The following is a 62,341-nucleotide window of genomic DNA, read 5'->3' on the forward strand; positions in this document are numbered from 1 at the left end:
GTAACTTTATAATTACACTAGAATAAGTCTATGCAAACATAATTATACATTCTATGCGAACAAAATTATACATGTAAAGCGATTACAGAAGAACTGAATTACATCCGTTATTTACAAAGGTTATAAAAGCTTTACAAGGAAAAAATGAGTTTGGAATTACTGATAGTAAGGTTAACGGTGTTCAGCGTTCCAAGCTCACGGTACTACGGAACCATTTAGCCTTTTTAGGTGGTAAGTCCCCGATCTTATCACATTGGCGATGCGGTATGGCCCCTCCCAGTTTGGTCCCAAAACTCCCGCACTTGGTTCTCGAGTACCGAGAAGAACTTCCTTCAATACAAGGTCACCGACCTGGAAGTCTCTTTGTCTGACCTTAGAATCGAATAACCTTTTCACGCATTGCTGATAGGCTGCTATTCTTAGTAGAGCCTTGCTACGATGTTCTTCAACAAGATCCAGACTAGCTCTCATAAGCGCTTCATTGTCGGCTTCATTGTACAAGTCCCTCCGTAGTGAACCGTTTCCTACCTCCACATAGGTCATCGCTTCGCAACCATATGCTAGCGAAAAAGGGGTTTCTCAGGTAGAGGTTCTCAGAGTTGTCCTATATGCCCATAGGACTTCGGGAAGGTCGTCGGCCCAATTCCCCTTGGCCGTGCCAAGTTTGGCCTTCAGAGTGTTCTTGATGGTTTTATTGACAGCTTCAACTTGACCATTTGATTGCAGTCTCGCGACTGAGGCAAATTTTTTATGAATACCCAGCTCATCGCAAAACTGCTTGAACTCCTCTTTGTCGAATTGTTTACCATTATCTGAGATGAGGGTATGAGGAATCCCGTAGCGGCACACGATGTTCTTGAAAACGAAGTCCTTGAGCTTTTTGGTCATGATCGCGGCTAGTGGCTCGACTTCTACCGATTCGGTGAAGTAATCTACTGCGACCACGACATACTTGACTCCCCCTTTATCGACCGGCATAGGACCAATGAGATCGATTCCCCATATGGAGAATGGCCAGAGGCTAGTCATGGTTATCAGTTGGTGGGAAGGCGCTCGCGGTATGTTCGCGAACCGCTAGTACTTATCACACATTTTGACAAAGTTGTAGGTATCTTCTTGGATTTGGGGCCAGTAGTATGATAAGCGTATTTTATACTATGATTTTGCATTGAATTTTGATAGGATTTAGGATACTTTTCATACAATTTAGGCCATAATTGCTACCTAATTCTATTAATTTGTCTTTGTAGGCCTAAACGATGATTTTTAGCATAAATGACAGTTTTNATTCGACTCTGCCCAACTTCGCCGCGGCGAAGACAATTTCTTCGCCGGGGCGAAGCTTCTTCAAAAGTTCTGAAATTTACAGAACTGCCACTCTGCTTGCCTCTTCGTCCGATTCTTCGATTTTCGACTCTCCACCTTGGAAACAAGCTTCATCGTGCATTGTCCTACTCCGGAACTCTCCTATCTTCTGAAATCCTTCAATTCTGAGTCAAAACTGTCAAATTTTGTCTTTATTCACTAAAAGAGTTCATTTTAACCTGAAACACGAAAAGTAGAGAATTACGCACCAATTCAGGTAAAAATGCACTAGAAAGTACCTGAAATCCGACAAAAAGATCAAATAAAAACTGTATAATTTACGGATTATCAATCTGCCTCTTTGTTGTTTACACATCAGAGGAGAGGGGTACTAAACCCTTGCTTTTACAGCTGGTCTCCGATGAGGGTATAACGAGCAGATCTTGTTGGGATAGTCCTCGCCTCGACCTTGTCGTTGGGCAAGGTTCCATCTCTGAGATACCGAATGATAGGGGCCATCTAGGAATCTGATTCTATTACATTCACGGCCTGTTTGATTAGGCTGATAATAGGGATCTCGATGAATCTAACAGGAATGCTCTCTAGTGCATCTGAGTCTAATGACGAGGCTATCCTTGCTAAGGGTTCAGCCATAGAGTTGCTATCTCTAGGAATCTGTGTGATCGTGAAGTGCTTGAACGGCTCGAGTGCGGCCTTAGCTTTCTTCAGGTAGTTGATCATATTTTCTTCCTTAGCTTGGTACTCCCCCAAAATGTGGTTGACAACCAGTATGGAGTCGCTGTGGATACTGATCACGGTTGCATCTATTTCTATGGCCAACCGTAGTCTAGTGAGCAGAGCTTCATACTCGGCCTCATTATTGGTTGCCTTGAAACTGAACCGGAGAATGCCATGAATACGAGCCCTCTCGAGACTCAAAAGAAGAAGACCTGCCCCAGCCCTCTTTCTATTCGATGATCCATCGACGTAAAGGCTCCAAGTTGAAAATTTTTGGAAAGTTTCCTGAATGACTTCATTGGGTTGTTGCTCCACCTCATCCGTCGGATGATGTGAAAATTCTAATATGAAGTCGGCAACAGCCTACCCTTTGATCGTTGCTTTCGGTCTGTACTTTAGATCAAACTGACTCAATTCCATGGCCCACTTAAGCAATTTACCCGATGCCTTTGGTTTCTGGAAGACCTATCTGAGTGGGTAATTGGTCATCACATGGATCGTGTGAGCATGGAAGTAAGGTCGCAACTTCCTAGAAGCGATCAGTAGGGCATAAGCTAATCGTTCCATTTCTGGATACCGTATCTCGGCATCTAACAGATGCTTGCTCACATAATATACTGGCCATTGGACCCTATCCTCTTCCCGAATTAAGGCTGTACTGACCGCGAACTGAGAGACAGACAGGTACAGGAGGAGGATCTCTTGCGGGAAAGGCTTGGATAGAAGGGGTGGCTTCCCAAGGTGTTCTTTAATACTTTGGAATGCCTGTTCGCACTCGGGAGTCCACTCGAACTTTTTATTAGCTCTTAGGATATTGAAGAATGGCAAGCAGCGATCTGTTGCCCTTGATATGAAGCGACTTAGTGCCGCTATTCTCCCATTAAAGCTCATGACCTGCTTTTTGTTGGTTGGGCTTTTCATGTCGAAGAGAGCTTGGATTTTCTTGGGGTTGATCTCAATTCCCCGTTGGTTAACCATGTATCCTAGGAATTTTCCCGAGGATACTCCGAATGAGCACTTGAGGGGGTTTAGCTTCATTCTATACTGTCGGAGGATGTTGAACATCTCAGCGAGATGCACTATGTGATATGAAGCGACATGCGACTTGACCAACATGTCGTCTATATAGACCTCCATTGATCTGCCGATCTGTTCAGAGAACATTACTAACCGCTGATAAGTTGCACTAGCGTTCTTGAGGCTGAAGGGCATAACTCTGTAGTAGTACAGCGCCCGATCTGTAACAAAAGATGTATGCTTTTCGTCTGGTACGTACATCAGAATTTGATTTTATCCCGAGTATGCATCCATAAACTCAGTAGCTCGTGCCCCAAGGTGGCATCCACGAGCTGGTCGATCCTAGGTATGGAAAAGCTATCTTTTGGGTATGCCTTGTTGAGGTTAGTGAAGTCGACGGAGGTCCGCCATTTGCCGTTAGGCTTCTTTACTAGAACTGGGTTGGCAACCCAGGTCGGATAGAATCCTTCTTGGATGGATCCATTTCGAAGGAGGTTATCCACCTCAAGCTTTAAAGTAGCATACCGCTCTGGATCCATCGCTCTTCTCTTTTGGCGAACCAGCTTGGCTTCATCATCGATGTTTAATGTGTGGCAAATGATATCCAGGCTGATTCCGACCATATCTGCATGTGACCATGCGAACACATCGATGTTCTCTTTGGGGAAGTTGGTCAGTTTGGTGGCAAGCTGGGGGTTGAGATTGCTCCCAATCTTTAACACTCTGCTCAGCTCGCTCTGGTCGACCGATACCTTAGGTAGATCCTCAACTGGTCCACTGGAAGGGCATTCCTAAATATGAGAATCCATATTATCCTTGGCTGGGCGAGGCTGTGGCTCGATCCGGCTGATCGCCATTGCCTGTCGGGGAATGCCGCGCGAGATACCTTTCCCTTTGCACGCCATCTGTACTGCTTTCATATAACAATCATGAGATGTGCGCTAAGATCCGCTGACTTCCTCTATCCCCGTCAGGGTGGGGAACTTCATTTTCAGATGGTATATCAAAGTGACTGCCTTGAAATTTCTCAGCAGAGGTCGCCTTAGGATTCTATTAAAAGCGGATGGGCAATCCACTACCAAGAATTCAATTACCTTGGTCATTTCGTCAAAGTCACCCAGTGTGACTGGAAGCAAGATCATTCCTTTAGGGGTCAGGTGGTCCCCTGTAAAACCATATAAGGGGAATGAGGCGGGCTTTAGGTCGGCCTTGTCCAAATTCATTCTTTCGAAAGTTGTCTGGAACAGGATGTTCATAGCACTTCCGTTATCCACTAACATTTTGTGGATGTTATGGCGTCCTATCAGGGGCGTGATCACAAGAGCGTCATCGTAGGGATGATGCAATCGAACTGCATCCTTTTCGAAGAAGGTAATTTCCTCCTCCCTGCGAACCTTTTGTGGTCGCCATACCATGCTCATCACGCTGATAGGGTCGTGATGCGCTGCGTGAGCATACCTTTCCTGGTCACCTCACGAGTTTCTCGCGAAGTGTGGTCTTATATCGAGATCTCACACCCATCAAGTGTGGTACTTAAGCCTAAGGGTTCTCTCACCTATCAGACCGATCTTTTGGGTTGGGCTCTCTCTTAGGCTTGAGTTCTAACATAAGCTGTCAAGATTGGTTTTGTAGAATTCCTTAAAGCCTTCACAACCCTTCATTGAGGCTGTTTGATAAGGCTATTTCATTCTTGATTGATTCCCAAGCTAGAACTACTTCATCCTTCATCTCCCTTGATCTCTTTTCTCTTCTCTCTATGTCTCGCTTGTTTTAACTCCACGGGTTTACCAAGATAACAACTGTTTTGTTCTCTGATATTCCATAAGCTTTTATGAGGACTAGTTTAATCCTTGTAAATGAAGAAGTATCGTTACTTTACTTGAATTAATGATAAACCTCATTGCTACTAAGAATATAATAAAAATAAAGCACATTATGATAAAAAGAGCATTAGTAATTAATTTACAGTAACAAGAATATATTAAAAAATAAAGCTGTCACATTTTCTACGGAAAAAGATTATAATTTGTTCTCCATGTCTCTGGGACAGTGAACACAAACCCACAAGTAAAGCAAAGGTGGTGATCAAGCTTCTCTTTTGGACTCTTAAGGAGCTAGAATGTATATCTTGCTTAATTAATTCCTTTCAGGCCTTTCTAGTTGTTTCCTAGGGTGAATTAAAGAGGAACCCTTTTTTTTTCCTTCCTCTTGTCTACTATATTAAGCTGATTCCCTCTTGAATTCATCTCAAAAAAAAATAAAAAAAAAATAAAACGTAGGAAAAAATGAATAAAGAAAACCAACAAACAAAAATGAATTGGTTATAGCCAATGTTTTAAAACCAACCTGGGCGTTGATCCGATCAAGCACTAGTTCCCGAATTGGGCAGTCCGAAACGCTAAACAGTAAATTTTTTTGCTTAATTAGTTAACATATAGTTGGTTGAGATAATATTTGCAATCATGTAAAGGTTCTCCTATTTAAGTGAAAATTGCATATATATTGCATAGAAAAGCCAAATAGTAAATGTTCTTTGCTTAATTAGTTAACATATAGTACATCAAGGTAGTATTTGGAATCACATAAGGTTTTCCTAGCTAAGTGAAAATTACATATCGTGATAATTCACATGAATTTATTTATGATTTATCATACAATTTATACAATATAACTAATCAAAGATTGGAGATTTAAATTGAGTTGATTATTGGTTAATTTGATAATAATGCATGAGTAACATAAATTATTTTTGGCTGGTTACATAGAATGCTATAAAATTTATAAGAAATAAAGAGGAAGTTAAAAATAAAGTTTGTTGATGCGTGATTTTGACACCAACCAAACGCACGTGTGAAATGCTGAGCTAACCCAGAAGACACACATGAATCAAAGAAATGACTAAAATAAATGACAAGACAGTGTTTAAAGTGGTTCGGATGCTTAAGGAAGTAAATCCTATGTCCACTGATATACTATTAATGATAGCGGTTAGGTCGTGTTCTGCGAGCTGACTTTACAAGTGATTACAAGAGAGAGAGAGAGAAAAAACGTATATGCTGTTTTCAGAGAGATTAGCTAATCCCAAAATTGAGAAAGGAACCCTTAATTTATAGTGGGATGGATTAAGGTTATGATTGCTAAATCTATGAGTTAGTGGGATTATCCGTACAAATCTCCCTTTATGTCCCATTGCCCACCTACCAGAGCGATTCACCCGATCTGGTGTAGGAATTTGGATACTTGGAAGCTCTCCAGCTCTTGGCTGACCTGGCGCGCACCCACTGCACTAACAGAAGCATGTTGCCCCTTCATCACATGACTCGGCTGTGGGTGTTCCCATGTTTTGACTTTTGCATGCTGACTGGGCCTTACATCAGCCCTGCATTCTTTAGGCATAACAAGGTTAAAGTGGTTTATGTTCTTTACTTGATTCATTGATAAGAGTGAATGACAATTTGCCACCCAAGGTTTGATTATAAATATTCTTAGATTGCCAAAAATATCTCCAAAACCAACCGAAGATAATTTACATTGTGTAGTTGAAGTTTTTTCTCCTCAAACATATATCTCCCAGCAGGCTATTTGTGGTGTGTCTCTTGATCTTCTCTCTCCTCACTCTCTAATGTATGAAAAACTTCAGTCATAGTTGGACTCAAGTGATTTTGAAAAGCTCTCACACTTTTAGGTATATGTATTTAAAAATTGTGAAAAGATTATTAATCTTTATGATATATATAATATTTTTTGTGTTACTTTTCAAGATACTGTTTAATAATCCAAATTGCTCTCAATGATGTCTTTTAGTAATGTTGGGTGGTTATTTGAAGTGGGTTGAGCCTAGTCAACTAGTGTAGTAAAATGGTTGGATATTGGCATGCTTGTTTTTTTTTAAACTAAACATTCCAAGTCAAAACTGAATTCTTAAAAATCTCAAGCCTAGACTCGAGGAAAAGTTCCAATTTTATATACCCAGGCCGCTCCTACCTGGGCTTTCAGCCCGAGTTTAATTGGTTGAAAAATAAAGATCTTTTTTATATTTTTCTTACATATTGGGGGCTGGAAGAAAATTTATTAGGGGACTATATATATATATGTTAATGTTTGATTTTGACACCAACAAACCGTACATGAGAAATGATGAGCGGACTCATAAGTTACACGTGAATATGGGGGATTAGATTGAGTAAGGGATGAAGAACAATGTTTAAAGTGGTTCGGATACTCAAGTAAGCGAATCCTACGTCCACTGATATTGTATTAATGTATTAAGTCAGCTCGCATTCAGCGAACTGACTTATAACTTGGAGAATACAAGGGAATACAAGAGAGAGAGAGAGAGAGAGAGAGAGAGAGAGAGAGAGAGAGAGAGTGAATGTTATTTCAGAGTTAAATTAGCTAATCCCATAAACGGGAGAGGAGCCCTCTATTTATAGTGGGATGATTAAGATAATGATTACTAAATCTGTAAAAAGGGGGCAGAGATTGTGCAAATCCTTCTCTGCGTCCCATTACTCACCTACTCAAGTGATTTCCTCAATTTATGCAGGGATTGGACATGTGGATCGCTTCCAGCCGCTTGCCACCCTAGCGCACACCTGCTACACTGGCAGGAGCATGCAACTTGCATCATCACATGACGTGGCCATACCTGAGCGGTTGTAAAACTTACTTAAGCTCTAACCGCCCATGCTGACAGGATCCAACATCAGCCCTACTATTTCAGGCATAACAGAGGTCCTCTAATTTTTAAGGTTTGAGGATCGAACCTTGAGAACTTCACAATTACGCCTTGACTTGATGTGTGTCGAAGGGACACTGGCCTATCCAACCTGGTTGCAAAGAGGTTGCGAAAACATTTCCACCCAAGCGACTTGGAGTGATCTTCTTCCTTAAGGTCCGCGACCTGTTCTAAACATTCAGTGCCATAATGATGATCCTGGTCTTGACCGAGATTCACGACCTGATTACACTTAGCGAAATTTTTGCTGAAAGCAAAGGGTCACGTCACTTCGCAACTGACACGAGACAAAGAGTGTTTTACATAATGACCTCTTCAGATGTTATCTGTTGCACTTTTATAGCTGATACATTAATGAAACACCTTTTGCTCTAACAAACATGCCCTGCGCGCAATAAGTGCCAGCCATGTGCATTAAATGCGAGCCATGCTGAAACAACATTTCCAATCAGAACATTAAATGTGAATGTGAGCGCATTTAATGTGGAGGAGGGAGACGAGCCGTAGCTTGAGTATTTCAACGGAAAGAAATGACGATTTGGTTTCTTGAAGCATGACGGTTACTCTTCCTCGCTGATTAACAACATGTGGTCACGATCAAAGGTGAGATGTGATTTCCGCGCAAACGTCGTTTGACTTCAGGAAAACCAAGCGCCACTTCCTTCACTATAAAACCCTAGGCTCACCTCAGGTAATGTCACAATACTCACTTCTTTAGAGAGAGCAAGAAACTTTCGTGAGCCTTGGCTTTTCGTCTTTCAAACTGGTGCGCACTTGACACTAAAAGCGAGAGGATCAATCTTCATACCGAAGAGGTAAGGATGGTTCCTCTGTCACTTTATTATTTTTTCTATTTTTGATAGTTGCCATGCGGTGGTAGTAAGTGTTTGCTGATAGTTGATCAGAGAATAAACTTTCTCCCAGGGTTTGAGCCATTGGGGGTGGCTCCTAAGGATTCTTTTAGGGTTTTTCTTGGGTTTTAGAGAGAAAGCATTTACTTTCTCCTCCACGTCATCATACGAAACAGTGTAAGACGACTGAGTGTTTCCTGCATGTCGCTTTTTTCAGACCACAGAAGAATAGACCCTTCAGCAACCAGGACGGATGAGGGAACCAGCTTGTTGGTTCAGGATACTCTGGCGGGTCCCTTTCAAGAGATTTTATCGATAGTTATCGTAGAAGAGATTCAGAAGGTGGTAGACCAATACGCTCTTAGCGAAGAGGTCTACCAGCATAGGACGTACACAGATCGAAATTTGCCAGAAAGAATGGCTGCGATCTCCGAGACCATTTTTAAGAGTGGAGCATTGATCTCTTTCCACCTTTTTGTTAGGTCGGTCCTCAATCACTTAAGGGTCACACCGCTACGACTTACGCCGAATGCATATATGATAGTCGTGGCTATGTATATCACATGTAGCAAGAACGATTTGGCTGAGCTAACCAAGTTAGAGCTCGGTTGCTCGTATTATCTAAAGAAGAGTAAGGACAAGGATTCCTTCTACCTCTCGAAGTGATCCACGATCAAGGTAGGAATACATAGTTACCCTAGCAACGTTGGGGCGTACGAGACGAAGTTTTTCTAATTTTCTTCTTTCAATATGATGTCATTTGCTAGTTTAAGGAGCCGAGTAGGTTCTCCTTTCTTTGAGTTCGCGAATTTCCTTTTAATCTTCACTAACCTTTTTTGTTTCTTCGTAGTAAACAAGACGACCAGGTTATCGGCTCTTGAGGATCCTAATAGAATCACAACTTTCGGCCTTTTGCCCGAAGAAAGTCACAACGCGAGACTGCTCTTGACAACCATAAACTTGCGAAAATACGATTTCTTCAATCCCAAAGCGACCTTAGAGACCGTACCGAGTAAGCACCATAACCTTAGCCTATTTTGTTATTTGCATGCAGCAAACTGTTTTGCTAACGATGTTCGTATGCAGCGACCATGCCTCTTAAAATGCCCAGATCGTTGCGACCAAGGCAGTTCACCTTCCCCCAAGTTGGTGTCACCAGACCAGCTGGGGTAGCTCCCAGCGGTCCCTCCGTCAGAGGGACACTGATGGGTGCATCGGTTCGACCTACAGGTGCTCCTCAACCTGTGACTGCTCGCCCTAAACAGAAGACAATGGCCCAGAAGTCTAAGAAGAGGAAGCAGCTTCGGGTCGAAGAGTCTGAATTTGAGCCGGAGGGTCTAGGCGTTCAGCGCGAAAGGTCATAGCCTTACCAAGCATTCTACTCGGGAGGACCTTCTAGGGGCACAACCGGCATTTCCATTGCCCCGAAGGGTCCGTGAACAAGGCAAAGAGAGGCTGCAGGTCCTGGGAAGAGATCGGGCAAAGAACCAAAGGAGGAAACGCTACCTGCTGAGGGCACGGGTGCGCCCGTGTTGGACTCGATGGGGCAACCTCCGGATCATTTGTAGCCGGTGGGTTTTCACCCTACTGGAGTGCGAGCTCGCGGAGGTGTTCGAGTAATTTGTGGCCTCCAACCCCATGGATTTGATGTCTACATCCTTCCAGCACTTGAGCCAGGTAAAACTATATGTCCTCGGCGAGGACTTTTTTTTTTTTTTTTTTAACCAGAAAGGAAATTAACTTTATTATCTTCGTTACGCAGGCCTTACTCTCCATGCATCTGGCCTAGCAGAAGGCTTAGTTGGGGGCTGTTAAGGGGCTGGTCGAGCTAAAGGAAGAGAACGGGCGGCTTAAACGGGACTTAGAAGCCGTACAAGCAGAGAAGAACCTGCCCACCATTCAGACGAATCAATACCTGTCTGAGAGGAATGTTGTACTTCGCACAGTGGATTTTCAGAAGGCCAAGCTAGAGGAGCGAGCAGAGGAATTTAAGGAGCTCAAAAGGATAGTGGCAAGACTCACCAAGGAGGCTGGCGAGAAAGAGCTGAAGCTACAAATGAACTCCGAGCGGGCCTTGCGAGCAGAGCAGGAAAGGGCGCAGCTATGGGAAACTGTCGAAAAGCAAAGGTGGGTGCTTGAGATCAAACTCCAATTCACCCAAGGCTGCGTTACTTCGATGATTGCAGAGATACAGCAGCAAGAATTAGAGATTGAGAGGAGGGTTGTCGATTAGACAATCCAGTCCATCTACGCCCTTCGGTCGAAGAACCTCACCATCAATCTGGTTGACCTCCTCGAAGAGTACCAGAGTATTCTTGCCTCCATGGCGCAGGCCGAGGATAAGGAGAAAACTCCGGGACCTAACCCGGAGGAAGAGCATCCTGAGTATGTCCCAAAAGAGACTGCGCCCGAGCAGGTATTTGGAAAATAGCCTGAAGATGCTAAGGTCCTGCCTCCGGGACCTGGGGATGAGGACCAGTGATTTTCTGCTTTTGTACTGCCTTTCCTATGCTCGTTTTTATGTACTCATTATATTATCAATAAATAAGAACATTTCTTTCTTAATTTTTTGTGAGTACTTATAATTTTTTGTACCCCACAAACGTTACACATGAGGTCGTATTATAACTGTTTACAATAATATTTGTACAAGTAATGTCTATGCGAACAGAGTTATATACATGCGAAAAAGTAATTGCAAAAGGACTTGTGTTATTTACAATGATTAAGAAAAGTAAAATCTTTACAAGGGAAAAATGAGTTCAGAAAACTGATAATATGGGTGGAAATGTTCAGCATTCCAAGCTTGCGATACTTCAGAACCATTTAGCCTTTTGAGGTGATAAGTCCCTGGCCTTATCACTTTGGTGATGTGGTATGGGCCTTTCCAATTCGGCCCCAAAACTCCCACACTCGGTTCTCTTATTTTGAGAAGAACTTCTTTCAGGGCAAGGTTGCCGACTGGAAGTCTCTTTTTCTAACTTTAAAGTCGAATAACCTTTTCGTATGTTGCTAATAAGTTGCTATTCTTAGCTGAGCCTTGCTGCAAATGTTCTTCAACTAAATCTAGACTCACGTGCAAAAGTGATTCATTGTCTGTTTCGTTGAACAGGTCTCTCTAAAGCAAATCGGTTCCTACCTCTACAGGGATCATTGTCTCACAGCTATATGCTAGCGAGAAAGGGGTTTATGAGGTAGAGGTTCTCGGAGTTGTCTTGTATGCCCACAAAACTTCAAAAAGATCGTCGACCTAATTTCCCTTGGCTACGCCAAGTTTGGCCTTCAGAGTGTGCTTGATGGTTTTGTTGACAGCTTAAACCTGACCATTTGCTTGCGGTCTTGCAACTGAGGCAAACTTTTTATGAATACCCAGGTCATCGCAAAATTGTTTGAATTCCTCGCTATCGAACTGCTTCCCATTATCAGAGATGAGGGTATGAGGAATTCCATAGTGGCACACGATTTTCTTGAAGATGAAGCCCTTGAGCTTTTTGGTGGTGATCGCGGCCAATGGCTCTGCTTCGACCTACTTTGTGTAGTAGTCTACCGCGACCACTGCATACTTGACTGCTCTTTTACCAACTGGCATGGGTCCAATGAAATCGATTCCCCACATGGAGAATGGCCAGGGGCTAGTCATGGTTATCAGCTGGTGGGAAGGACCTTGAAGTATGTTCATGAACCGCTAGCACTTATCACACTTTTTAACAAAGTTGTATGTGTCTTCTTGGATTAGGGGCTAATAATACCCTTGACAAACAACTTTGTTGGCGAGGGATTGTGCGGTCGTGTGATTACCACAAATCCCTTCATGTATCTCCCTCATGATATAGTCTGTTTCCTCATTAATTACACATCGAATGAGAGGGGTGCTAAACCCTCACTTGTACAGTTGGTCTCCTATAAGTGTGTAATGAGCAGCTCTAGTTTGTAGGGTTCTTGCCTCGATCTTGTCAGTGGGTGAGGTCCCGTCTCGGAGATACTGAATGATAGGGGTCATCCAGGAAACTGACTCGGCCAATTCATGGCTTGTTCGGGCAAGCTGATACTGGGGGCCTCTATGAACCGAACAGGAATACTATCTAGCGCATCTGAGTCCAATGATGAGGCTATCTTGGCCAAGGCATCTGCCACATAAATATTGTCTCTGGGAATCTGTGTGATCGTGAAGTGCTTAAATGGCTCAAGTGCGGCCTTAGCTTTCTTCAAATAGCTAATCATGTTTTCTTCCTTGGCTTGATATTCCCCTAATATCTGGCTGACAACTAGCATGGAGTTGCTGTGGTTGCTAATCACGGTTGATCCCATGTCTCTGGCCAACCATAGTCCAGTGAGCAAAGCTTCATACTCAGCCTCATTGTTGGTTACTTTAAACCCAACTGGAGAATGCCATGAGTACGAGTCCCTTCGGGACTTAGGAGGAGAAGGCTTGCCTTGGCTTTTTTCCTGTTCGATGATCCATCGATGTATAAACTCTAGGTCGATAGATTTTGGACAGTTTCCTAGGTGACTTTGCTGGCCTATTGCTCTGATTCCTTTATCGAATGATATGAGAATTCTGAGATGAAATCGGCAACAGCCTGCCCTTTGATGGTTGCTTTTGGTCTATACTGTAGATCAAACTGACTTACTTCTATGGCCCACTTGAGCAATTTACCCAGTGCCTTTAGCTTTTGGAGGACTTGTTTGAGCGGGTAATTGGTCAAAACATGGATTGTCTGGGCGTGGAAGTAAGTTTGCAACTTTCTGGAAACGATCAGTAGGGCATAAGCCAATCGCTCCATTTTTGGATACTGTATCTGGCATCCAGCAGACACTTGCTTGCATAATATACTGGCCCTTGAACCTTGTTTTTTTCTCGAACTAAAGCTACACTGACCGCATACTGAGAGACGGATAGGTATAAGAGAAGAATTTCTTGCGGAAGAGGCTTAGACAGAAGAAGTGGCTTTCCGAGGTGCTTTTTAATGCTATGGAATGCCTGTTCGCACTCGAGAGTTCACTCAAACTTCTTATTGGCCCTGAGTATATTAAAGAATAGCAAGCAGCGATCTGTTGCTCTTGATATGAAGCGACTAAGTGTCGCTATTTGCCCATTGAGACTCTGAACCTGTTTTTGGTTGGTCGAGCTCTTCATTTCAAGGAAAGCTTGGATTTTCTCGGGGTTGATCTCTACTCCCCTCCGATTAACCATGTACCCTAGGAATTTTCCCGAGGAAACTCCGAACAAACGTTTAAGGGGGTTGAGCTTCATTCTACACCTTCAGAAGATGTCAAACATCTTAGCGAGATGCACTATGTGATCTGAAGCGACACGCGACTTGACTAGCATGTCATCAACATAGACTTCCATTGACTTTCCAATCTGCTCGGAAAACATCTGGCTAACCAGTCATGGGCAAGTTGCTCCAGCATTTTTTAGGCCGAAGGGCATAACCTTGTAGCAATACAGCCCCCGATCTGTAACAAAGGAGGTATGCTCTTTGTCTGGCGCATACATCAAAATCTAATTATATCTCAAGTACGCATCCATAAAACTCAGCAGCTTGTGCCCGGAGGTGGCATCAACGAGTTGGTCAATCCTTGGCAGGGGAAAGCTATCTTTTGGACATGCCTTGTTGAGGTCGATGAAGTCAATACAGGTTCGCCATTTACCATTGGGCTTTTTTACTAGAACCGGGTTGGCAACCCAGCTCGGGTACATCGTTTCCCGGATGGATCCATTCCAAAGGAGATTATCTACCTCAACTTTCAAGGCAACATATCGCTTTGGATCCATTGCTCTTCTCTTTTGGCAGACCGGCCTAGCCTCATTATTGATGTTCAAGGCATGGTAAATGACATTCGAGCTGATCTTAACCATGTTGGCATGTGTCCATGCAAACACGTCGATATTTTCTCTGAGGAAGCTGGTCAAATCACCGATAAGCTGGGGTTTGAGATTACTTCCAATCCTCAACACTCGGCTCGACTTGCTCTGGTTAACTGACACTTCAGATAAATCCTCAACCGGCCTACTGGAAAGGCATTCTTGGATGATAGGATCCATATTATCCTCGGCTAGGCTAGGCTATGGTTCGATCCAGCTAATCGCCATCGCCTGTTCGGGAATGCCATGCAGAGTGCCTTTTCCCTTACACGCCATCTGCACTGCCCTTACATAGTAGTCGCAAGACGCGCACTGAGATCCGTTCACTTCCCTTATCCTCATCGAGATGGGGAACTTCATCTTAAGATGGTAGATTGAGGTGACTGCCTTGAAGTTTCTCAGTAGAGGTCGCCCTAGGATGCCATTGAAAGCAGACGGGCTGTCCACTACTAAGAACTTAGTGATCTTGGTCATCTCATTGGTGTCACCCAGCGTGACTGGAAGTGAGATCGTTCCCTTAAGGATCAGGTGATCCCTAGTGAAACCATATAGAGGGATGGAGGCAGGCTTCAGGTCGGCCTCATCTAGTTTCATTCTTTCGAAAGCTTGCTGGAACAGGACGTTCACAGTGCTTCCATTGTCCACCAACATTCTGTGGACATTGTAATGTCCTATTTGGGGCGTGATGACGAGAGCATCATCATGAGGATGATGCAATCATGCTACGTCTTTCTCAGAGAAGGCAATTTCCTCATCTCTGTGAATCTTAGATGGTCGCAGCGTCATGTTCATTACACTGATAGGGTCGTGATGGGCTGCGTGAGCATACCTTTCTTGAGTACTTTGTGAATTCCCTGCGAGATATGGTCCCCCAAAGATCATCCCCACGTTGAAGATGCCCTTACAACCACGATGCTTCTTGCCCAGTTCCTCTTGATTCTTCTCCCACACGTGAGCAAAGTCATCAATATACTCTTTAAATTACCCCTGCTTGATGAGGTCTTTGATTGCTTGCTTGAGGGCTCGACACTCATCGATGTGATACCCATTATCTCGATGATAGTAACAATACTTTTCACTGTTTCTAGCTGAAGGGGGGTTTTCATGGGCTCAGGCTCCCCAACCAGGCCAGCCTCTTCTGACTTATTAAGAATAGCCGAGATCGATGCATTCAGAGGGGAGTATTGACTTTTGTCGCGATCGTGATGAGGAATTGGAGCGTAAGATTTCTTGGGCTCAAATCATTATTTTTTTCCTTTTCGCTGATCGTCATTAGCCCACCTACGATCAACCTTCCTATTTTCCCCCTGACCGGGTGCACTGCCTGAATGGCCGAGGTCCTGGTGGCTGAGCATCACCATGGAGTTTTCAATGCGGAGGGATCTCTCCGCAAGGTTATAGAAGCAGGTGAGTGAAACATTGTCCTTAGCCTGTAATTCTTTCCACAGATCAGTCTGTGGTCGAACTCCCACGATGATGAGAGTCCAAACAGACTCTTCGAGAGTGTGAGCTACCTTATAAAACTCTTTGTGGAATCAGTCGATGTAAGACTTGAGGGATTCATCCCTCTCTTGCCTTATGTTGCTGAGGTAGCTCAAAGGTATCGAGAACTTCCTATTCGCTTGGAAGTGCCTCAGGAATGTCGAGCTCATCTGAGGCCACAAGCTAACTGATCCTGCTGGGAGCGACCTGAACCATCGCTTGGCATGTGAAGTAAGAGTTATTGCCGAGCAATGGCATTTTGCCAAGTCAGAAACTTGGTGGAGTTCCATCAGGTCATTGAACTCGTACAGATGATCTTGCGAATCAGAATTTCCATCGAATGCTCCCATATCGGGCATTCTAAATCTTGATAGGAGAGGGGCGTGAAAGAATAGCATGCATGCATGAAGAGTGGTGGAAATGGAGAAGAAAGCATAAAAATGGATTCAAGAAAACGGTTTTAAAAACAAAGCTTGGAAAAGAGATTATACCTACTCCTTTACATAGGATTAAAGAAGATTAGCCTCAAAGTAATGAGACCTCCACACTTTAACACCACCTTGAGAGGTCTAGAGAGTGGTCGTGGCTTTTAGAGAGAGTTTTGGTTTTGCTTTGAGTGAACAATGTGTGTTATGAACAAAAATGCAACCTTTTGCATTTATATATACTTGGGCAATTTTGTAATTATTTATTTTTCACTTCAAAGCCCAATAAAATCTTATTTTATAAAGGGACCCCACGAATTTAATATGCTACCCTTTGAATAATCAATATTATTCAAGGGCCCATGTAAACTAAACTAGTTTACATTAACAACCATAAAGTTACCCTTTTACCCTTTAAACCTTTAACTATTAAAAGATTTTTTGTTCATCTTATTAATCTTAACACTTTAAGATTTAATTTTAACACTTAAGATATAATATATAAATATAATTAATTATTGCTTGACCATTTAATCCTTAAAATGTCACAAATAGTTTATGTAACTATTACCATAGAATCCCGTATTACCCTCAGAAGGTACTAGCCCTCTTCGGATAATCATTTATCTCTCCATCCTTCTCTAACTTCTCGAGGCTATTGTGTACCATGAAGGTCCACCGTGATTAGCCGTGAGCCGGTTCTGGATGAATCCGGAAACCTGTCGCGAGGCCCACGACTATGATAAAACATCTAGCAATGTGCCATGTGTCCCTAAACCACATATGAAGAAATACTTCATCGAACCCATTTCAGATCATACGTACCATGCAGGTAAAGTCCCTCCATTGAGATATCCTAATCGAGTATGGATTCATGGAACGTCAAAATCCTAAACTCGATCTTCTACGAATTGTCGATCAATTGTCTGAAATTTGTGATCACAAACTTACTTTATATGACTAATAATAGACTCTGGCCAGAGATTCAGTTTTCTGACATTTATCGATGTTCGTCTAGGACTCGAATCTGGATGGAGTCAGCGGTATCCCCGATCCTATTTTCCGAGTCAATGGATCCCCTTGACCATCGTTCATTTCACATATGAACAACGCATGACCAAATAGGCTTTATTGTACGAAACATGATTAGTCTCTACTTATACACTGTATGAACCATACGCATCCATATGCGATCCGACTACAATGTCTCAGGTCAAAGGACTACACGTGCACTGATAAACCAACGATAAATCATTGACTACATGCTTTTCCAAGTGATTGTCGTTATTGCGTCCACGTTCAAAAACAGTTCACCAACCGTTAATCCATACCAATGCCCAGTGACATGACTATCATCGCATCCATACTTAATCAACTCATGATATCTTTCGGAGCATCCGGTATGCCTACTGTGCAATATAGTTGCCCAAATTTTATTGCTTTCGTAGGGAACCCTTTTCGATAATTCATTTACCTATTAAGAATCATCTGGACAATTCATAACATACTTTATTTTAAATGCATGACTGAATAAAAAGCAATTTCCATATATGAATTGAGAACTCTTTCTTCTATTATTTATATATATATATAGATACAAGACAAAATGCTCTGAAACCGAAAACACAAATGGTTTCTAGGGCTACACTAATATACACTAACAAACTCCCACTCCACTAAAGCCATTCGATGTTGTATCTCATACCCATCTTCTCAAGATATGGTCCAATTGCTTCAGTGTCATAGCCTTAGTCAGTGGATCGCAGCTACATTTTCTGCTAAAGGAGTCTTCAGAATCAAATCTCTCCAACTCCAACGAATTCTCTCAAAATGTGATACTTACGCTGAATGTGTTTGGATTTTGGTGTGCCCTTGGTTCCTTGCCCGTGCAATAGCTCCAGTATTGTCACAAACATGCTTATCGGGTAAGCCATGTTCGAAACCACACCGATTCAATTACGAACTTTCGCATCCAAACAGCCTCCTTCGCTGCTTCCGAAGCAGCAATGTATTCAACTTCTGTAGTGGAGTCAGCTGTGGTTGTCGTTTGGAACTTTTCTAACAACACACCTCCATTATCATTAAAAATGTACCCTGACGTAGACTTTCAATCATCAATATCTGATTGGAAATCGAATCTGAGTATCCTTGAATGTTTAACTCGGACATCCATAACTCAGAACTAGATCCTTAGTTCTTCTCAAGTACTAAGAGCTGATTTTACAATCGACCATTGTTTCTACCCTAGGTTTGACTGATATCTGCTCGTAACACTTATAGCATAAGCTATATCAGGTCTTGTACATAGCATTGCGTACTTAAGCTGCCTACAACAGACGTATAAGGCACATTACGCATCCGTTGTCGCTCTTCATCGTTTTTGGACCCATCTCCTTAGAAAGATGAGACCGTGAGTGAAGGGAAAAAGACCTCTCTTAGAGTTCTCCATGCTAAATCTTTTTAGCATTTTCTCTATACAATTTTTGGGATAATCCAATTACCCTTTGTTCTATCTCTATAGACACGAATTCCAAGGACATATGTCGCTTCTCTTAAGTCTTTCATCGGAAGGTTTTGGACAACCAAACCTTAACCTCTGTCATCATGCCTATATCATTTCCCATCAAAGTATGTCATCTACATATAATATGAGAAACGTGATGGCATGATCTTTAACCCATTGTATACATAGGGCTCATCCGGATTCTTGACAAAACCAAACGATTTGATTATGTCGTCAAATCGATGTTCCAGCTTCTTGAAGCTTGCTTCAATCCATAAATGGATCGATGCAATTTGCATACCTTATGTCTTTCAGCAGAGGATACAAAACCTATCGGTTGTTCCATATAGATGTTTTCCTCAATAAACCCATTGAGGAAATATCTATTTGACATCCATCTGCCAAATTTCATAATCATGGTATCTGTTGGCTAGCATTTACGGAGGATTTAATCATAGCTACAGACGAGAAGGTTTCCTCATATCCAATCCTTGTTTCTGAGTTACCTTTCACAACCAGTCGCTTTAGGTCTCTACCTCCCCATCCTTGCCAACTTTTCTCTTGTAGACCCATTTACAACCGACCATACTTGATTGGCATCATTGATTCTATCTCAGAATCCATCGCTTCCAGCCATTTTCCTGAATCTCTATCTAGTATTGCTTCTTCAAGCTTCTAGGATCATCACCATGATCATCTACTCCCACTAAGTAAGATTCAAAATCTTGCTCATGTAAGAACCCATATTCTCTGGAGTTTCGACATTCTAGAAGACTTTCGTACTGGAACCATAGTATCTGATACTGAGGTTCGCTGAGTGGACGTTCAACCTTCAGCAATCTCGGTTCTTGGCTCTTCAAACTCTTCCTTGAGTTAATATTCTTCCACACACCGCCTTCCTCCAAGAACTCATTCTCAAGGAAGCGCGCATTTCTACTGATCCAAACTCTTTGATCACTTGGGAGTAAAAGCAATCCTAAACTATCTTTAGGATATCCAATGAACCGACCCTTCTCGGATTTACATCCACTTATCAGATTTAACCAATTTACATAAGCTGGGCAGCCCCAAATCTTCGTATATTCAGCTTTGGACGTTTTCCATACCATATCTCATATGGTGTTTTCTGGACAGTTTTAGATGGGACCCTATAAGGATGTGCACAGTGGTCTAGAGACGTACCCCCACAGAGACTTGGTAGATCTGTAAAACTCACCATCGATCGTACCATATCCAATAAGGTACGATTTCTCCTTCAGACACTCATTAAGCTGGGGTGTATAAGGAGGAGTCAATTGTGAGATGATCCCATTTTCTTTTAAGAACTTGAAACTCTGTACTCAAGTATTCACCCCCACGATCTGATCGTAGTATTTTAATACTCTTTCCAGTTTGATTTTCTACTTCATTCTTGAATTCTCTGAATTTTTCAAAGGATTCAGATTTGTATTTCATTAAATACAAATACCCATATCGTGACATATCATTTGTAAAGGTAATGAAGTATTCAAATCCTCCCCTAGCTAAAGTACTAAATGGCCATACCATCTGTATGTATGAGTTCTAAAAGTTCTTTAGCTCGCTCTCCTTTACTCTTAAAGGGAGACTTGGTCATCTTTCCTTGGAGACATGATTCACAGGTTGGATAGGGTTTAGAACCCAATGAGTTTAGGATCCCACTTTCTCCAAGCTGTATTAATCTTCTCTCTCCTATTGACCACATCTATGATGCCATAGAATTTTAGGATTTGATTCAGATCGAGTTCTTTTATTAGAAATGGTATTGATTGAAGCATAGTCATTCAATTCTAAGACATCAAACCATTTGTATTCACAGCTTTACCAACTAAAACATTTCCAAAATGTATTGAACATTCATTTCCATTAAACAGTACATAACACCCTGCTTTACAAAGCAGAAATAGAAATGATGTTTCTAGTGGCTTTTTTCAAAGTACAATACTTTAAACAAATTCAAAACATGTCCAAAAGGTAGTCTTAGTGGGCAAGTCCCCATGGCCTCGCTGCAACTCGTGCCCCATTTGCCATCCTCAAAATGATCTCGCCCTGTGTCACCTCAGAACTATTCTGAAGTACCTACAAAGACATACAACCATGAGATGTTGCTACTGAATCTAATATCCAGGATGACTACTGAATTAACACTTAATTCATATTCAATCATAAGACATTGGTTCTACCTGCTTTTCCTTTGCCTTTCTTCAGACGTTCAGGTATTGAGGACAGTTCCTCTTCCAGTGTCCATCTTTTTCACAGTGAAACATTTTCCTTTGCATCGGCCTTCTCTGCCTTTGCCACTGGCTTCTTGAAGCTCTTATTCTTGGGTCCAACTTTTGGACCTCTCTTTGTAGCACTTTGGGCTTTTTATGGCCCTGCTAGTGGAGGCGGCAAAGACATCCTCATGTCCTTTCCCTTTCACATTCTGTCTGTGAAATTCTTTAAGATCATTTAGCAGTTCAGAGAGGTTTCTCTCAATCCTATTGAGATTGTAGTTAGTTATAAACAGTTTAGAACTTGGAGGAAAAGGATTGTAGATCATTCACTTTGAGGCGTCTAGCATGACCACCCCATATCCATCCAGTCGATCTAATCCATTGATCATTTTAAGAGTATGATCACTGGAGGTTCCTCTTACCTAACTTCATGCTAAAGGATGCACACAATTCATACTCACCACTCTTGATTTTCGCTATACAACTCTTGTAGAGCTATGAGAATATCATAAGCATTTGAAACCTCTTCATGCTTAGTTTGAAGTTCTCTATTCATGGAGGCTAATATGTAATTTTTAGCCCTCCTACTATCCTCTCTCCCTTTTCAAGAGCATCAAGCCAGCTTGTGGAGCATCCGTCCAATATCAAGTGGAAGAGGTGCTTCTAGGACATAAGCAATTCTTTCAAAATCTAGAACAATTCTAAGATTTCTTAGCCAATCTTTTAGGTTGGGTCCGATTAACATGTTATGTCCATTATCCTTAGGGGAACATTGTTGGCCATTTTTCAATTATTTATCACAAAGATGAAACTGCAAAGAAAAGTAATTTTATTATTGTCTTGTAATCTTTTAAACCTTTTAATGCATAATCAAATTAGCTCCCACTATTTTATTGAGTCCTACCCTCCTTAAATAGGATCTGAAAATTTTCGTTGGATTAAATTTTCTAGTGGAATCAATTTCTTATCAAATTCATTAACCTCACATAATAGAATTCTTGGTAATTAAGTCTAATAAGTAGGAAACTCTTTTCCTTTTATATCACTATATAAGGTTTGATTCATTTCCTTGTCCTAGCTTCGGATACCTCACATAATAGAATTCTTGGTACCCTGGGCTAGTTAATCCGAACCATTGTGCTTTCTTAGGATGACATTTCATCATGTCCTCAACATAATAGAATTCTTGGTCAGGGTGAAAATATCCATCCAAGAACAAGATCACTAATTCTATGATATAAAGATTGTATCCCTCACATAATAGAAATCTTGGATATTAAAATTATATCAAAGAATTTAGTTATCCCACAATAGAGACTTGGATTTAATAATTTTAAATTGGGGAGATTTAGGTTTAACCTTTAGTTAATTCATTTTAGCATGCATTGTTAATTAACAATTCATACATGTCACATATATGCATAAATTAAAGCATGTGGTTGACCATGGGGCTTTTCGAAAATACATCCTAAAGGCAACTATTTACCCTAATACTATATCTTTGATTGGATCGTCATCCGGATGCTCTTCGGTTTCGTCTAGCCGATTCCATACATATTGGATCTTGGCACGCAGCCCCGATTAGAATAAATAAATAAATTTAATATTACAAGCCATTTAATAAAATAATATTACAAATACTTTTGAATATTTTGAAAACCAAATGGCACCCATGATCAACCTCTAATCTAATATTCATTCATCACATAAATAATATTAAACATTCATACCAAATATAATAAACAATTATTTAAGGCATGAATATAAACAATTATTTAAAATATATATATATTCACTAATAATATAATAAATATATCTCATATATTAATAGATATTATATATATATTTATGTGGTAATATAATCATAACTTTGGGGCATACACAATTACACATTTTATAGGAATCATTACACAAACACTTTTGTCATATTCCACCCAAAGATATATTATTTAATTGTTAGCATTATTTCAATACTTTCACAAAAGTCATGCATGGCATAGATAAATGGGTTTTATCACTCCAAGAGTAATCATTCTATGACACAAGTTACTTTAGCTAAAGTAATACCTTTTATGACATTAATCTTCTCAAAGACAATCATGTCATCTTGCATCATCATTTTTGAAACCATTCAAACAACCAATTATTACATTCAAAAATATAATAATTTATGTCATGCCATGATGCATTATATGATAATTTAATCAAATTAAACACCTACATTAAATTTACCACCTCATACATACATAATATCACAATTCATCATATGAATTAATAATCCATAACTTTATGCTAACATCAAATTCCACCACTAAACACTTGCAACATTTGCATACACTTCATGCAAAAACATACTTTAATCAAATTAAAGATAGCACATTTAGCATGTCAAAGCATAAACCATTTAATCAAATTAATGGAATGAACATGCATGAACATTTTTCTAAATGAATCATCATGCAACATTCCTAAAACCTCATTCATCAATACATGAATGAAATGACATTTCTATGGCAAAACTAGTCATGGCCAAAAATGACATATATGCATGCATGTAGTTTTCACACACTCTCATGCAATAATCATCATTCAAACATGCTTTAAATCATATTCTAACATACCTAAACATATAAGGCAAGAAGAAAACACGTTTTCCCAAAACAAAGAGATGGCCAAGACATACACATGCATCAAATATCTTATTACATCAAACAACTTATCCAATACAAAGGCATGCTCATTATAACCATTATCATCATTCAAAATATATAAGAATGAGAAGAAAAATGAACAATACTACTCTGATCTATATGGCGCAGACATGCAGTAAAGATCTACTATGAAAAAAACATTTTTTGACATATCACTAACATGCAAACTCAACCAAGTTTGATGAACATATGAACACATGGAAAATGTCATTTTAGCTTATAAATTCGACATGCAAGGAGCTTTTAGCTATGATACCATTTGAAAGAACAGCATGCATGCATGAATAGTGGTAAATGGAGAAGAAGCATAAAAATGGATTCAAGAAAACGGTTTTAAAACAAAGCTTGGAAAAGAGATTATACCTACTCTTTGCTTTGGATTGATGAAGATTAGCCTCAAAGTAATGAGACCTCCACACTTTAACACCACCTTGAGAGGTTTAGAGTGGTCGTGGCTTTTAGAGAGAGTTTTGGTTTTGCTTTGGTGAACAATGTGTGTTATAACAAAAATGCAACCTTTTGCATTTATATATACTTGGGCAATTTTGCAATATTTATTTTCATCTTTACTTCAAGCCCATAAAATCTTATTTTATAAGGGACCCCATGAATTTATTATGCTACCCTTTGAATAATAAATATATTTCAAGGCCCATGTAAACTAAACTAGTTTACAATGACAACCCATAAGTTACCCTTTTACCCTTTAACTATTAAAAGATATTTTTTGTTCATCTCATTAATCTTAACACTTTAAGATTTAATCTTAACACTTTAAGATATAATAATTAAATATAATTAATTATTGCTTGACCATTTTAATCCTTAAAATGTCACAAATATTTTTCTATGTAACTATTACCACAGAAATCCGTTATTACCCTCGAAGGTGCTAGCCCTCTCGGATAATCATTCTCTCTCTCATCCTTCTCTAACTTCTCAAGGCTATTGGTGTGACCATGTAGGTCCACCGTGGATTAGCCATGAGCCGGTTCTGGATAATCTGGAAACCTGTTCGGAGGCCCAATGACTATGGTAAACATCTAGCAATGTGCCATGTCCTTAAACCCGATGAGAAATACTTCATCGAACCCATTCCAGATCATACGTACCATGCAGGTAAAGTCCCTCCATTGAGATATCCTAATCGAGTATGGATTCATGGAACGTCAAAATCCTAAACTCGATCTTCTACCGATTGTCGATCAGTATGTCTGAAACTTGTCTATACAACTTACTTTTGTATGACTAATAATAGACTCTGCCCAGAGATTCAGTTTTCTGACATTTATCGATGTTCGTCTAGGAACTCGAATCTGGGATGGAGTCAGCGGTACTCCCGATCCTATATTTCCGAGTCAATGGATCCCCTCTTGACCATCGTTCGTTTCCGCATATGAACAACGCATGACCAAATAGGCTTTATTGTACGAAACATGATTAGTCTCGTACTTATACACCGTATGAACCATACGCATCCATATCGGATCCGACTACAATGTCTCAGGTCAAAGGACTACATCGTGCACTGATATAACCAAACGATAAATCATTGACTACATGCTTTTCCAAGTGATTTGTCGTTATTCGGTCACGTTCGAAAAACAGTTCACCAACCGTTAATCCATACCAATGCCCCAGTGACATGACTATCATCGTCATCCGTACTTATATCAACTCATGATATCTTTCGGAAGCATCCGGTATGCCTACTGTGCAATATAGTTGCCCAAATTTATATTGCTTCCGTAGGGAACCCTTTTCGATAATTCATTTACCTATTAAATGAATCATCTGGACAATTCATATACATACTTTATTTTAAATGCATGACTGAATAAAGGAAGCAATTTACATATATGAATTGAAGAACTCTTTCTTCTATTATTTATGATATATATAGATACAAGACAAAATGCTCTGAAACCGACAACACGAATGGTTTCTAGGGCATACACTAATATACACTAACAGGGCGACTAACATCGCCGGAAAAAAGGGAGACATTTCTGCGGCTTGCCCTTGCTCATTTTGCTGAGCCTTTAGCTAATCCAGAGCTCGCTATAACTCCTCAATCTAAGGTAGCGGAGCTACCTGGGGATCACTTTCTGTAACGTGGATTCGACCCTCATGATTGCTATTGAGGAAAGACTGTAGGTTGGATTCCTCCTCGCTTTGGCCGACAGTTCCGGCCAATCTCAACACATGCTAGCCAGAGTCGTGTGATGGTGCTACATGGTCCAAGGAACCTTCTCGACCTCCGCAGTGGTACAAACCAACCCGCGGACGGTGGAAACTTCCTGCATGATGATTAGAGTCGTCATTTTGGTGATAATGGGAATCTCCCCACCTTGCACTTTTGTGGGAGTGCTCGTGCAACGTGGCTTGGGATGACTCAGGTCGTGACATATCACCGAGCCTTAACGCCACAGGTATTCTACCTAGGGCGCGGTCGGTGTTTGCTAGCCCCTCAGAGCCTCTAGGCCCGCTATGCACCACTTGGTTTACCCTTCTTTGGGGCACTGTAGTGCGCACGGCATGGGCTATTGCCCTTTTTCGCACTTTCATGTGACCTGCAGGCTTTTTTGGCGGTGGCACTGCCTCATTCGATTCAGGTGGCACAACACAATCTAACCGGTCTAGCCTTTGGCTAACCATTTGGAGAGTATTGTTGAACCTCTCTAGGTAGCTCATGATGGTTGGGTCAAGCCGTGAGCTTGAAGGGATATCCCTCACGGTATTTTGTGGGACTGAGGGCACCTTGGGAGAAGTGTCCTGTTGTACTTGGGGGATCTCTTCATCACCATGATTGGTTCGCTCAGATTAAAATTGGCAAGCCATTTGCTGTAGTAGGACCAATTAGTCAGAGATTCTCCTGATGAAGAACAAGTACTAAATCAGGCCCTTTTTCTAGCACAAACTATTGATGCTTGATTTTGACACCAACTAACTGCACATGAGAAATGTTGAGCGGACTCAGAAGTCACACGTGAATATGGGGGATTAGATTGAGTAAGGGATGAAGAACAATGTTTAAAGTGGTTCGGATGCTCAAGTAAGCAAATCCTACATCCCCTGATATTGTATTAATGTATTAAGTCAAGTCACATTCAGCGAACTAATTTATAGCTTGGAGAATACAAGGGAATATAAGAGGGAGAGAGAGAGTGAATGCTATTTTAGAGTGAAATTAGCTAATCCCACAAACGGGAGAGGAGCCCTCTATTTATAGTGGGATGAATTAAGGTAATGACTATTGAATCCATAAAAAGGGGGCAGATACCGTGCAAATCCTTCTCTGCGTCCCATTACTCACCTGCTCAAGTGATTTCCTCGATTTATGTAGGGATTAGACACGTGGATCGCTTCCAGCTGCTTGCCACCCTGGCGCACACCTACTACACTAACAGGAGCATGCTGCTCGCATCATTATGCGACGTGGCTGCACCTGAGCGGTTATAGAACTTAAGCTAGTGGTAGGTAGTTTCTTGAAATTTGAATTTATAAAAGCTGTTATTTTGTTTTTAGAAGGTTAAAGCTATTTTCTGGAGGTTACAGTAAATTTCAAAACTTTATATAATACATCTGAGCCTAGGTCGGGCTTCTTTTACATCTCTAATATTGATTTCGTTATTTTTTCAATTTCAAATATTACAGCATGTGAGTAGGGTTGGTAATACTCACACCATTTAACTTATTATATTTTATTTAATGTTGTTAAAGTTTTCTTACAACTTATTAATACTTATAGTAATAAGTAATAGTATAATATACACTCCATTGGCCGTAATTGTACTTTAAAACTAAATTAATGTTAATTTCCATATATAATCAAGTACTTCTAGGTTAATTTAAGCATTCTTTGATATACAATTGATTGATTAGGTAGAATTAATAGGAGAAAAATTTTGCAAATTTTTTGTTGGATTCTTCATTAATTCTAGCAATAGTAAACAGCCGCTTGAATATTTTATCGGTATTGACAAAGAAATGTATGTATTTTCGGCAAAGGATGTGCACAGAAACACAGTTCTTCATGTGGCTGCTGCCAATAGGAACCTCGAGGCAGTAAAGCGCTTGGTGGAATACGATCAAAAGCTCTTTAAGAATGATGAAACTATTGAGTGCCCTGAGGATACTAATGACGAAGGCGAAACCCCGCTGTTTAAAGCTGCTGCATATGGGAGAACAAAATGAAGTTTCTAACTTCAGAGCCATTAGAACAACTGATCGAAGTAAAGAAACTGTAGTTACAGGAACAGGAGAAAGGAAAAAGGTAAAATGTACAAAGCTGAAAGACATTCACTACAAAAAAATAAAGCGTACCAAGAAAAAACTTGAACCTGAACCTTCCAAACCGCCTACACCCCTAGAAGAAAAACCATAGAACTGCAAGGAGCCTCCATCACTGTGCACGTTGCAGCTGAGCGATTGAGCCTTCCAAACCTCCTGCATCCCTTGAAGAAGAAACCATGAAGTGCAGGGAGTCTCCATTCTGCTCGAGGCCATCCTAGGAGAGTATTTTGGTCTCTTTCTCTGCCCATCCAGCTTGTTTACTTTTGCTTTGAATTGAAATATTCAACAGCAATCTAATGTGCTAAGTTCTTTTCAAATTTTCGCTTAGAAACGGCTCTACTGTTACTGAAACTGGATAAATGCTTACCAACATGGGAGGACAAAAATGGCTGGACCAGTCTTCACCTGCTAGCCATTATGCCCTCTGCTTTCAAATGGCAGAGTCTTCGACTTCTGTATGTACTCTCCCAACTTTCTATACTGTTAACATATATTAATAACAATTAGGTAAAAAAGTAATTTCAGAAGAATGAAATAATGGGTCCCCAAACAGGAGACCTTTACAAAGTCAAGATTCTCGGACGGGCCCCAGCAATCTGACAATCAAAATCAAAAAAGGGGGATGGATTTACACAACCCACAAGAGCACTTAACCAAGCCTTAAAGAGGCCTATACAAAATTACCAGCATTACAAAAAATAGCAGGCCAGCTGGACAGACAAAAAAAAAAAAAAAAAGCTGCACAACATGTCAACATGTACCAAAAAATCCAGCCACCAAACGGTTTGCAAAAGCTGTACATAATAGCCCAAACAGCAAAACAACTAGCACAGCCAAAAGTAATGACAGCTGCACCACCCCTGCATATTTACACAACCGACAGCACAACAGCAACGAACAATTAGACTGAACGGGTGTTTGTTTGTTTTAACACTTTTTATAGATTTAAATGTTTTAACAATAGTTTTCTGACATTAGTTTTTTGACAATAGATTTGTGATACAAATTCATGATCATTAATTTATATTAATTCAATAGTTTAAAAATTTTTAATTGACATTAAAAATAATAAACCTAACTTCTCATCAAGTCATTGAATTAAATTGATTCAATAGGTACGAATTTGTGTCACACATTTATATTAAAATGATCATCTCTATATGATTTATTAATCCATGTATTTAAGAATAGTAGTAAAAGTGGTGTTTATTCAAGATTTGGGAAATTAAAAAGTTTCTTAAATAAATAAATTCTAATCACATTTAACATTCTCATATATATAAGTTTATATATATTGTTGAATAAGAGTATTTTACTATTTTAGTTATTTATTCAATTTGTTTGTTAATAATTTTCAAATTTTGTATATAAGTTTATAATTTTCAATATCTGTATATAAGTTATGAAATTTAACTTATTTTATTCAGTGTATTTATCTTAAAAGATGAGATTATAAAAAACAAACAATAAAAAATTCTAAAAGTACTTAAATTAATCGAAAAACTATTAACTGTATATATGCAGATGAATTTATATTTATATTTCTCTATTAACAACTTTTTCTGCTAGTATGAATTTATTTTAGAAAAAATTAATGATGAAAATTAAAAAAAAAAAAAAAAAGAAAAAAAAGGATTTGAATGATTAGATATATCATTAAAACTTTAGTTCGGTGAAAAATTGATCCATGTAATTCTAAATTGAAACTATTTTATTAAAAGGTTATCTTCGTATATTTGTTAATAATACATATTTATTACGAAATAAGAATGTTAGATTAATAGTAATGGTTATATATATATATGTTTTAATTTCTTAGGATGTGTGCCCTTAATACATGCATTTCAAAGGAACATTTTGTTAATAATATTTACATATTTCTTATTAATTCCTAAATTTACAGGCCTTCCAATCAATGATAAGATAGATGATAAAGAGAGAAGTTGTTTTAATCGCTTCAAAGGTAATAGATGAAACTTTACTTTTGTTCTCATTTAATTTCTTAGATATGTGCCTTTAAACATATATGTTAAAAGAGGAACATTTGTTAATGAAATGAACTTTTTATTAATACCTAAACCCTAAAGCCCTCGTTTTAGTGATAGTGTAGATGACAAAGAACTTTGTTGTTTAAATCTCTTTAAAGATAACAGATATGAATTTACTTATTTTTAAATAAGAATTTGACTTTTGTTTCGATTTAATTTACTTTGCTACATTATATGAATCATGTAAATGCGTAAACATGAATAGGGTTGTGCATACCGGGAAAAATCTTTTCATCAACGAGAAAAATCTGCGAAGCAAAGAGAAAGCATAAACTTGCTTTTAGACTTGCCAAGAGCCTAATAAAAGAAAACGATTTGTGGGGTTCAGAACTCATGCAATCAATTTCATCACTTGATGTGCAACCAATTTTATCACCTAATGTTCCAACCCATTTATTTATGGCAACTAAAAGAGGAATAATAGAGATTGTCGAATAGATACTTAAAGTATGTCCCCAATTTGTTAAGTATGAGAATCATCAAAAGCAGAACATATTGCATTTGGCCATTAAGCACTAACAAAAGAAGATATTCGATCATAACGTTAGTTCGAGGGATTGAAGAAAAGGGCTACACCATTTCACACCATGCTGCAAACATGAAGGATGACAATACAAAAGTTCACCCTACAGGACTTGTATACCAACTACAAGAAGAACTAAAGTGGTACAAAGTTGTTATGCTTGGAAAAGTAGGGTTGACGTAGAGTCTTGTCAGCATGGGGTGGTCAGAACTTAAGAAGGTTCCACGATCACTCAAATGCAGCCACGTCGCATGATGACATGAATGGCATACTCCTACCAGTGCAGTGGATGAACGCCAAGTTAGCGAACGGTTGGAAACTGGCTACGTGTCCAATCCCTGCCCAAGTCGAGGAAATCGCTCGAGCAGGTGAGCAGTGGGACACAAAGAAGGATTTGCACAGCATCTACCCCACTCACAGATTTAATAATCATTATCTTGATTCATCGCACTATAAATAGAGGTCTTCCCTCTCATTTGCGGAAAATTGGCTAATTTCACTCTAGAATAACATATACTCTCTCTCTCTCTCTCTCTCTCTCTCTCTCTCTCTCTCTCTCTCTCTCTCTCTCATATTCTTTAAGCTGTAACTTAGCTCGCTGAACGCGACCTGATTTCACTCATTAATATATACAATATCAGTGGACGTAGGATTCGCCTTTGAGCATCCAAACCACTTTAAACATTGTTCTTCATTCTTTACTAGATTAAATACTTCCATAATCATGTGTGACTTCTGAGCCTGCTTAGCATTTCTCACATGCGACTAGTTGGTGTCAAAATCTAGCATCAATAGTTTAGCACTAGAAGGAAGGCCTGATTTAGTACCTGTTCTTCATCAGGAGAATCTCTGATTAATCGGTCCCACTACAGCAAATGGCTTGTGGTTTCGAATCTGAGTAAACCAATTATGGCAATGAAGAAATCCCCCAGGTACAGGAGGACACTTCTCCCGAAGTGCCCCCAACTCAGCAAAATATCATGGGGGATATCCCTTCAAGCTCACGGCTTAATCCAGCCGTCATGAGTTGCCTGGAGGGGTTCAACAATACTCTCTAAATGGTCAACCAAAGGCTAGACTAATTGGATCGGGTCATGCCACCCAAATCAAATGAGGCGATGCCATTGCTGAAAACATTTGTAGGTCATGTGAAAGTGCGGAAAAGGGCAAAAGCCCATACTGCGTGCATTGCAGCGCGTCAAAGAAAGGGAAAGCAAGTTTCGCACAGTGGACCCAAAGGCTCTAAGGGACCAGCAAACACCAATCATATCCCGGGTAAAATACCCATGGCATTGCAACTGGGTGACATGTCGCAGCCTGAGCTATCCCGTGCCATGTCGCACAAACACTCCCATAAAAGTGCAAGACAGGGAGATTCCCATTATCGCCAACGACGACTTTGATCATCATCATGCAAGGGATTCCCATTGTCTGCGGGTCGATTCGTACCACTCGGAGGTTGCGAGGGTTCCTTGAACCACTCAATGCCATCACACGACTCTAACCAACATGTGTCGAGATTGGTCGAAACTGTCGGCCAAGGCGAGGAAGAATCCGACCTATGGTCTTTCCTCAACCATAACCATAAGGGTCGAACCCACATTACGGAAAGTGATCCCCAGATAGCCTTGTTGCCTTAGATTGAGGAGCTACAGCGAGCTCTGAGTCAACTTAAGGCTCAGCAAAATGAGCAAGGGCAGGTCGTAGAGGTGTTTCCCTTTTCTCTGGTAATGTTAGTTGTTCTTCTCCCGTCAAGATTTAGAATGCCCGACATGCAAGCATTTGATGGAAATTCTGATCCGCAGGATCATCTATATGAGTTCAACGACCTCATGGAACTCCATTAAGTCTCTGACTTGGCAAAATGTCATTGCTTGGCTGTAACCCTTACCTCCCATGCCAAGCGATGGTTTAGGTCGCTCCCAGTAGGATCAGTCAAGTCGTAGCCTCAGATGAGCTTGACATTTTTGAGACACTTCCAAGCGAACAGGAAGTTCTCAATACCGCTAAGCTACCTGAGCAACATAAGGTAAGAGAGGGATAAGCCCCTCCAATCTTACATTGACAGGTTCCACAAGGTATCTCACACTTCCAAAGAGTCTGTTTGGACTCTCATTATCTTAGAAGTTTGCCCACAGACAAACTTGTGAAAGGAGCTGTAGTCTGAGGACGATGTGTCCCTCACTCACTTATACAACCTTACGAAAAACTACCTCTATATTGAAAACTTCATGGCTATGTTTAACTGCCATGACCCTTGTCCTTTGGGGCGGTGCTCTTGACTAGGGGGAGAACAAGAGGGCTGATCACAGATGGGCTACTAACGATCAGCGAAAAGGAAAAAAAGCAGTGATATAAACCCAAGAAATCCTATGCCCTAGTTCCTTGTCACGATCATGACAAGAGTCAGTACACCCCTCTGAATGCCTCAGTATTAGCTATTCTGGAGATAGCCGAAAAATTCTCGTGCTATCGCAGTCGCAATAGCCTCTATTGCTACTGAACTGTCTGTGTTCACTTTTATTTCTAGAGCGTTCAAAGAAGAGTAAGATCAGCCATTTATGGCTGAGCATGGTGACCATGCACTACCCAAAACAGAGTGCAAAAAGAGTCCATAACTCTCAGTTTAATCTAAGAGGAAACCCAATGCAGTCTCAGTTTGACTTCCCTTACAATTTTCCAAAATGACGTTCTACTTACTGCTTGGATTCCCTTCATGGCGCCTGGAATTTCTCTCACGCCAAACATAGTATATGACTGCTGTAAAGCAGAGCTTTAGGATCAGGCCAGTAAAGGCCGAATTCTTAGTTTTTACATTTTTTTTTCATTTTAATCCATCGACAAACATCATGAAGGTTGGTTGCAGGTTGATCATATCCATATTTAGAATAGAGCTGAGCCCAAGTTCACCCTGCATGGCTGCACTAAAAATAGAGATGTTCAGCACTTTCATCTTCAAGCATGCACAGGCCACAAAGAGTCACGGTGTTGGGATAAAATCTGCTAACTCGATCTGCTGTAAGAAGCCCAGAGTTGAGGGCCATCCAGGCGATAATACTCTACTTGGGGATATTACTCCATATTCCCTAACTGCCAAACTCCACCACTAAAATCAGTCCCCTACACTAATCGATAACCGGCAAGGGCCATCCTATTATTTTGCCATTGGCCCTCTATGACATGTCTTTGACTCTCGTCTTGAATGGCAAGTTGGAATGTTCACAAAAAGAGTGGGTGGTGGCAAAGTGGCAAGGACTTGGCTACGGAAGGCGAGGACTGCATGGTTTAGACTGAGAAGAAAGTGGCTCAGACGGTCACGATCATGAATCCTCACCCACTATGAGAGAGTGGCTAGTGGCCCCTCTAGGGTTTCCTCCGCCGTATCAAGTTCATTCCAAATGATGGAGAGCCGATTAAAGAATGAAGTCACGGTGGTGTTATGTTGCTTGATCTCGACAAGCTGCTGTCGGAGATGAACATCTTAGCCAGATCGAGCTTCTTGTACATTTCCTGAATGTTTCCCCACATCTCCGCTGCTATCTCAGTCGGAGGAAGGCCAACTGCCACCTTTGGTGACAAGCAATTACTGAGCCACGATCGAACCAGCATGTTGCAGCAGTTCCAATGCCGCTGAAGGTGGGAGTCAAGTGGTGGCTTAGAGTGGGGATCGATGAAGCTGTCTTTGTCTTTTGTGATCGATGCTTAACGAAAATCACGAGCCCAGCTTGCATAATTCTCCAAACCTATTAAGATTTGCTTGATGAGAACCAATCTTGGGTCATCAAAGTTGTGTGCATAGAGCACGTCATCCTGGGATAGGGCAGTTACTACTGTTGCCCATTGTCGATGGCTAGAATGAGGTGAAAGGGAAATGAGTAGGGATTTGGGTTTGAACCTGAACCCGAACCCATTGGAGGTGTAGGACCTGGGTTATAACCCGACATCCCAAATGGGTAGGGATTTGGGTTTAGGCTATATTGTGTGTGTTGGTTTGGGTTGGTGTGACGGGCTATTGTTGCATTTGGGTTTGGCCCATCTGTAGTATTTGGGTTTGGGTTGTCTGTGATGATTGGGCTTGTGTTTGGGCTGTCTGTGATGGTTGGGTTTATCTCCATGTTGAGTATTTGTTTAAAAAAAAAAAAAAAAAAAAAAAAAAAAAAAAAAAAAAAGAAGAATTACAAACCAAGTATTATGTGTGTTTGCAGGGATAGAAAAAAAAAAAAAATGGCTAGCTGGTTTGAGAGAACGGAAGCTGAATTCAGATCAGAGGCTCTGATATCATGTCAAAGTTTGAAGGAGAAGGCAAGAGAAGCAGAGCAACGCTGGTAGAGAATGCTTGAGAAGAGAAAAGAGAAAAGAAAATATTTTCAGTATTGAATTGTTTGTAGCCTGTACAATTACACAATTTATACAATGTTAATTGTTGAAGCCCACAACAACGCCGTCTGAAGGAAAATTAAAGCACTACAACTTTGTTTCTCTTTAAATCCTGATCATCAATTCAAGGGGCATCCAGTGGCTGCAAATGTCCTTGAAGTCAGCACTATAAAAGAGCCCAAAATGATCCTGTTCAACAATTTTTGCAATATCTCTCTTCTCTTCGTCTTTATTCTTTTCACTTGCTAAGGTTCTAGTTAATACTCAAACTGAGTAATCTTTGTACAATCAGTGAGATTGTTCATTGAGGGTTGTGATTCCTTCAAGGATTAGAGGAGCTCGGTAGTCTTTCTCTAGGACAAAGATTATTGTAAAGGGTTGAGTGAATAGTTAGCTACTAAGTGAGCAATTCTTGATGAATGGTTGTTGTACTCTGTAAACATATTTGATAACTTTAGTGCAGCAGATCTCAGTGTTTTGGAGCTTAACGTGGACGTAACTTGTTCAATCTTGAACAAGTGAACCACGGTAAATTTGTATTTTGGTATTCTTGATTGATCTGTGTAATTTGGTAGATTTAGTGTGTGTTTAGACTCTAAGTATAACGTACAATTTGATGAATGTAAATTAGGAATAAGAAACCCTGTAGATCATTCAATCAATCACAGCAATTAGGGTGATTGATTGAAACTTAATTACATATAATTACATAAATAATTTCCTTGATCTTAATAGGCTAAGATCAAGGGAAATCAATAGAAAATCAATAGCATTCCCTTTTATATTTCGTCACTTCTCTTTGTATTACACCTGTAATATTTATTAAAGATTCTTTTATACGAAATTTTATGCCTATTTATATTTTCAATTGTTTTTTAAACTTTGATCTTAGAAGATTATTTTAGTATGTCTAATTTTTTTAAGATTTTATTTATTAATCCAACAATGTTGTTGAAATTGTCTGTAAGTGGCATATTATTAAACGTTAATTGTAGCGTTAGAATCGAGAGAATGCATGATAGGATGGGAAATTAAGGTGTTTTGTAATTGTTTAGATGGGTTTTGCTTTTTAATGAAGTGAGGTGAGCGATGTTAAGTTGGATTGACATGGTTGTTGAAATAGTAATGGGATATGAGATGTGGGATAATGAGGGCATAATAAATCAATTTATGTATGAAAATTTTTATATATACATACTTTATGTATAAAATATAATTTAAGTTATCGAATGATTTTAATGCACATTTACTTGTATGGGTATGGGTGGCTTTGTATATTTAGTGTTATTTATCTATTATTAATAATGTTGATGCTCGTTTCTTGCACCAACAAATTTTTACGTGTATGACTTGGATTGGCTATTCAATACACATAAAAGGGGATATATAAAAATTGAATAAATGCAAAAAGGGGGTTTTTTAAGTGGTTCGGATGCTAAGGTAGCAAATCCTACGTCCACTGATTTATATTGAAATTAGCGGGTGTCAGGTCGCGGTCGTGAGCTGACTTACATCAGACGAAAAAGTCAAAGAAGAGTTTACAAGAGAGAGAGAGAGGTTTCTGTTGTTTTTTGTAAAAATGGCCGAATCCCCTTAATGAAGGAGTCTTCCCTATTTTATACTGAACTGAAGTGTATAATCATTGCTAAATCCGTGGTTTGGTGTGATTGTCAGTGTATAATCAGGCTTTATGTCCCATTTCCCTTTTTCCAAGCTGACATCGCACGACTTGTGGCAGGAGAATGGACGCGTGTGGGCTCCACATCACTTGGCAGAACTGACGTGTGCGTGATGAACTGACGGGAGCAGGTCGCCCTTCACGTGACTCTTCCCACGTCAACCCTTTATTTTCTTAGGCATAACAGAAGCCCCCTAGTTTTTAAGGTTCGAAGGTCGGACCTTGGAAACTAAGTTACGCTGAAGTTTACTCGCCCCGACCTGAACGGGAAGAGCTCGGTACAGAACTTTGGCGAACACGACCTCATGCAGTCCTCAGTCAGAGCGACCTGACAATCTCCACCTTAGCGACCTGGATCTGAGGGGCGCTCCTCTGTACAGGTTCAACGAACCTGGTTTCACGCTGCCAAGCAGTCTGCGCGCGCTAAAGCATGTCAGGCACATTAAATGCTCTGCGTGCTGAGCTGGCACCGTTTGGCAGTGTTATTGGTGCAGCGTAACCGAAACGAGGGCCATTACTGCGTCAGTTAATGCGACGTGGGGCGCATTTAATGCGGAGAGAGAGAGTGTGGGCTGTCGTTTCAGTTCCAAAGGGTGGTAACCGTCGATTCGCAATCCCCATATAAAAACTCACTTTTCTGATGAGGCTACCGAAACTTCTTTCGCTTCAAACAGAAAACCTTCGCACGCCAGAAGCAACTTTCGTCTGATCGGCATTTTTCAGGCAATCGAAACGAATTTCGGCATCAGCCTCACGTCTCAGAGAGTAAGGTTTTCCGTCTTCCTTTTCTCTCTTTTTTTTTTTGTTTGTTGGTGGAATAGTGGCGTTGGGTCTCTCAGCGTTTCACCGGAGACACGACGCCGCCCTTGGATTCGAGCCGTGGACGGCGGCTCGAGTCGTTGATAGATTTTTAGGCGTCCTGTCATCACTCGGGACGAACACAAAGGCCCTAATGACCGTGTCTGTCGATGTTGCAGACTGGAATGGAACCGTCCACATCCAGACCCGAGGAAGGAGCCAGCTCGTCCTCGCGGGAAGTCCCCGAGGACGCAGCCCTCGATGTTTACTCGGTTCTGACTTCCGAGGAGTNCCATAATCAAAAGGTACAACGGCCCGAGCGACCAGACTTAACATAAATGTAGCCACTGGAGCCATTCTAAAAAGGGAGAAATTAGCACTACTCGGTGAAATAGGTTCTTTTAGAATCAATTTCGAACCATCTGCTAGAGGTTGTAACAATCCGAACGATCCCACTACATCAGGACCCTTTCGACGTTGCACAAAAGCCATTACTTTACGTTCAGCTAGCACTAAAAAGGCTACTCCTAGTAGAAGTGGTAGAATTATTCCAAGTATTTCAGCTGGAACAGCTATGTACGTTTTCGATTTTCTATTTACTCATGATCTGGCCTGGTCGACCCAATCATGATATTGAAGGATGGGACCTTTTCTTGAAAAACTCCGGATACCGAGAAGAGTTGAAGATGGTGCAACATTGAATCCTCTTACCTTACTTCGAATGGAATCTTAGCCCGCCTCACTTGCTTTCTTTACTGCATAAGGGCATAAACAAAGTCAAGGGATTGATGAAATTACTCGACTAAAAGGAGAGGTCCAACGTAATTGATTACTCGAATGAAAGGAGAGGAGCGGAGGGATCAAAACTTTATTGGAAGAAATTCATAGTCCAAAGTGTCCGAAGAGGAATAAGAGTAGGTTTCAGCATTTTCGGAGAGTCCAGAGGGTTCAGTGCTCGGAGATGACAAGAAAGGGTTCTCAGTGTTGAGGGCGGGGTATAAGGGAAGTTTCCGGAGAGCTGGGAGTTGGCGAGGGGATATAGTCAGGTGGTAAGTAGTTACCAAATGAATCTAGTTCTTCAGATAGCCTCCAATATTTACTATACTGATTGCGCCTCTCTATATGTATATGAGGGGTAGCCCCCATGTAAATGTAAAAAAAAATTGAGAATGACGCTTGGAAGATGCACAATAATACCCACGTGATGAGTTGTTTGTGATGCGGAGCAAAACTCGAGTTCTAACGCTGTAGACATACGAGAACCATATCTCCAGAGAGAATCAAAAGTATACATGCCCAAGTCAATCATAGAGGAAAACCCAAGAGACTCCCATAGGATTGCTTCTGCTGTTGATAAGAAGGACCCGTCAATGACCGCGGCCGCCGTCGGCACATCAAAGAGGTTCTTAACAACCTGGTAGATGACCGTCCGAGGCCACCTATCAGTAGGAGATTTGAGGTCAAAAGGACCAAAGGTTCCAATGACCGCGAAGCTTTGCTAACGGTTTGACCTGATTGAACGTACCATCGCATTCAAGACTACTCCTTCCATACTCCAGTCGTGAATGGGACGGAGTAGGCGCTCTTTTATATAGTTGTTTCCTATAATAAATACTCTTCCCACCCCCTGACTCTAAGGCTCTGTTCATGCTAGCCCCAAAAGAGTCACTCGTTTTCCACTATCTCTCATCTGCCATCTCAGTGCAGTCCTACAGCTCATAGCCTATCTTACCAATAAGAGGGCTGGCTTTAGCAACTCTTTCTTTCCTTCGCAAGCAGTAGCTTGTAACACTAGGGGGCCCTAAACTTGAAACAAATGGGTCTTGTTTATATCCTAGTTTTCCTTTTCCACTGCATTGGTACCTGTGACCTCAAACCTTACTGGAAGAACTCTATGACTCGCATCCACTTTCCCACTGTAATGGAAAGGAATGCCTACCGCTCAACTCCGTTTCATGCTTGAGGAAAGAAAGATGATAGAAAAGGTTCAATATTAGCGAATTGCCTCTGACTACTCTTCCAAGGCTGGTAGAGCTATCGGATTCCCATTCACTTAGTCAACTTCTTTGATCACCCCTTCTGTGAGCTACATAATCGATTCTCTTTCTGAATGGAAAAGAGATTGGAATCGGTTTCGTTTAGCTTTCATTGTTGAGTGAAAAGGAAAGCATACAATCTTCATGGTGAAGGACCTCTACTGCCTCTACTAGTCCTTATGTATTAAGCACGCCCTTCCTTCTTGCTATGCTATGAAGAATCCCCTGCAGGCTTTGCTTTGGTCTGCGAATGCTACCTCTTCTACTGCCTTCTCAACGGGTAATGAACCAAAGGCAGTGTCTGAACAATCCGAGATTGCCTTCGCCTTTTTCACTACCCCTTTTCAGGCACTTGGTTTAGTAGGTGCCAACTTTCTTTTCTACGAGTAAGCTTCCTAATCCTCATTCCTCAAAAGAAGGTCCTTTCTCCCGGTACTCGTTCTTCAAGCTATCCCGCGCATCCAAGCCTCTTTCTTTGGCACTGTAGTTAGTGACTTATTAACATCCCTCGCTCTGGGTGACCCACCTGGAGAGAAGCCAATAAGAAAGAATGACTTATTTTCACCGCTAACTCTTCGTTCCGAGTCGGCAAGAGCAATCAGAGTTTAGGAAAGCATTCCCATAGGATAGGAGGATTGGTTAGCTCATTAGACCTTTTGATTCTTTTATTATCTTTCTAGTGACTTTGAAAGAAGGGATTTTGTCTAGCTTAGAGTAAGCCGGGAACCAAAAAAGGATTTGAATCCGGAACGAGAAAGGACGACCGAAGGGAACTTACACCGAATCGCGAATCCCGTGCAATTGAGATTTTCTAGTTGAATTCANAAAGCGGGCCAAGAAAGCCTCTCTTTCCATCTTGCCCACCGGTATATCTTCCCAGCTGGTATAAATTTCTCACCTTTCACATTATTTTTAACGCCATTGAATTTGTAAATGCTATATCGACCCTGACACTGAAAATTTAAAAAAAAAAAAAAAAAAAAAAAAAAAAAAAAAAAAAGCACCCTGGATTGCCTTCTTAGAATTAATTTCTGGTAAGTTGTTTGTAGGGAGGCTTGCTATGAGGAATCGGAGATGTTTATTGCTAATTTCAGTACAAGTAGTTTACTGTTTACTCACATGTTAATGAGGCTGGAATTTTTGTGACAAGGTTATTGTGTTAGTTGTTTAGTTGTAGCAGCCCGAAAGTTGCTCCTTATTTGACTCTTGATTTTTTATTTTCTGATGGGGTATGCACTATGCAGGTGTCTTTTGCTGTTGACGGGATTTTGCTCTTAGCTATACTTTCCATCCTCAAAGCGCTTCTTGAGGTATTTAGCTTTGTCATTGCCAATTCCAGACTAGTTCTAATGCCTTCACTGTTTCAAGTAGTACTGTTAGGATTATTTTAGAATTAAAATTATTATGTTAAGTCTTTCTATTAGGATAGAATTAGGATTATCTTATTATTCTTTTATAATTATGATAGAATATCTTATTAAATTTTAATTAGGTAATCAGAGTTCTTTTAGGAGTCATTTGGAGTCAAGTGTAAAGCTATATAATAGTATAAATCTAGATTGTGATTATCAATGAAGAATTTTGTCAATTAATCTCTTAGTCTCTTATCCTTGGGGGTCTCTGTTCCTCATATAAACAAATCTTATCCCAAACCCTATCATTGGTGCTCTCGTTCCCTTTCCATGGCCGACCCTTCTCGCCTACAAGCTTTGAAAGAACTTGTCTCTCAACATGGGGCCAGACTGGACGCTCAAGAGGCCAAACTTGACTCCCTAGAGGGTCTTTTGACGACTATTACACTAAAACTGACTGCCATTGATGCCAGGCTAGAACAAGGACGACAACAAAAAGAGCTCATGGGGTATAGTGATGCGAGTGGCAATGGCACTCTCCCGCCCAACTCAAGTTTGCATTCTTCTAGTTTTGCGCCACCTTTTAAGCCTTTCCGATTAGAGGTGCCCCACTTTGATGGCGTGGATCCACAACTCACGACCTTCTCCCCAGAACCGAAGGTCATTTCTCAAGTGGGCCCCACCAAGCATTCTGCTAATTATGTCGCGGTTGTCGCCGACCACCAGTCTACTGTTGACCTTCCCTTGGTCCCTCTGGGTCATAATAACAACAATCCTCCACTACTACTGCCAGCCTTCACTAAACCTCCCACGCGTTCTGATCTCTCTCTGATGTCACAACCTGGCATCGTGTTGGCCCACGACAAAGGAACAAGCGACTTCTTTACCGTGCTGATTTTTTACCCGGGCAATGGAACTTTCATCGTCTCTTTATTGCCTTGGAACTCATTTGCGCCTATGATTTCTTATGGTGCAATGTCTTGCAACCTTAAGGACAAGGTTGAACCGAAGGGGAAGGCAATGTTAAGATTATTTTAGAATTAGGATAATTATGTTAAGTCTTTTATTATTATCTTTTATAATTATCTTTGATAATTATGATATTATCTTATTAAGATAGAATTAAGATTATCTTATTACCCTTTTATAATTACGATAGAATATCTTATTAGATTTTAATTAGGTAATTAGAGTTTTTTTAAGAGTCATTTGGAGTCAAGTGTAAGACTATACAATAACATAAATCTAGATTGTGATTATCAATGAAGAATTTTGTCAATTAATCTCTTTGTCTCTTATTCTTGGAGGTCTCTCTTCCTTGTATAAACAGATCTTATCCAAAACCCTATCAAGTACACTATTAATATTGTGTATGCTTATGAGAGAATCGTAACTTGATTGCAAAATCCATTTTCGAGCTTGTAGACTTGACAGTGGACACTAGCCCCCCGGGTACAATTATTTGTAAGTTTTCTTTTAGCAGTAAAATTTGGTTCTAACAGGAGGTGTGCCAATGTTTCTACAGGTAGTCTGCACACTTGGAGCCACTGTTTTTGTGGGGATCCTTCTCTTACGTGTTGTCTGGGCAGCCAGTTCCTATCTTCAGTCAAATGGAAGCGGTTTTAACCAGGGTGGAAACTCCTTTCGTGCCATATAGCCAACTAATAACACAGTTCTTATATTAATTAGAGCGCTAGCTCTTCTAGATTTCTTCAGAGTACCACGTGATTGTTCCGAAAAGAACTGAATATGGGATTGTTGATTCAAATTCGTGAGAAGCAATTATAATGTTTGATCAAACTGCATTATAGCTCAGTATTGAATTTATGTTATGACAGAATGTGCGTGAGTATTCTATCCCTGGGAATGTAGATAACTGAAACAGACGAATACTGAGGAATTGCTACAAAAATGGGTCAGCACCTTGTTAACGTTTATGCAAAAATGAAGCAACTCAATTATATTTTATTCATATTCAAAATGACCATGATTATCACATATTGCAAGTTATTACATAAAAATGATCAAAGTACTATTGAAGTTCAAGCATAGTCCATACTAAACACGATACGAAGGAGAACGTAAACATTGTCGACTCCAAGAAAAATTCCAGAAAACATAGCACCAAAATGGCTAATTTATTGATACACCTTCAGCTTCATAACAAACCCAATGTTAAAATTTAATGTAATCATCAGACATTCTGAATATGCAAACATTCTTTTACAAGACAATGATTGTTCTCCGAAATTCTGTTCAGGTATTGGTACAACTTAAAGCCTAGTATGAGATATATGGAGTAAAGAATTCAGGTTCCAACACACAAACAAATGAAGATGTTGAGATATTAACTTTCTTTACTAACTTGAGAAGTCTTTAGACACCAATCATGTGCTCCATGCTTGATGTTGAAACTGGGATTTGAATTCTCTTGATTTAGTATAATGGTGTATAATTTTTAACAGCAACTGAAGGAGGATGCATTGCCATCTAATGTTCTTATTATTAATTGATGAGCAATTTTTTTTTTTTCCTAAGTCATTCTTTCAAAACCACCAACCTGCATGTGCAACCACTCTGGTGATGTACCGCGGTCGAAATCCCTTGAAGCTTGAGAACCAAATGGAATGCCAGCAGTATCAAATGCTTGTTGACCAAACTGAAAAGCCAAATTGGTTTGTTAAAAAAACCATTAGCCATAAGAAATATAATCATCCACAACAAACGTAACTATATGATAAATAAGTGATCAACATAAAAAAATGCTGTACAAAAATTTAGTAGTATCTCATTTAAGTGGAAAAAAACAATGAAAAGATCCTAAAGAATTTCCAAACTAGCAAAAGAATAAGGAAACAAGCTCATCAGATCCATCCGGGTGAAATTCATGTAGAAATGCAAATATATATTTTGTCTTTGCTGCTTTAATCCTTAACGGAAAAAGGGGGAAAAAAAATTAAAGAATAAGATACATATATTCGGTACACAAAACCTTCCCCAGAAACACGATTCATCAAAAAAGTAAACAGTTAGTTAATTATCCCAACTACCGATTGGAAAATGAAACCATTAAATTGAATGCAAGAAGTCGTGTGTATGCAGAGAAGCAGAAATAATAGCAATGGAAGGTGGGTGTAGGAATCTAAATAAGGTTCAAGAGAATAAAATTGTGGTCCCGGTATTTCAACAGACATTATTGCAATCCAAATACAGTTCACCTTGTTAAAACAAGTTATCATGCATAGTTTTTCTTACTAAGAACATAACAAATCTCCCATCTCCTATAATGAATTCATACTGAGATTATTTCTGAAGTATACTTCATTACTTTAATTTAGGACTCTCACAGAAGTCCATCCATCAAATGAGCAGGATGATACAGATGTTAAGAGGTTTGTGGTATGTGTTCTAATATAATATGAACCATCCTTGTAAGGTTAAAAAGGAAGTGCAGTACAAATAGCATGTAAACCAGAACTGGCTCCAACAAGGATTCAAAACATTAGGACTTACATCTTTAGGAGGAAATACCTCAATACCAGGGGTCACTCTCGAATTGACTGCTTCAAGCTTCATTGACAGAAACTGCAATTTCCAGTAAATTGGTTTGGCTCAAGTTCAAAACCAATAGAAAAAATATCCAATCAAAATGTAAAGCCATATTCAGAAGTAAGGATTTCACACCTCAACCTGCCGCTGTAGCGACTGGATGTAATTAATTATCTCATCAAGGACCAATGCTTTGCCAATAACCTGTATTCGAAAAACTTTCTTAAAAAACAGTTGTGTAAACAAACCATGCTACACAGAAACTGCAGAGAAATCTTAACGCTACTAGTTTATGACATATGCTAATGAGTGCCAACTATGTCAGTCTAGTAATCCATTAATCAAGAAGTGAAGATGGGAGTAGAACTATATGCAGTTGATCTAACGCAAAATATAACTGCACAAACTGCGCATACTTGACTACCAAACTTTATGAACAATCAAATGCTTACCTTGTTACAACCAGGGACCAGATCCTGTAGAATTCTCATCCTTTCACTTATCTTTTCTCTTCTAGCCTATCAATCAAATGGTTCAAATAGTGAAAACACATTCAATAGCACTAAAACTTTTTATTCAAACACAAAGTTATGTCATGGGTTTGGAATACAATTGAGTTTAACAGGATTAAGAAAATTACTCTTTCTGCTAGACTATGGCTATCAGTAGCTTGGCCCCTTCTTGCTCGAACGTGGATATAATCTTGTTTAGGTGGCTCTGCTGGTTGACCATTTTGTTCCACAGGCTTGCCTGAACTGGGTTCGGCATTAGTTTTTGAATTCTGATTGTCATCTCTATTTCCAGATGTTTTAATCCGTTTTCCATCAGAATCATTCTGAAACATAAGAATTTGCCATGTAACCATCATAATTTCACTATCAAATTTCTATATACCAACCCTATATAAATACCATAAATCAGAAAATTAGACGAAGTAGAGGCACAAATCAAGTGACTCCGTTGGCCATTCCAGACCAATTCTAATAATCATTTATTTATTATTAAGCTAGCTCAACATTCCCCTGCAGATTCTGTATCAAGTAACAAGATAAAAGAAAATTCCACTTAATAAGAATTTAGATTATAAGAACCAACCATCCAAATTAACATCAAAATAACATTAGAAAATGAATAAACAATCAAACGAACAAATAAATTAATATACCACTCCATTGCCATTGCCACTGCTTGTTGATACAACCTTGGCTGACTCATCCTCTACCTCACACCGCTTCCTTGAACCATTCCCATGAGCTACTTTACGCTCCAAACTCACCGGATCATCACCAGAAATTTCTCGATTAGTCACAAATTGACTTAAATTCTGCCCATACTGAACTCCCCTCAGTCCCAACGCACCTCCAGATTCGTTCGCATTACCACTTCCATGAACCTGAAATGGCCAGATCTCTGCAAAGTTGTACGAACCCTCATTCATCATTGCTGGCGGATCCATCGTTAAAGATTCACACTACCCAAACTACCAACTCAACTTCCCTTCAAAAGGGTCTTAACATTTGTCCACAAAGATTCCAAGTAAAAATACGACCTTTGATTCAAAAGCTTACAACTTGCAAAATACTTGTCACTATTCTTTAAATGGGTAAGTTTGGTTCTAACTTTCGAGTGGCTTTGCAAAGAGAGAAAAGAAAGAACATATTTTTTTTCTTTAATATAAGCTTTAGCAATGGATAGATAAGAGAGCAAGTCTAAAGAAAGAAAGGTGTTTGTGTGATCTCCATAGACAGTGGAGATTGGTGCGCACTGTGTTGGCTTAAACTTCCTTTTTTCTCTTTGCAGTACCACCCAACTTGAAGAGTCTTGCAAGAGAGAGAGAGAGAGAGAGAGAGAGAGAAAGAGAGACAGGGACACCTCGAGAGTTGCAAACTAAGTCACTTCCAGTGAGGTTTTCTCGTGGGGTCCAAACTTATTTACATCTCTGTCACGTGCACATTAACTCCAATTCTTCACCGTAGGATAAGATTACTTTTTGATCAAAAACAAAGCATCAGTCATCAACGGTTGGTGAATAAGATGGAGGGTGGACCACGTAGTCGACAGGGAAGGTGGAGGAGCAGCTCCCGATGGGGTCACCGATCGCGTACCTTAGCTAGCGCAAGTACATGTACAATGTACAACATTGAAAGGTGGGGTTTTTGGTAATTAACTCAAATGTGATTAGTGCTTAGTGATTGCTAATAAAGTTCCAACATAAATAGATTTTCATAATCATTGTTATGATTATGATATCTGGTTTACTTACTTAGTGTAATGAAACCTCAAAGTGGTCTATTTATTGGAAAAGCTATCGATAATGATGCTTTTGTCCATAGTTTTCTGCCTTCTTAATTGGTTCTTAATCTAAGCTTCCATGCAAAATAAAATATTAGCCATGCTTTTTTTTTTTGGTTAATTCGGATGTCCGAACTAATTTGTATATACTTCAATTAATTTTTAAAATCTATTAAACATTTTACAAATTCAAAGTAAATTACAATATTATTGTGATAAATAATCACAAAGATTTAAATCTAAAGATTTAAAGAAGAGAACAAACCTTTTGATCGCTACGTCAATCTTACGAGGATTTAGCCATACATTTTCCATGGTTCAACAATTTATTAGAATAGTCAATGTTGATCCAATCTTTAAAAGGAAACAACTGTAAAATATTACCAAATCTGTAGCATTTATTGAACATAAACTATCCTTGTTGGAATAGTTATACATTATACAACTACACAAGTTTTTCATACAAAAGTCAATTAAAGCCGGTGACAATGACTCTGCTAGAAATATATAAGGTCAAATTCAAACTAAACTATTTGCCAATCAAGATCTAAAGTGGTTCCTACAGTGGAAATTCAATATGAAATCAAGAAAATTGTCCTATTGCATATAACCAAGAAAGTAAAAAAAAATCAAAACCATTATACAAAAACTAAAGTATTACATAACTAGGAAAGAACCTAGAGATACTGTTTGTGATTTGCCATTAAACACCAGAATTGGTAATTCTACATGTCTTTAAAACTGGGAATCAGATGGTGTATCCAGCACGAGATTAAATGCTTGCCAGCAGTGTTCGATATGATTGATGACTTTATATTTTCTCACGTGTATGAAAGGGCTAAGCAGCTAGCTAGAAAGCATATTGATTTTCCTCTTTGCTTATATCACCTTTGAAATTGGTCAGGAATGGATACAGCCGTCTGCATCACTGGCTCCGGCTGCATATTCTAATCAGATAAAACTTTCAGATTATAAATTAATGATATTAATTGGGGTCTTCACTGGTAATTAACAAAACTTGAATTCACACATTCAAACTTTTCTTTTTTCTACAGATATGTGTTCACATCCTTCTCCTCTTAAGAGCACTTCAACCTCCCCTAATGGGGCTGACCTACTTTGGTGCCATTGATAAATGCAAGTAGTCTCTTATCAAAGTGGTTGATGTGAATAGAACAATGATTTCTGCACCGGTGGTGCCAAACCTTGCCATTTCAATATCTTATTTAGTTGGGCAAAGATATAAAACTCCAAAAGAACAGTTTTATCCTTCCTTAAAATGATGTCAGAAAATCCAATCAACAGTGCAGACAATTTATTTCCATCACGTTTTGTTATCAATTTCAAGCTCGTGTTGTGCCTAATCCAAATGGATAAAAATGGTAATAATCGAAGCAAGTGGAGGTTTATTAGCCGTGTGCTTGGTGCCAAATTCCCATTTTAAGATAATGGGTGTGGTTTAGGCATTTGGCAACTTTGATTCTTGTAAAAACCACATGTGGGAAATGCATAACTTGTGGGCGTTTCATTGTAGAAATTTAATTTAACATAACATGTCATGTGCCAAATTTATTGCTATCAATAGTAATAAGTCCAACCTGTCCAGGATTGAAGTTGGGTTGGTTTCAGAATTTTTTTTTTTTTTTTTTGGGTAAGTGAGTTGGTTTCAGAATGTTGCTAGCTATTCTGCAATTGCAGTATTGGTTGCCAGTAAACACAGATGCTTGTGTTGAGAAAATTGTGAGAAAAAAAGATGCCAGTAAGTTGAGCATTGATTGATGGGGTTGCAATTGGTACATTCCACTGGTATTTTTTTTGTGCCTTTTAAGGTACTGTTTGGATAGGTTTTGTAGTAAATGCTCTTCAACAAACGCTTTTTTTTTTTTTTCTAAAAAGCTATTGCTTCTCTAGAACTATCATATAGTTAAATATCAAGTTCAGTTGACCTTAAACCAAAGACTTATGGCAACAGAACGACTAGATCAGCAAATCCATAGGTGAAATAATCTTCTGATTGACACAACAAAGAGCTACCTAATTAACTGTTAATGATCCCCATGAACCCACCGAAAAATAAATCATAATTCAGCTGTAAAAGATTCAATGAGATGATGATTCACAAAAATTATTTGAATGAATGAATGTTAACTGGGTTAACCTGAAGGCCATGCACCTCATGAATGAAGTAAATCAAAATATGATCCAATCAACCACAAAGCATGGTTGCTTTTGATTATAAGCTTTTAAGATCGTAAACTTAAGTTGCTGAGATCTTCAATGATGAACAAGTTAATTAGTTAGGTGTCTCTGACAAAACAACTGTCAAGTTTTACAAGAGCTACCTATCCATTTATGTCAAGTAAATAGTTTAACTTAGGTGGATCGATATGAATGAAGATAGAGGCCATGAAAGAATGAAATGACAACTGGGTAGACAATGCTGCCAACTGCAATGATGAAGAAGAAGATGAAATGGGACAGTAATGGGATGTAAGCTCAGCTGGAGGCAGTTTATAGGCAACCATGACCCACAACCTGACTTATTGGAAGACATAGCCCCATTGAATGGACCCTCAAAAACCCAATTATTTGAAGATTGGGATGTCCTTTTAGAGTCTTATAAATCAGAATTCTGGATACTTCAATTATTATATTGTTGAACCTGATCTATCACCCAGCCTGATTGGAAAATATTGACAGATATACCTTGCTCGACTGGCTGAAATCTAAGGACACTTGATGAATGGAAAAGGTAAACACTAAGATAAGATTTCAGAACAGGACTTCTTAATTATTGCCTTTTTGAACATTAACTTGGAAAAATCTTAAACTGGTTGTTTTATTTAATTAAATTTGATATTTTCATAAGGGCAATGTGGCCTCTTGAATTTGATTGCAGAAATAAATGATATTGGTGTGGTATTGGTATAGTCAGAAGTCATGATTTCTTAATTGAAGAAGAGCCCTGCACTAAATAATAATTAGAAGAATTCCTACCAAATTAATTCTTTCAACATTTTCATTCAAGTGGTTTATTGACTATCCTTTAATTCTCCATTGTTTAACTCAAACTAAACATTATTGGTTACCAGAATTTTAAGCAATTGGTTTCCTCACCAAATGTTCATAAGTGTTGAGTGAAGCTTTAAAACAAATCTGCCTATACGCTGCCGTTTTGAAGAACATTCAAGTATTGATCTCAGCCATTGATTTTAGTCTGGTCTAATGATCCTCGGCAGTCCAGCAAGTCAAACTATAAAACAAGAGAAGATTGACATATTTAAACAGTGCATTTTATATCTCTTTCGCAATAACATTGCTTTGCTAGGGTTCTTCATTTGGGTTTTTTCAAATCTTGTAATCGGGTCACAATCTTTGTAATTGTGGGTAGAAGAATAGGGTTTCTTCGGGGTAGAGAGGCTAGGTTCAAGTTCTCTCTAGGATTTACGATTACGGGTTGATTTGAGGGATTATTGTGAGTGAGAAATTCAGGTATTGAGTGAGTTGGTTTGTAATCTTGTACATTCCTTATCCTTATAGTGCAACGAGCCCCAAATTACTTGGAGCTCAACGTGGATGTAGCTTATTCCATTGGAATAAGTGAACCACGGTAAAAATCTTTATGTTCTTGAATTCTTTCCTATTTGATTCGTGTGTTGTGTGTGTTGGTGTGTTTGATAGTGGAATCAGTTAGGATTGAGTTTGATTTAAACCCAACAGTGGTATCAAAGCTCGAATTAGGGTTTTTTCTGGTCTGTCTTGGTTGTTCTTGAAACCTAGGGTTTATACAAATGGGGGGTGTCTTGATAATCGATCAAATTGGTATCTCAGGGCCTGAGAAACCCTAGATTATCCTGTCAATTTCTTAGAATTGGTCCGAATTCAATCCTAAACTTTTTAGGCTTTCCTGTGTCGACCCTAAATCCAAACACTAATCCTACACTATGACTACTACACGAGTTGAAATCACCCAATTCGATGGGAAAATTAATTTCAATAGTTGGAAGAAAAAGATGAAGGCCTTATTATCACATAATAAGGTAGCTCTTGCTATGGAGAAAGATACAACCAAATGGTCAAAGGAGAAACTGAAAAAGAAAGCAGAGGTGGACGAGGAGGCGTACAACCTGATTATAATAAACATCTGCGACAGTGTCCTGAGAAAGGTAGATGGTTTTGAAACTCCGATTGTTGTCCGGGGTAAGCTCGAATCCCTTTTATGCTTTATAGTTTGCTCCTAACTTGGCTTACTTAAAAGGTGTTCTGTTTTCATATAAAATGGATAGCTCTAAGACTATTAATGAAAACCTTGACAAGTTCTTGAAAATGACCCAAGTGTTGAACGGTATAGATCAAGAACTCGGGGACTCTAGTTTGGCCATGATCTTGCTAAACTCTTTGACTGAAGAGTACCAAGTTGTAAAGAATGCCCTTCAATACACTGGTACTATTCCAAGCTTAGATCTAATAGTCTTAGGATTAAAAGCCAGAGAATTAAAGCTTAAGGTACAAAGAAGAACTAACAATAATCTTTTTGTTAAGGGAAAATGAGAATTAAACCAGCTAGGCAATGCTGCCCAGTCTGATAGTGGCCCTAGGAACAAGAAAAGAGGAAGACAAATCGTAAAACCAAGGGAGAAACTAGGAAGTGTTTCTTCTATAATAAAACTAGCCATTTAAAAAGGAATTGCTATGCCTGGCTTAAAAAACAAAAACAGGGGAACACTGAAAGCAACCTAGCAACCTCTAAGTCTAATATTGAAGAATCTGAAGTTTTAACTAGATCCAAAACTGCTAATATAAATGATTGGGTAATGGATTATGGGTGCTCATTTCATATGAGCCCCAATAAAGAATGGTTTCAGGACTTTGAGGAGAATAGGTTAGAAACAATGTATATGGGTAATAACAATGCATGTAAAGTCCAGGGAATATGTAATATAACCCTATGACTAGACACTGGTAAAACTGTCAAGCTGATAAGGTAAGGTACATTCTAGATTTAAAAAGAAACCTAATTTCATTAGGTACTTTAGATGAATCTTAGGTACTTTATATGAATCTGGGTGCTGTTACAAAGCTGAAAATGGGTGCCTTAACTTTTATAAAAATAATAGTGTACTGCTTAAGGGTGCAAAAAGAAATGGACTTTATATCCTGTGTGGAAGTTACTATTCTGATTGTTTAAATTATGCATTGTTTTCTACTAACTTGAATGCTATAGAGAAATGGCACCTAAGGCTAGGCCATATGAGCTAGAAGGGCCTTGACATCCTACACAAACAGGGCCTATTTGGTAAGGATCCTATTGAATCTTTTAAGCTAGCTCTGATCGTGATATGATTTATGTGGTTATGCTAGATAAAGAGGATGTATTGGTGTAGGAATGGATAGAGAGGGAGTCTATCAATAATAAGGTTTGGAACCCTATTTCTATCTATTGATGAGACAACTATCTATTATTGATCCATCAGAAAGAAATTAATATTATCTGATGGAGTCTACATCGTACCAAGAGCACCCAAGCACTTTCTCATTCGTATTCTAACAAATTCTAAAGGACTCTTTCATATTGCACCGGTGCTGGAAAAGATTGTACTCTTCCTTCCTAAGACAAGGTGGATTAAGCCAAATTTTTTTTTTCCGAAAAGTCTCAACGTCTTCGCTCTACGAAATGTCCAGTAGTCTCTGACTTGGTTTGGGGTAGATCGCCCTTCACTCATCAATTCCTCAAAGTCTGAAACCCCAAACCCCAACGGATCAACAGACGATTCGGGGACAAAACTTGACTCGGGGACAATGGAACAGGTGGGCCACTTCTACTTATCTTCACCTTTATGCTGGTGAATCAACTGAAACTACCTTCACCTCCATCCCTGCTGTGAGATATTTTCAGGGCTTGCTTATTGCCCCTTCTCGACCTTTACTTGATAATGCCAATGCGAGGTTTCCATAAAATCAAGAGTCAGGGGGGAAGCCTCCTCCCTCTCAGGCTAAAGAGTAAAGATAGCCCTTGCCCTCTAATACATGTCACATTGGATTTGCTAGTATTCCTACCTGGGTATAGGGAACACTCTGCCGAATTCCATGGATCTCTATTTCGTTTAAATAATCATCCAAGGTTTGTAGAAGCAGCTAGGGGTGAGCACGGGTAGCAGGTGGAACCGGAACCAAGGGGTATAACCAAAACTGGAACCAGAACCTACACGAAACCGGTACTGTGCGGGTAGGTTCTAGTTCCAATTTTTTGGAACTGATACTGTGCGGTTCCGGTTCCGGTTCTTGTGTGTGGAGGAATCGAACCGGAACCTATAAAAAGGGTATCCTGTTTGGAACCTGTAGGGGGTACCCGGTTTGGAACCAATATTTGGAACCTATTTTGGAACCTGTTTTGGAACTTGTTTTGGAACTTGTTTTGGAACCTGTTTTAGAACCTGGACTACAATGAAATATTTGTGAAATGTGAATAATAGAGGGTTTCTATTATTTTACATATAAAAAAATTTAAAATTGAAAAAGTTAAATTTTAGAATAACCTAATTAAATAAATATACGAATACAATTATACTTATTACATATAAATTACACCATATTAAAAGCTTTAATATATTATAATACATTAATATTAAAGTTTTGATTAATTAAGTGAATAATTGGAATTATGATCCAATTAAAAGTGTTTTACATTTTTAACGTTATTAAAAGAATTATTTTTGAATAAAATAGTATATTTGATTGAGGAATAATATATTTATTTATTTACTTCAATTATCAAGTTCTAAGTATATCTATAATAAATTAATATAATTTATTATATATGATAAATTGATAAACATTAATAAATTTAATTACTAGTTAAATATCATACTTAATCAATTATAAGATTACATTATAGTTAAATGATTACTTAATTAATTATAATTTTATAACATTATTTAATTGATTTATAGTATAATTAATTATAGCATTACATTAATTGATTACTACTTAATTAATTGACTTATAAGTTATAACATAATTAAATAGTTAATTAATTATAGCATTACATTATAGATTTATAGTAATATTACTTAGTCAATTATAACATTTTATTATAAACATTAATAAAACAACTTATAAATAATTAAAAATTTAGTTAATTATAATATTACATTAAAAATTTATAATGATTACTTAATGTTAATTCACTATAACATACATTATAGTATGATTAATAATTAATTATAATATTACATAATTAAATGATTACTTAATTAGTTATAAATTTATAACATTACATTATAAACATTAGTAATTTACTACATTATTATTTATACATTACTTAATTAAATGATTAAATTTTTAATTAATATAATATAACATTAAAGATCTATAATCTGATTATTTAATTCACTATAACATTACATTATGTATAATCACATAATTAATTATAACATTACATAATTAAATGATTACTTAATTGATTATGAATTATAATATTATGTTTAAATATTAGTAATTATTAATTTACTACATAAACATTAGCACAATACTTTAAATGATTAGAAATTTAATTAATTATAACATTACTTTATAACATTTCATCTAAACATTAATTAAGCATTCCATTATAGTTAAATAATTACTCAATTAAATTATAACATTATATATTACATTATATTATGATCACTTACTTAATTATAGCATTACATAGTTTAAATGATTCATAATTAGTTATGAATTTATAACATTACATTAAATATTAGTAATTTACTATATTATTACATTATTTAATTAAATAATTAAAATTTAATTAATTAATAACATTACCTTATATATTTAAAATGATTACTTAATCAATTAAACATTCCATTATAACATTAGTATATTAATTAAATGATTTGAAATTTAATTAATTATAATATTAAATTATAGATTTATAGTATGATTACTTAATTCATTATAACATACATTATACATTATAATATGATCATAATTATATAACATTACATAATTAAATGATTACTTAATTGATTATAATATTATATCATAAACATTAGTAATTAATTTACTAATTTACATAATCTTAATTAAATTATTAGAATTTTATTAATTATAACATTACATATAAATTTATGTAAAATCCCTTGATCAAAGGTAGATTACGTCACTTCCTTATAACATTCTATTATAAACAATATTACAATACTTAATTAAATGATTAACAATTTAATTAATTATAATATTACATTATAATTAAACCCTAAACCCAAATAGTATATTTGTTAGGGGTGTCTTTGTAAACTTTTAAGGTATTTTTGTCATTTTTAAACTAATAGGGGGGTAATTAATTTTTTACAGGGTACCCCGGAAAGGAACCGGAACCTGCATTTTTGGTTCCGGTTCCTTGAATTGAAGAACCTGCATTGTGCGGTTCTGATTCCGATTCTTTTTTTTGAGAACCTGCACTGTACGGTTCCGGTTTCGGTTCTCCCGGAAAATGGAGGGTACCAGGAACCGCTCACCCCTAGAAGCAGCAGCCTCCTTGAGTGTAGAAAGAGTATTTCACGGATATCCTTGATTCGATAAATGATCTAATCTGGATCATAACCATATTCCCGACTAATCCATAACTATATAAATATGACTTGGAAGCCCTCGCTGGTCTAGACATACATTATGAACACAGGCTGAGTTTCCAAAGGGGAACTCACCTGGCGGCCAATTGTTTGGAGTATTTGCATGCTGACTTGTGGGGAACTGAGAGGGTAAAGTCACATAGGAGCAGTAGCTATTTTCTATCCATATTAGACGACTATAGTAGGAGAGTGTGGGTATTCTTACTTAGGACTAAGGATGAAGCCTTGAGTAAGTTTAAGAGTTGGAAGGTACTTGTTGAGAACCAAACTGACAAAAAGGTTAAAACCCTTAGGACTAACAATGGATCAGAGTTTTGCAACCTAGAATTTGACACCTATTGCACTGAATAAGGTATCCTAAGACACAAAACTATTAGGAAAACCCCTTAGCAGAATGGGGTTGCTGAGAGGATGAATAAGACCCTTTTAGAGAAGGTTAGATGCCTGCTCTTTACCTCCAGCCTACCAAAATCCTTTTGGGGGGAAGCCCTTAACCCTACTGCCTACCTTATTAATATAAGCCCCTCAAGTGCTATCAACTTCATGTGCCTTGAGGAAAAATGGACTGATAGGAAACCTAACCTAGGACACTTAAGGACCTTTGGATGTGCTGTATATGTACACATCAGTAAAGGGAAGTTAGAGCCTAGGTCCCTTAGGTGTGTTTTCTTAGGCTACCAAGAAGGAACCAAAAGGTATAGAGTTTAGGAAAGAAGTGCTTCTAGGGTTAGGATAATAATAATCAGTATGGATGTGATATTCAATGAGAATGTATTTCTTTGCAAAATTGTTAGCTCTGATGTAGGTATAACCAGCAACCACCCTATGAGTCAGGATCAACCTAAGAAAGTTCAAATTGAGGTAAAGCCTCCTGCACCTCAACCTGACCTGGAGCAGATGGATGTTGGAACTGATGTAGTAGGCTTAGACATTGATGTGGAAGAGGAACCTGCTGTAGAAACTGATGAACTTCATCCTGATCCCGTAGCACAATACCAGCTGGCCAGAGATAGAAGCAGGAGAGAGATTAGACCACCAACAAGATACTCTTATGCTGATCTTATCTACACAGCCTTAGTGGTTGGGGCACAAGTGCAGAGGACAGAACCAGACTGCTATGAAGAAGCAGTTAGATCCAAAAACAGAGAAAAATGGCAAGCTATAATGGAGGAAGAGACGTTGTCCCTAAAGGTAAATGGAATCTGGTCTTGTTAGGAAATGAGCAAGTTATGGCATCGGAAAACAAAATTTATATGTAACATAGATCGTTCCTTAGAACCAAGATCAAGACACAAATTTTCAGTTTATACATTAAAATTAGAATCTGTAGAAAAATCAGTTTAGAGTTAAGAAATCATATGCACGTTTGGAGGCTCCTCCAACTTATCTCTGAATGGGTTCGCTACCGATCCAAGGGTAGGATCGAACCATCGGTAGTCCACACGAAGATAACCTCAAGGAACTAAAGAGGGATTTGCTAGATCCTCTTTAGCCTTAAGAACCAAGAACTAAATCAAAAATATTTTGATTCAACAACAAAAGCACTCTAGCGTGGGAAGAGAGAAAAGGGGGTTGGAATTTTTAATCTTAATGATTGAATGAAAAATGTTATATCATTTCACAAAAATTCTGCACTTATATAGTGCACACAATGCCATATTCCCTCATGGAATAGGTTTGGACACCAACCCAAACAACCCTTATGTCCAAACAGCCCCATTTAGATATTTTAATTATTTTTATTTTTATTTCAATTAAATTCGATTAATATATATATATATATATATGAGTAATGCTACAGCCATCGAAGGTTATACACCGAATTCATGCACCGAATGACGTGGTAAAATCCTGACCGTTGATTAATTTTAACTTAAAATTAATCAATGGTCAGGATTTTACCACGTCATTCGGTGCATGAATTCGGTGTATAACCTTCGGTGGCTGTATCTTTTTCGTATATATATATATATTTAACAATAACAATAATTCATTTAAATATATGAGAACACATATTTAAATATAATCTTACTTAATTAATTTTTAATATCAAATTAAATAAAGGCTACGATCTCAGCAAATTTAATTGCACTATGAGATTACCAAAATACCATTTTGCCTAAAAAGACGAAAACACCTTTCTTATAAACTGGTTCTTAAATTATCTTCTATGTGTGACCCGTAGGCTGCTTATCATACTGGTAGTATGTAGTATCGCGATTAACATCAATTAATCGTCTCATTATACACAGACTAAGATTGGCCCCTAGTAAGGCATCATGGCCACCCCATAGATTCGAATTCAGCGAAGCAGCTACTTGTCAACGATATAGTTGCCGTACAAACCAATCCTTTCATCATCTGTTATCTCAATGAGACCGAGGCACATAAATAGTGTCAACCTCAGTTACTCTCGATATGCATATATTCAGTTACTGAACCAATGACCGGAATAATAATCTGGATAAAACAACAACTCAATCTCACTGTGGCCATAGTTTTAGTGTCATTGCCATTTACTAAATTGCACTGTGAGATAACTTCTCCCGTACCCGGGAGTGATGAATCCTCTGTCGATCCATCATAGTCTTGATACACTCCTTGATGCAGCCAATCACTACCATATTGACAGCTCTAAATAGAACTGTGTTGGGCTAGTGTCAAACTGCATCAATCAGTGCGCAAGGCGCTCCAGTGATCTTAAGTCTAAGGATCACATGCACCACCATTCGTTAGAGGATTTGATCCATAGACACTGGGGTTATCATCCATATGGAATCCTCTGGTGGGTCAGTCCAATGTACTTGCCTACAACAAGCACCCATGTGTTGCACTAGGTTGTCACCAAACAACCTTGACAAGTGAGATCAGTCACTGCCTTTCGATAGGGTCATTCAACACTATGATAGTCTTACTGTATTATCTGTGCCCTTACTTTATAATAATACTAAGGCTACATACGTTTCTAGAATGGTCACCATATAAGCTCATAGGGTTCTCACTATCAAGATTTGAAACACTTGATACCCTCGTCACGGTTCTACCATTCTAAGGACATATATCAATACATATAATAATGATTTATGTGATACAGAATAAAATGCATTTTTATTGATCAATGAACATTATTATAAAGAGTCAATTCTACAATAACTGATTGGCTCTAGGGCACCCATTCTAACAGGTCTTTGGTTCTAAATCCCAAAGACTAGAAATTGGTTGAGTGTAGGTGGCTATTTAAGCTTTAAAAAGGTATAAACTTTTCTGACCCTCCTAGGTATAAGGCTAGTTGGTAGCCAAAGGCTACACACAATGGGAGGGAATAGATTTCAATGAAATATTCTCTCCTGTTGTAAAATACAAGACCATTAGGAACATGTTAGCCATAGTTTCCCATAAGGATTTAGAATTAGAACAACTTGATGTTAAGACTGCATTCTTGCATGGCAACTTAGAAGAGAGGATTTACATGAGACAGCCCATTGGTTTTGTAGATAGGAACCTGCCTAATCATGTGTGCCTACTGCATAAGTCACTATATAGACTAAAACAGTCCCCTAGACAGTGGTATAAGCGATTTCATGCATTCATTCTTAGTATTGGCTTTAATAGAAGCAAGTATGATAGTTATTTTTATTATGCACTCACTGATGGCATGCCTTTGTATCTCCTGTTGTATGTTGATGACATGCTTTTAATTTGCAAGTCTAAATCCAGGATGGAAGAGTTAAAGAAAAAAATAAACTCTGAATTTGATATGAAAGATTTAGGGTGTGCAAAAAGAATTCTAGGTATGGTCATAGATAGAAATAGAGACAACCATGAACTGAAAGTCCACCAGAATTCTTACTTGCAAAAGTTAGTGTCAAAGTTTGGTATGGCAGGATCCAAATTGGTAACTGTACCCTTGGCTGGACATTTTATGTTAAGTAAATTACAATGCTCTAAAATTGATGTTGATTTAATAAAAATGGAGAATATCCCCTATGTTAATGCAATCGGGTCAGTCATTTATGCCATAATTAGCACAAGACCTGACCTCTCTTTTGCAATCTCCCTCCTAAGTAGATTCCTGTCAAACACTGGTTTTGAACATTGGCTTGTCTTTAAATGGCTGCTTAGGTACATTAATAGCTCCTTGAATGTTGGATTGGAATATTGTAAAAGTTATGACTCACTTGATCTTGTAGGCTTTGTAGATTCTGATTTTGCAAGTGACAAATATACAAGGAAGTCAACCACATCATACTTCTTTACTTTGGGAGGAAATTGCGTGAGCTGGAAGTCCCAGCTTCAACCAATTGTTGCTCTGTCCTCAACTAAGGCAGAGTATGTGGCTGTGGCTGACATCTTCAAAGAAGCTTTATGGCTTCAAGGGATGTTATCAGAGGTTGAGCTACTTGATGGGGTAGTCACTAGCTATTCAAACAGCCAAATTGTCATACATTTGAGCAAGAATCCAGTCTACCACTAAAGGACCAAGCATGTAGATGTGAGATATCATTTTGTGAGAGATCTTGTGGATAAAGGTGTGATCAATTTGAAAAAGGTGGCAACAGAGGACAATCCTACAGATATGGGAACAAAGGTGGCCACCCTAACCAAGTTCAAGCACTGCTTGAACCTGCTGCATGTCAAGTGAACATCAGCAACAGAGTTCTGAAGAGTTATTTGTGGGTAAGCTGCACTAGTGAGTTTTTGTTGGAACTTATGGTGTTTTAAAGCTTCAAGGTGGAGATTGTTGAGTGAAGCTTTAAAACAAATCTACCTATACGCTGCCGTTTTGAAGACCATTCAAGTTTTGATCTCAGCCATTGATTTCAGTCTGATCTAATGATCCCCAACATTCCAGTCCAGCAAGTCAAACTATAAAACAAGAGAAGATTGACAGATTTGAACAGTGCATTTCATTCCTCTTTCGCAATGACATTGCTCTGCTAGGGTTCTTCATTTGAGTTTTCTCAAATCTTGTAATTGGGTCACAATGTTTGTAATTGTGGGTAAAAGAATAGGGTTTCTTTGGGGTAGAGAGGCTAGGTTTAGGTTCTCTTTAGGATTTACGATTACAGGTCGATTTGAGGGATTATTGTGAGAAATTCAGGTATTAAGTGAGTTGGTTTGTAATCTTGTACATTCTTGATCCTTATAGTGCAGCGAGCCCCAAATTACTTGGAGCTCGATGTGGATGTAACTTATTCCATTGGAATAAGTGAACCACAGTAAAAATCTTTATGTTCTTGATTTCTCTCCAGTTTGATTCGTGTGTTGTGTGTGTTGGTTTGTTTGATAGTGGAATTAGCTAGGATTGAGTTTGATTTAAACCCAATAATAAGATTATTGTCTTGTAAAGATGAAGAATAAGTGTATGTTTACTTGGGATGATTTTGTTTGGATATATATAAATCAAATCAGAACAATGCAAAAATCGGTTAAGCTATAGGAAAAAAATCAATAAAGATTGACTCATAACTAGTGATTAGAAACCCAACTTGTATAGTGACCCAGCCTAGCCACCGAGTCCCAGGTCGAGAAGTTTGATCGGTGTTCAAAGGTTTGAAATCTAACAAAAATACCGTCGGTCAAGCCGGTGTCCAAATGTTTGATCGGTGTTCAAAGGTTTGAAATCTTGCAAAAGCACCCAAACACCACAGTTGGCATCGACAAATAGGGCCTATTTCCAGTGATGACAACAGTCCCTATCAGCATGAAAGCACTCCCCTTAGCCTCCTGACCAAAACCCATCTCACCTTCCCCCGCTTGCTTCCCCAATTGCCGACGACATTGAACTTTTTCCGGCGACATTGTTTTGCAATTTCTGATCGATTCACTCATTGGAAATCGACACCTTTGCCACCATTCCACTCACCGTCTATTCCTTTTCAAAAGCCCTAACATTCCAGCCTTCAATTGTTCACGAATTGATGTCCTAATTTCTAGAGTTTTGAATGAATAGGAAAATTTGTAACTCGACCCAATGAAGGCTCTAGGTCACGATTGAATCTGTTCAACCGACCGGGCCAGGCCAAGTTCCTAATCACTACTCACAACCCAATTTTATAAATTTTCTCTCACAATCTCGACGTGACAGTTTATAATTGGTTAGCTTGTAATTAGGTAGGTGAGACCTATTGTTGGGTAGACAAAACCCATTGCGAACTGCTGCATTGAGGTTTTGAGAAAAAATTTATAAAATTGGGTTGTAAGTATATGATCGAATCCACTCTAGCTACTATCTTGTATCTTACCTTTTTTTTTTTGAATTTTATGAAAAATCTTATTTATATATTGATTGTTTTTTCTATTTTCAATCTTTTATTAGAAGAAAAAATAATCAAGAAAATTTTATTAAGGAAAATCTTAGATTTTCCATCCAATCAAATAAGAAGATACGAGTGCCACGTTTTAATGTTTGAACGTTGTAAGTAGAGGTGGAAAAGTAACCTGCCCAGCTCGACCCAGCCCGGCCCGCGACGGGGTACAAAATTTGGCGGGTCGGTCCTAACCCACCCGCCAACAAAGGCAAGCCGGGTTAGGCCCGCCATTTTGGAGAAAATGGCTGGCCCAGCCCAGCCCGCCAACCCTAACCCGTCGGGTTAGACGGCGGGCCGAGCCGGGTTACCCCTATTTTTTTTTTATTTTCTTTTGTTTTATTTATTTAACTTTTCAAATTAATAATTAACAATTATAAATGTAATTGTTTTTAGTTAACTTTTCAAATATCAATAATTCAATTAAATTAATTTTTTTTTTTTAACATTTCAAATATTAATTCAATTTTAATACAATAAAATTGTAATATAAGAAAAATTAGACTTATTCATTTATAAAAAAATAAAATAAGAAATTACAACAATTATTGCCTTGTTAAAAACCTCATCAAGAAAAACCCAATGGGAGAAAA

The 62,341-nt window shown here is 38.7% G+C and overlaps 3 protein-coding genes and 1 long non-coding RNA gene across 4 annotated transcripts; 2 read left to right on the plus strand and 2 right to left on the minus strand.

Moving 5' to 3' along the window:
- Positions 1–28,729: 28,729 nt before the first annotated feature.
- Positions 28,730–38,298, minus strand: LOC116117793 (NADH-ubiquinone oxidoreductase chain 1). The gene is made up of 3 exons (XM_031403806.1): positions 37,863–38,298; positions 28,931–29,029; positions 28,730–28,839 (listed from the first exon to the last, which is right to left on the minus strand). Exons 1-3 carry the CDS (start codon positions 38,083–38,085, stop codon positions 28,730–28,732), a joined length of 432 nt encoding a protein of 143 aa, XP_031259666.1. The 5' UTR covers positions 38,086–38,298.
- Positions 38,299–40,454: 2,156 nt separating this feature from the next.
- LOC116117785 lies at positions 40,455–42,818 on the plus strand. The gene is made up of 3 exons (XR_004126035.1): positions 40,455–40,512; positions 40,874–40,939; positions 42,507–42,818. It is a non-coding gene; the product is annotated as an uncharacterized LOC116117785 (long non-coding RNA).
- Positions 42,819–43,501: 683 nt separating this feature from the next.
- On the minus strand, positions 43,502–46,374 carry LOC116117797 (transcription factor BHLH089-like). The gene is made up of 6 exons (XM_031403809.1): positions 45,696–46,374; positions 45,171–45,365; positions 44,983–45,048; positions 44,666–44,734; positions 44,495–44,566; positions 43,502–43,640 (listed from the first exon to the last, which is right to left on the minus strand). Exons 1-6 carry the CDS (start codon positions 45,984–45,986, stop codon positions 43,515–43,517), a joined length of 819 nt encoding a protein of 272 aa, XP_031259669.1. The 5' UTR covers positions 45,987–46,374; the 3' UTR covers positions 43,502–43,514.
- Positions 46,375–59,410: 13,036 nt separating this feature from the next.
- LOC116117794 (secreted RxLR effector protein 161-like) lies at positions 59,411–59,914 on the plus strand. Its single transcript, XM_031403807.1, has 2 exons — positions 59,411–59,442; positions 59,563–59,914. Exons 1-2 carry the CDS (start codon positions 59,411–59,413, stop codon positions 59,912–59,914), a joined length of 384 nt encoding a protein of 127 aa, XP_031259667.1.
- Positions 59,915–62,341: the final 2,427 nt, after the last annotated feature.

This window comes from Pistacia vera, unplaced genomic scaffold (genome assembly GCF_008641045.1).
Source record: "Pistacia vera cultivar Batoury unplaced genomic scaffold, PisVer_v2 Contig821, whole genome shotgun sequence".
NCBI classification, from domain to species: Eukaryota; Viridiplantae; Streptophyta; class Magnoliopsida; order Sapindales; family Anacardiaceae; genus Pistacia; species Pistacia vera.

Excerpts from the sequence above, each read along its gene's own strand:
- LOC116117794 (XM_031403807.1), top strand. The coding sequence starts at position 59,411 with ATGGAGAATATCCCCTATGTTAATGCAATCGG. Across the intron at positions 59,443-59,562 it reads CCCTATGTTAATGCAATCGG|GTACATTAATAGCTCCTTGA; the intron begins GTCAGTCATTTA and ends ATGGCTGCTTAG.
- LOC116117797 (XM_031403809.1), bottom strand. The coding sequence starts at position 45,986 with ATGGATCCGCCAGCAATGATGAATGAGGGTTCGTACAACTTTGCAGAG. Across the intron at positions 45,049-45,170 it reads GCCATAGTCTAGCAGAAAGA|GCTAGAAGAGAAAAGATAAG; the intron begins GTAATTTTCTTA and ends TTTGATTGATAG. Across the intron at positions 43,641-44,494 it reads AGGTATTTCCTCCTAAAGAT|TTTGGTCAACAAGCATTTGA; the intron begins GTAAGTCCTAAT and ends TTGGCTTTTCAG.